Here is a 60,948-nt window from a genome sequence, read left to right on the forward strand (position 1 = left end):
AGGAGTAAAAAGAATACACTGAGAAGAGAGAGACTCCTGCACTGGGACCCAGACGAGAGAACACTCTTAGGAAATGATGAAGAGAATTATTTTTCACTAAATGAAAGATTATTCACTGAGCTGCATCACCAAATATCCCTGAGAAACAGCAGATGGTACAGAGCTACTGTGTGTGGCTCCTGCCAAGGGGGAGACTTGTGTTTATTTAGAGCACATCATCTTGGTGGGGTCATGGAACCTACGAGAATGAGATGTAAACTGTGCAACCTCTTCTTTGAAAACAGCGCTCTGAGCAGCTCAGCCAGGGTCCACGAGCTGAAGGAATGGATGAGCTGAGGCCTTGAGATTGGTAGCTCTCAATACAGACCCTCAAAGGTACACGGGCTTGCGATTATGTTCCCCACCAGCCCTGCAAGGGGCAGCTGTCTGTCCTGGTAGTCAAGTGAGCAGCTGTCCAATACGGGAACGAGCCAGGGGCTACGGAAGATACTATGTGAAAACGGGCGTGTCACAAAGTTAAGAACTAAGAAGAGTGCCCTAACAAAGAAGACACCCAATGGAGTAGTTCCCGAAGAACCAAAATCTGTTGAGAAATTTTGGTTTATCGCATATAGACACAAAGGAAAAAAATCAGAACCTTCTAGCTTTGTCTCTTACAGCATGGCCATAATTTTATCTTCAAAAATGTAAACAAATTTAAAATCCCCATGTGCCATAAAGCATCTCTGAGGAATGGATAAAGCTTTGAGGAATGCAGTTTCTTGGTTTACCCCTTATGGGCTGAATTGTGTCCCCCGACCCCGTTGAAATCCACATATTAAAGCCCCACCCCCAGTATCCCAGAATGTGATTGTATTTGGAGATAGGGCCTTCACAGAGATGATAGCAGTAAAATCAAGTGAGTTGAACTAACAGTTTTTTTTTATGAAACACCATTTTTTACTTGAAAGAACTACCGACAGATAAACTATCATTATTCAGCCTTAGGTGTTTGGCAGATATTTTCTCAAGATAAATAAAGTGAGTCTTCACTTCAAAGAAAACAGCTGACAGTATTTGTTGCCCATAATAAAATTTGAGCTTTCAAGTGAAAACTGGAATTTTGGAAAACTCGTATCTGCCACTGTGAAGTTGACAGCTTCCCAATACTTAAAGACCTTTCCAATGAGATCGGTGGTGATGATAACAAATGTTAGTTTTTGATATTGTGTAATGAAATGTGTCAACACTTGGAAGATCTAGATAATTCAGTGAGCCAATATTATTGAAATGACCACAGCATGGTGCTGCAGAATTGCAGAGGGATAAAAGCTCCGTTTCAAAAGCAAAACATGCCAATGGATTTTAACTCAACAGAGCACAAGAAGTGCATGATATGATTTAAGATTCCACATTGCAACAAAACCTTGGAGAAACTACCACTTGCTGAGCTTGATATACCATCACAGCCAAATGTCCATAATTACCTGAAAAGACTATTAAAATACTCCTCCACTTGTCAGATGTATACTTCTGTGAGGCTGGATTTTCTTCATAAACTTAAACCAAATATAACATATCACAACAGATAGAATGAAGAAACAGACATGAGATTCCAGCTGTCTTGAAGAGATTTGCAAAAATGCCACTCAACAATTTTTTTGAAAAGAGTTATTTTTCACAAAGACATCACTTATGTAAACATTGATGGGTTGATTCTTTTATTTTTAATGGATTAATACAGAAATGTTTTAAATTTCTCCATTTAATTTATATTCCAGTATACATACATAGATAACACCCATGTAAACAAAATCCCGTTGGGATACTCAATAATTTTGAAGATTGTAAAGGAGTCCTGAGACCAAAATGCTTAAAAACAGTTGTAGAGCTTCATTGGAACACCACACTGGGCTGTTGTGTCATTGCAGAGTGTTCATACAACTGGATGAGCCAATTTGCTAGAGTCCTTGGTGCTCCAAAGGGTAGGAAATAAATCCTGTCAAGATTCAGTGCTTCCGTGGTCTGCGGCATGACAGGACATTCCTTCCAATGTAAAAGAAAAATTATTGCACTGGGGACTGCCCGCCCCTAAAAGGAAGCGTGATGCTTGGTAGTTATTTCAAACGCCGTAGGCAGCATATCCCACACTCGAGAACACTGCTCTGATCCATATATTTGGTGACATGAAAAGGCTGCCAGCTTGGTTGGGACTCAGAGCAGGAAAGGGTCCTGCTTTCAGGGAAGGCAGCCCTTCTGCTTGGCACTTGGCAGACCTCGTGGTATTAGATGTGCCTGTAAAGGGAAAAGACTCCATATAGATTTCACGGCGAACACCTGTGGAAGAGTCACAGTAAAGACTCATGGGTTCTGGCACAAAGTCGTGCCATCTGCACAGAGAGCACCGCGCCATGGAAAAGCAGCACGTGATGTGCCGGGGCTGCGATGCCAATGGTACCTGCCAGCCTGACACGTAGGTGGTGGAGGGGGCTACACCACCACCATCTGGATTCCTGAGGCCCACCCACGACATTGGCTCTCGTGGGTAGAAGCAAATCCCCAGCAGCAAACTAGCATCCAACGGAGGAGCAAGGAAGCTGCACAGCAGGTAGCCCGGACCACCATCCCTTGGCTCACAGCTGTGGCTGCATGAAGAGCTGACAGAGACAAGAAAAGCTGGGGGTGCCCCGTGCATGGATCCACCGGGTGTGTTGGTGCAAGCCTGAGCAAAGCTGCATTGTGGTCCCCGCTCTGGGGTGGCCTAGAAGGGCAGGCCCTGAGCGGTCATCACCCACGGGCGGTAGGAGAAATGGCCCAAAGAAGGGCAAAATAAAGGCCCATGAGTAGTGTCTTCAAGGCTGAAGGTGGAAGACTGGAAAGAAGGAGGTCTGTGAAGGAGGCGTGTGGATGAGGGGCGTATGCATAAAATACCTTTAAAAAAAATCACTTTTCATGTCCTCAGGGAACATCCACATCGAAGAGGAGACTGGTGACACAATGGCTCAGCCAGTGGGTGACAGTGGCCAGTGTCACGGCCGCCGTAGAGCAGGACAGCAGTTGTGTGTGTGGCCGGGACAGCACAGGTTCCCTCTCATTTGCTCCATGTCTCTAGTTTGATGGGTGAGGACAAGTAACAGGCAAAGCTGGTGCAAAAACGGGGGAACGAGCGATTCCAATACCCTGCTGATTGTAATGAGAGCTGCTGGTGGAAATGAAAGACAATTTGGAGAGGAAGTCATCTGGCAGCATCTATGACAGTTAACACTGTGCCCGTTCTGGGATGCAGCAATCCTCCGAGGACCGCATGGGCACAAGGCACTGTTCCAGCTCACGCACACCCTAGCTTGTCGGCTGGATCGCCAGCATGGCAGTGGCGCGGCCCACAGCTCTTCCAGCACCTGCTGGGTCCTCCTGCAGCTTCTCCACCTCCTGGTCCAGGGGCGTGTTTCAGTCCTGCAGCGTGTCCTTGAGGCCACGATCTGACAGAAACAAAAGCGCCCGGGCTTCCCTGCAGCACAAAGCTGTTGGTTGCAGTGTTGTTTGTGGAGGCGGAAAACTAGAGACATTCCTGCCAGTGGGCACACAGGTTACAGTTCCCCTAGTTATGGTAGGGCCAGGATACGGAATATATGTGTGTGTGCTTTTGAGTTAGATAGATGCATACTGACGTGGGGGTGTGACACGGTCCATTAAGTGGACTAGCTGTATAACGCATTTTTAAAATAAGAAGGGACAGAGATTTCATGGTTACGTTTTGCACATCTGCGTTTAAGTAGAGACACTTGTTTGTTGTTGTTGCCTCAAGAATCCATTTCCCTTCCTTCCTAAGAGAAAACATCAATTACGTGGGGGTAATTGTCCTCCTCCACTGTGGATGGTTCAGGGAACAAGAAAGTGAGACTCCAGTCTATACTACACATGTGCAGACTCCACGCCTCTCTTACCCCCGTGGTACAATGCGAGGATTGGCCTTGACCCTCCAGTGACTTTGAACTCTGAGAGAAAGGTGCAGCTGTGGAAGAAATGGCTGTATTTTATGTGCCACAGTTGCTTGGCGCTGCCTGGACGCAGCGGGACCCACCCCCATAACCTACTGAGAGCTGGTTTTATTCCCGCCCATTTCCACGACTGCAGCTCTGGCCTTGCATTTTATGGCTGGATGCCACTACGGCAGCATTTGAAATCTCCATGCCTTACAGCCTTTTCTGACTCACACGCCACCTCCTTGGTGGTCACTTGGGATTCAGGCTAAGACAGAGTTTGGACTGGATAAGGTGGGAATGCATAAAAGCACATGCTTATTCAAAAGCTTTTTGGGAGACCCAATAAAGAGACATTGAATCTATAAGGGAGACAAGAATAACTGAGGGTGTAGGCAGATGGGATGAGAGTTAAAGCTTTAGAGAGTCTTCTAGAAGGACAGTTTCTCTGTTGTACCTGGAGAGGAGGCCAGGAAGTGCATCTGCAGGTGAGTTTGTGTACCACAGGTCCTGAACCTAGGTTTAATCAGCGAATCAGGGCAACCAGAAGATATATAAGGTGTTTATTATAGCGACCAAACCTTATACAGTGGGGAAGCTGATGAAGTATTCTAGAGGAGACTGTTGTTTCTGCGTCTGGGGCTGGGATCCGAAGTTGGAAGGGTGAGCAGTCAGGAAGGGAAGGCGGCGGTGAAGTGGGGGAGGCAGGGATAGTTTGGAACAGACGTGGCTCAGCTCCTCACTGCAGGGTGGCCTCAAGGACACGCTGCAGGACTGAAACACGCCCCTGGACCAGGAGGTGGAGAAGCTGCAGGAGGACCCAGCAGGTGCTGGAAGAGCTGTGGGCCGCGCCACCGCCATGCTGGCGATCCAGCCGAAAGCTAGGGTGTGCGTGAGCTGGAACAGTGCCTTGTGCCCATGCCGGACTCTGGGGCATAAAAAGAAAATACCTTCAGCAAGTATCTCTTGGGACCTGTGCTAACCCCAAACGATGTAGGAAAGAGAATTCTGGGAAATGCAGTTCCTGCTTAGCTACATGACGAAACCCAGTCCACCGCAGTTCACCTCGTGCCGATTTGGCACACACAGACACCGCGTTCAACCACACGAAACTTCCAGGGCAAGACAGCAGCAAAATGGGCTTCCAGCGTCTCAAAACAGAGCCATTACCCTTCATGCCACTGAAAACACGCCGATCTTCTCCCCCGATTTGAACACAAAGACACTTCACTTTGGGTGACAATGATTCCCTGCCAATCGAGTCACATCTCACCTCTGATCTCCTGGAAACGAGACACTGAGACATGAGGTCAATGACCACATATCTCAGGTTAGGTCGTAGGAGGACGGGAGGGAAAGAGGGAAAAATGGCTGTGGATGGAAGAGGGGCCACGGGTTAAACCTGACAAGCTCAGGGCACTGAAAATAACCAGCTGGGATGGCGTGAGCATCAAAACTCCTAACCAAGGAGGGCCATGGCGGGAAGCCGCAGCTTTAGCCTGTAGCTCCCTTGACAAAGGTCAGTCTTGACCGTAAGGGAGCCTGTCTGTCGTCTTTTTGCATCTAGGGTAACAGGTCCTTGGAATGTCAGTAATCCCTTTTTCCAGATCAGAGCGGGAACCTGCAGAATCCCTCATTATTACTCTTGTCACCTGACTACCATCTCTATGTGCGGTAAAAAGGGAACTATTAACTATCCTGGACCCACCTATGTAGAAGAAGTACCTGTCTCTCCAATTTATTTATATTTAATCCCAGAGATTTCCGTGTTCTGCTTTCTCCCACCTCCTTATCTACCACCACGGATTTCATGTAACCCTCCTTTGATTTTACGTATAAAATAAGCTCCAAACCACCATTTTGTGGAGCATTTTCTGAATCGGTTGAGATTTTTGCTTCTCGGCAATTGTTGTCAGTTTGGCTCAAATAAAATCTTATAAGCTTTCTCTTAGGCTGGATGTTTTTTCGTCGACACAGCTAACACACACACAAATATATTCATGTCAAAATAAGGACGAAATACACATAGCTGTTAGTCTTGTTTCTGCAACTGGCCACGTGGTCACAGCTGGAACCCGCGAGTACTTCCTTCCACTATCCATTCCGTAATTCCTTTGTCCTTAGCAAGCACTTTGGTAAGTCATGGGTTGTAGTTTTCCATTGGCTTTGATCACAGGGCAGGAGTACCAAACGTCCCCTGCATTTCAGATAGAAAAATGGAGTTGTAAGCAGCAGGTGGCCCAAAATTGTCACTGGATGGAATCAGAGAAAAACAGGTCTGGAATTTGATGCACGATAATAGAAGCCCATAAGGAAACATGATAAGGGGCAGTGCAAATAAGCAAGAATTTTTTTTTTTTGCCAATAAAAATGATTATCATAACAAAATATTTTATTATTATGAACCAAATCATTATTGCAAGATGCGAGGTGAAAACAGTCCTGTATCCACATCAAATTCTCGTGATTTGAACCTTGTTAGTGCGTTTTACTTTACCAACTCCAACTTCTCCAAGTCTCCTATCTTAGCACTAAAGAAATGAAAAGGATGAATAATACTGAGTCAGGCAAGACTGAAGAGAGGACCAGAAAGACAGCAAGGAGGGAAAAGCTGGGAAGAAAGTATGGAGAAAGGGAGAAAAGGGAAACCTTGACGTGGATCAGCTCAAGTCCCTGACAAAGGCTCTCACTTTTATTTGCAGCTTTGAATCTTCCTTTAGCACCAAGAAGGCTGGCATTAATAACTTTATATCTGAAAACACTTCGTACAGGATATAAGCCACTGTTCCTAGGATGGGTTCCAGGCAACGACTGCCCAGGATAACATACTGTGGGAACCTGGCAAACCTCGACGGGCTGGTTTTCATGTATGCTCGTCTGCAATGAGTATGTAAATACCTCTGCTAAAGAAAGTCTAGGTAAGCTTTTCTCCAATTCTCATGAACATGTTGTAGGTCAATGGAGCGAAACGTGTGAATTCAAAGGGAGAAGTTCAGTTTCCGTGATGTTACTACGTACGCGTCCTGCGATACAGTGAACGGAATGTGGAGCTTGATACTGTCTAGCTGCCCGCTCCTCTGATTTTTTTTAATGCTTCTGTGAAGCTTCTCAATGCCGCTGCACGTAGGCAAATAGACTGAGGAAATGCTCCCACTTGGAAACCTGTCAGAATTGTCCAGAACACTACAAAATCATTTAATCCCTGAAACGGGGGCCTGGGCAAAGTGTTCTAAAAGTAAGTTGCTTTGGCGCTCACGGAGGTTGCTCTGTGCTTTTCCAAGTCTTGTTTTCCTTCCTCTCCACAGGCATGGAGCAGACTCTTGCTTCTGCGCCAATGAGTAACCCAGGAGCGAGATGAACATGTAGCCTCCACATTCTCCACCGGTAAGCCTTGTACCACTGCCCTTGTCTTTCTAAGGGGCAGTGTTTTTCAGTTAAGAAAATGAACTGCTTTATACTGAGGAAGGAATTACCTGTGAACCCTACTCAGGAAGTAAGAGTATGTAGTGTTACAATGTCCATGCAGTTGTTGTTTTTTCATAAACAGAGAGTGACCCTCTTTTAGGGTTACAGCCCCTCAATTTGTTCTAAGCTTAAAGCTCAAAACTCTTGTTCGTGTTAGAAGGCCAAAATAAAAGGGGTTCTAACTCATGTAAGGAAACACACACCTAATTTTGAGACCATTTCCTGTTGTGAACAAATGTTCATAAAAAAGGATATTGCACGTTGAAACGCCTGCCTTTTTCTCAGAGTAAAAATGGTTGTATTAATGTCTTGGGAAAATGTCCCTAAAATCCCTATATTTACCTTACTAGACACTCGTTTTAGGTTCGTTCAGATTCGCACTGGTCGTTGTTTCCATGTCTGCCCCCCCCCCCCCCGACAACAGGCATTGGTGTTTGATACACTATGAACACATTTCACTAAGACTTTATTCATTTTCACCTGCGCCGTGTTAATGAGCCTGAAATTAAACAGCTCCATCAGGGCTCGGCAGCTGGCATTTTGCCCCACTGAGCACCACAAACTGAGAAATGATTATTTGGGGAGGCTTCATAATTATACTCGATGAAAATGTTGGCAGCCAGGAGATACATATTTTCCAAGAGTTGAGAGAAAATTTAATGAAAGTGCCACAAATATATTACTTAGGATGATTGTTTGCACTTAATATGAGGCCTTTTCCTCTCTGGATTTCACAGTCTGGACTAATTAATTAGCCCTAATTCCCCCATCCCCCTGATGGTCAAGCGTTTAGACAGATCTCCTGAGATGGCAGCTATCACAGTGAAGTAGAAAGGGGGCCGACCGGGCTCAGGAGACCGAGAGTTAGCTGACACCTGTTGGGAGTATGTCTTGGCTGCTTCCACTTGCAAGTCTGGGAGCCTGGAGGCGCCAGGCAGCAAACCGGGGACCATAGGCCACACCTGGCCCGCTGCCTGTGCGTGGAAACCGAGTTCTGCTGGAACACAGCTCTGCTTTTCGGTGTCCGAGTTGCCGTTATGCTGTGGCTGCTGTCATGCTGCACTGGCAGGTGAGAAGTCAAAGCTGAGACTTTCGGGGCCGTGATGCCTGAAATCTTTTCTATCTGGCCCTTTGCTGACCTGTGCCTAACTTCTCGGAACCTGTCCCCCCATCTGTAAAGTGAAACGCCAGAGTCAATGTAACAGCAACTTCACCGAAGAGGTAAGGTCTACCTTTGCACGGGGACGACCGTTTTGAGCGTGCCTTAACCCTGAGGGGGGAATTCCCTAGTTCTGATGCTCCCGCACTCAAAACGCAGCCGTGGGCTCCTCGGATAGTCATTCCTCCGTCATCCACGTGACACCGGGCAGCGCACTGACAGCGGGGGGATAACAAGGCCTGTTCCGGTTCGTAGTGGAGGGATCCCATGGCGGTGGGTGTGAAATGGCCAAGCACTTGAAAATAAAGGCTTCCTGGTGTTTCACATGTTAAGTAATGAGAGGAAGGCAAACTCCCACACTGTAGGTCCCCTCCAGCGCCGTTGGCCTCCTTGCATCCCAGCAGCCATTGTACTGGGCTGAGATGGACTCTCTCACACTTGGTTGTCTCAGGCCAAAGAGCATCCGGTTACATCCAGTGCATTTATAATCATACGTGGAATGGACCAAGGACGTGTACCTGACGGCATCGGAGAGGCTGCATGCAATGGGCACGTGGACATGGCCACCGGCATGTGAGTGGAGCGCGTCGTCTCAGACGGAGGTTACTCACAGTCTGTCTGAAGCCACGGAGGTGAGAAGGTCCTTGACGTGTCTGAAGAAAGTCAAGGAGTCCAGTTTGGTGGGAGGAGAGCATGAGTGAGGGGAGTGGCAGGAGAAAGGCCGGGCACTCTGTTGGGTTCTGGGCCACACAGGTGTGGTGTGTGGCCGAGAGAGAGACGGGTCACGGAGATCACAGACGGCAGGCCAATTGGACTGAACTTTGCTCCGAAAGCAGTGAGAGCTTCTGGAAGTCTGGGGACCAGGGCAATAAGCATTGTCTGGCTCGTACTTTCCTGAGAACTGTGGAACTAACAGTTGTACTTTGCCTGCTATAAACTGAATGGGAGCCGATACTCTCCAAATGGAATCAAATGGAAGACCAGCTTCTTCTTCTGTCGCAGTTTCAGCCCATACTGATAGGCATTCATAATATAACAGGCAGACTCTATGAGGAGTGTAGGTGGTTATTGTTTCTTCATATATAAGTTTTCCCTGAGTGTCTTCAGTTTCTCTGCGTGTGTCTCCCACGGCTCCTCCCGTGTCAGCTCTTCCTCTGGGTGGGGTCTACTCATAGCCTTGCCAGGGGCCACGGTCATCCCAGGCCCAGGAATGACCTCAGGCTGCTTGTCACGTTATCCTCAGAGCCCTCTCAAGACTCACCTCCTCAGAGACCCCCAAGGAAATGCTGCCTGAATCCCACCCCAGTGCCCGTGGTATCGCCCTGCTTTGAATTCCTTTACCTGTACTACCCATGTGTCAGTCACTGCGCTACTTACAGGCTGGACTCAGTCACTTCATGGCTGTGTCTCGACCGCGAAGCAACACCTGTTTGCCATGAAGCTAAGAGCTCAATAAACGTCCGTCCAACTAGAGTGAATCTCCTGTGATCAGACCACTTCGTTTCACTAAGTACGTTCAGTTTGGGTTTAACATCGTACCACCACCCAAGCTTTGCTCACGTCGCCTCTCAGCGGCTCTGGGTTCCACTGGGCCGTAGCAGTGCTGTGGCCAAGTGGTGATGCACAGACAGGAAAGGTGACACCTGTGTCCTGTAGCTGTCAGTCTCCCCCCTGCAGAGGGCTGATTGTCAAATCTACATTAGAAGGAACTTCAAGAAGGGGAAAGAGACAAATTTAGCCATTTGGTAGATACAGCCTCCTTTTTGTTCTCTAAAAGGTAATCGTATAATCTTGTCTGTGTATCACCGCATTAAAACAGCTATCCACAAATTGTTTATATACATTTGTTTATGGAGCTATTCCATAGATATTTGTTGAATCTGGGTTATTGGCTTCACACGGAAAGGACTAATAGTGTTCTTAAAAAGCAATCGGGCGTTTATCGTAGGCCTGTAATGGACCTACGATACCTTCCGTTCTGGATACCTTCTGTTCATCTTTCTCCCACCCTCCGACCTCTACCCCACCTGCCACCTCGTCAGTCCCAGGCAGGGGTTAGGGTGTTTATCTCCCACGCTCCTGCTCAGGTTGCCTTGAGCTGTTCTCTGCAGCTCCGCCTCCTTCCAGCTCCTGGTCATCTTTCCTTCCTCTCGTCCCTCTGGACCTGGGCTGCTTCGCCGTCGTTGCACGCGGCCGGCACCTTTGTAAGTAGCATCCCTCCACAAGTCAGCTTTCTCAGATGGTCCTGATCTGACTGTGCGGCTTCAGTTGCCACCCTAACACAGTGGCCGTGAAAACCTGATGAGAAGCTTTCTTTAAAATAAAATATTACGTCTGCCCTCAAAAAACTAGCAGCTATGTGGACACACAAGCCTAATACTGGTGGCATTAATGCTAAATGCAGCAGAGACAGAGAGGAGGTCCCTGTGTGCCGGATATGGAGATTCTGGGGTCCCAGCTGTTGAATTTGAGGCCAGAATCATCCCGTAGCTGTGGGAATAAGAGAAAAACAGCTTGCTCGCTACTTCAAGTGTAGGACTTTGTGACAGGCTGGCTATGGGATCAACTGTTGATTCCTTTATGGCCTCTGAAGTGTGTGGAAATAACGTCGTCGTTAGGAAGTGTACTGACCTTTCATGTAAAGCGTCACACAGCATTCGCACACAAGGGATGGAACGGTTGGTTATAGTGAAGCACTCACATTTGGGGGAAGAAATTGTGCCCTGTAAGCTTCTGCGAGCGCTTTATGCCGCCCTGTTCAGATGGCTACACTTTCTGTCAGTGTTCACCAGGTAGCTCATCCTGAAACAAGAGCCCTGCAATTTGGGAGGTTCCCTACACCCCAGGGCTACTCACCTTCCTGTAGGGGGATCAAGTGTCCATCAAAAGTCTCTTTGGCAAAATGATTTTTGGTGCTGGCTTTCGGAATCCGTATTCGCTCCCCTCCCAGTGGATCCACAGACGGCCCCTGGCCAGTGCCCGGGCCTTGTCAATTGCACTTACTGTGAGAACAGTGTACAAAGAATGGACGGTCCGGGAACTTCCGTGGGACACTTGCTTCGATATTTTTAAGCTTAGGAACTCCATCCCCGGGGCACTGAGCGTCACAATCTTGTTCTTCATTGTTGTTACTCTGAGACTTTTCCTAGAGGGTGGAAATGTATATCCAGAGGTGACGTGGACAGGCACGACAGTTGAGGATCGTACAGAGACGTGGGCTTCTTTGCACACGACAGCCTTACTCTTCTCTCAGGCAGTTCACCAACTAATGAACAAAGACCTTAGGGTAGGACCTGGTTCTGTACTCAGCACCCTGAGAAGATTCTAAGCCTTGCCCACCCCTAGCTTCCTGAGCTGCTACAATCAGGTCTATTTCCATCTCTAAGATGTTGTGAGTCAACCTCACTTCCTTTCTAGAATACACTGAGGAGGAGAACACTGAGGTCCAGAGAATTTAGTGCCTTCTCCTGATCACAGTTACTAGCAGAACTTGCATTAAATCCATCGTTTTGGACTTACTCTAATTCCCTTTTTTTAAAAAAAATAAAAGGAACAAAGTTCCATTTCACATATTATTGAAGTAAAAAAAAAAGTAAGTGTTCTAATGTTTATGGTATGGAAAATTTAACTTTGCATAGGTTGAAAATACCCCCGATTTGTATCTTCGTAGCTAATATGTATTTCTCTTTTGGAATTGGTTGAACACAAAGAGATGGTTGTTAGATCTAAATTCAGAACTTCCTGGTTTTAATGTCTTGTGTCAGTTTTAATTTTCTGATTTAATTAGTTTCCTAATTAGAAGGGTTAAATTAATTAACCTCATTATTTACTATATATTTAATGATTTCTCCTCTATAGGGAGTTACTTAATTTCCAATAATTGGAAAGCTTATGACAAGAGGGAATATTGCCAAGTTGTACACTTACTGCTTTACGATCAGTGGCAGGAATAAGGCAGATAGAAGGGAATTTCAGGTGAGCTATCAGATACATGCGAAGGCTAGCCCCCCCTTGTTTTAATACATGGTGCCTGTATAAAGTTGGGTTGGGATCCAACACTTTTTATCAAAGGAGGACTCAATGTGTATATCCTTTACGGAAAGTTAAGATATCCTAGAGCACAGGAACTTATAATAAGTAGCCCTACCACATGATCTGAGTTATAGACAATAAAATAATCATGAAGCATTGAATAATGCTAAGTAATTCTAACGAAAAGTTTTTCTGAAATTATCACCTAGGATAAACGGCTTAATAAAATATTCAGTTTTTCCACAGACTTGTCCCTGGACTAAACAGATGGCATTTGGGGGAGACACAGTGAAATCAGAAGCCTCGTACCTGCGTGGCTCGTGGAATCCAACAGGCCTGGTTCCTTCATGTCTATAGACGTAACCCCCTCTTCTCCCTCCCCTCCCAACTTTCTGCTGGGGTTCCCTACTCACTGCGTCCAATAGAAAGCCAGAGTACAAGGGAGTCTATTTATATAATGCAGTCAGGTCAGCGGCCTGGGGCTGACGAGGTAGAGGATGCAGGACAGGTCTGAGGGTGGGAGAAAGACGAACAGAAGATATCCAGCATGTCTGTTACAGGCCCACAGTAAACACCTCACTGCTTTTTTTTTTAAATTGGGGAATATTGGGGCCCATCAGCTCCAAGTCGTTGCCCTTCGATCTAGTTGTGGAGGGCGCAGACCAGCTCCAAGTCCAGTCGCTGTTTTCAATCTTTACTCGCAGAAGGTACAGTGCACCATCCCATGTGGGAATTGAACTGGCAACCTTGTTGTTGAGAGCTCGTGCTCTAACCAAGTGAGCCGTTCGGCTGCCCCAACGGCTCATTGGTTTTTAAGAACACTATTAGTCCTTTCCATGTTAAGCCAATAACCCCAAATTCAACAAATATCTATGGAGTAGATATGTGCAAGTGTGTTTTTTTTTTTTTGAAATTAAGAATTTTTTTGTGTTATATTGAATTCTCTAATCTTTTGTAGAAGACTTTTTTTTGAAAACTAAAAATGGCAGAAATTGGCAAGATACCATCCATCCCATTTCCTTGATACATAGGAAGACTACATTTCCCAGCCTCCCTTGCAGTTTAGGTTGAGGTCATGAGACTAGGTTCTGGCCAATGGAAGCGGCTGGACGTGGAAGCGTCCTGCTCTTTCTAGGCCTGGCCATCGGACCTCCTGCCTGGTATTCTATTTGCTTTCTCCCCATCTGTGTAGCTGGAAGCAAATGGCTCTCAGCAAAGCTACGTGATGACAGAAGCCCTCAGTGCCCATTCGGAGGAAAGCTGTGTGAGCAAGTCACCAAGCTGTGTGCAAGAGACTTTCAGTGTTTTAATCCAATTAAATGTAGTTTGTTACCTCACCTAACACCAGCTTTCTCAACAGCAGAAGCAGTGACATTTTGCACAGGGTCATCTCTGTTGTGGGGGCTGTCCTGTACGTTGTAGGATGTTTAGCAGCTTCCTGGCCTCTACCACTAGATGCCAGCAGTACCCTCTCCCTTCTAGTTTTGACAACCGAAAAAGTCTCCTGAGAGTGCAAATGACCCTTGGGGGACAAAACAGCCCCTAGTTGAGAACCACCGATCTGAGCCCTGACTGTGTACCAAGCACTGTGCTCAGTGACGGGGGACGGGCGTGGGACAAAGCTTCTGACTTAGAGCATCGAACAGTATATTATACATTTATACATGCACTATACAAGGATGCTTATTTCAGGACTGCTTCATTGCAGCATTGTAACTGTTATTACTAAATTGGAAACAATAAACATGCAACAATGCAGAATTAAGATAGATTAAAAATGGAGTATTATGTATCCATTAAATGGTGTAAATCTATTATTTACTGACATGGGAGGACATTCTTGTTTTGTTTTTGTAAGCAGCAACAGAAGATTATGTGCGGTGTAACTTTTTTAAATGAAAAAATGTATTTATATGGGACAGTTTTAGGATTTTAATAATTGTTGCTTCTGGGGATAGAATTTGGAGGAATTTACGATTTTTATTTGTTTTCTACTTATTCTGCACTGAACAGCGTAGATGACTATTGGTGGCAACTTTGCCCTGCGGGTCAGTTGACTGAATCGGTCCCATAAAGAGACATCCTTTAAGTTCTCAGGTGCTCCTGTGATACAACTCTGGCCTGTTTGTGCGTCTAACTGAAGCATTCCCTTTCGAGAAAAGATTAAATATTGCAGTCTATAAACGCAAACTAAAGGTTCACTAAACATTGATAATATCTTATTCGAAAGAGGTTTGTGACTAACTGAACTGAACATAACATGAGAAGACTGAGATTGCTGTATACAATAGAGATGCGTTTTTTAAAGTCATTTGTAAATACTTACCTAAATAACTGCCTCAAATTCCCACCAGCAGGTACAATTTGAGTTAAACATTCCCAATTCTATTCTTGCTTTTTCTATTTTCACACTTTGTTTTCTAGCGTTAGATTACCTAATTTTGCAAAATAGAAAATTAGAAATGTATTACCCTGTTTATCAAATTAGCATTAAACAGGTTTATTCTCTGAAGGTTAAGTATTGACAAAATGATCATACTTTGAACTTAGGTGTGAGAAGTGTGGAAATATTACTGCTTAGCCTGTCATATTTGGGTAGTAGATGCATCGAAGTTAAAGAAATGCAAAGATTTTGTTGAATGAACTGATACTGTTATTACCCTAAGCTGGGTCATCTTCTAAGTGCCACAAAAACCAGTAAGAAATATCTGTTTATTCATGAATAATATATACCAGTCTCAAAGTGGTATTTTTTTCTATAATTTTGTGAATGGGCGTCTTATAGAAATGAACCTGTGCTGAAGATCATTTTTATGTTTTGGTGCTAATTTTTTTAAAAACTGAATTGCCATCTTGAAGACTCTGGTAAATGGGTTATTCATGTTACCAGATGTAGGTTTGCAGACTTCCTCTGAACAGCCATGTTTATCGCGAAAACCCCTGCTCTCGCGACATGGCGGTGGCCATGTTTGTTTATCTTGAGTAACCCTTCTCGCACCATGGTGGCGGCCATGTTTATCGCGAGAACACCCCTCTTGCGCGCGGCAGCCATGTTTGTTTACTTCTAGTAACCTCTCGTGCCATGGTGGCAGCCATGTTTATCGCGAGAACATCCCTTGCGCGACATGGCAGGAGCCATGTTTGTTTACTTCGATCAACCTCTCCTGCCATGGTGGCGGCCATGTTTATCGCGAGAACATCCCTGGCGCGACACGACGGCAGCCATGTTTGTTTACTTTGATCAACCTCTCGTGCCATGGTGGCGGCCATGTTTATCGCGAGAACATCCCTGGCGCGACACGACGGCAGCCATGTTTGTTTACTTCGATCAACCTCTCGTGCCATGGTGGCGGCCATGTTTATCGCGAGAACATCCCTTGCGCGACATGGCGGCAGCCATGTTTGTTTACTTCGATCAACCTCTCGTGCCATGGTGGTGGCCATGTTTATCGCGAGAACATTCCTGGCGCGACATGACGGCAGCCATGTTTGTTTACTTCGAGCAACCTCTCGTGCCATGGTGGCGGCCATGTTTGTCGCGAGACCATCCCTTGGCGACATGGCGGCAGCCATGTTTGTTTACTTTGCTCAACTTCTCGTGCCATGGTGGCGGCCATGTTCATCGCGAGAACACTCCTCTGGCGCGCGACATGAGCGCCGGCCACGTTTGTCGCGATAACAACCCCTCTCGCGACATGATGGATCCCATTATATCCTGATCCACGAACCAATCCCATCAACTAACACTTTCAGAACTTCTAATTAGACTAAAAATGATACAAAAGCCAACTCAAATATGCCTCAAAAATGAATTAATGTTTACGTGAGGGGGCCACAATAACTTTAAAGAGATTTCTCTTTTTTAAAAACCAATTTTACTAACATTTACTTCAAAATGGCTTTCTGCTCGGCAGGGAACAGCAAGTGGGTAAAGGCTCGGGGCGCGTGGGGAGGCCACGCGGGCCTGACCCATCCCGCTCCTTTCCCGTCCCCAAACCAACCCTCCGCCACCTGGGGCCCAGGCCGCGGTCCGCGAGCTCCCGACGCGGCGGAGGCCTCGTGTGCGCCCGGCAGCAGAGGCCGTGCGGCCGCCTGTCCCCCCCCGACCCCCGGCCCTTCTCCCCGCTTGGTGCTGCGGGCGCCCCGAAGATGAGCTGGGAGGGCGCCGGCGGGCCCGGTGCGCAGGGAGCAGGACGCACGGATGACATCAGAGCGGGACGACGTCACCAGCTTGTCGTCGGGGTTCAGGAGGGAGGTGAGCGGGGCTCGCGCACACGGTCCAGGTCCAGGCCGGAGTGGGGTTCGGGGTGACGGGGAGACGCCACCGGCCGGGTCGGGGGAGCCGGGCGCCTCCGCAGCCTGCGGCGCTCGCCCCCGACGCGCCCGGCGCCCCTGCCCTCGGCCGGGACGCGATCCCCGGCCGCAGGGTCCGAGCCGTTACCTGGCGTCCGATCGGGCAGCAGCCGGCGACGCCCGAGTCCTCCGCGCCCGAGACCCCGCGGCCCGAGCCGCTCCCGCCGCCATCGCCGCCGCCCCGCCGGCGCCCCGCCCCCTCGCCGCACGCAGGCGCCGTCCCCGCGGCCGCCCGTGTTGGTGGGCGGGGCCTCGCGTGCCCGTCTTCACCGGGACCGGCCCACTCGGACCCCGCGAGGGGGAGGCGCGTTTCCCCGCGTCGCCGGGGCCCACTCGTGAGGGAGCCGTGGCCACGGGCCCCGTGTGTCCGGAGCGGGCCGCGCGGTGCTCGTCGTCCCGGGGCCCCGGGCCGCCGCGGAGGCGCCGGGAGGAGTCGGCGGGCCGCCCGCCCCTCGGCGCTCCCCCCGGGCGGCCGCGCGCGATGGTGCGTCCCGCAGGGCGCGCTGGGCTCCCGCGCTCGGGCCTGTTCGCGCGGGCGGGGCGCCGGGGACAGGGCCCGACGCGCTGCTCCCGGCCGAGGACGCGCGGGCTGCGCCGCTGGCGACCGGGCCCCGCGGGCCGGGGCGGGAGCCGCTGCGACCATGTCGGACCCGGCGCCCGAGGTCCCCGAGGACATGTTCAGGGAGGTGAAGTACTACGCGGTGGGCGACATGGACCCGCAGGTACGGCCCGCTCCCGCCGGCCCCGCTCCCGCCGCGGGCGCGCGCACGGGCGCAGGACGCCGGAGCCCGGCTGCCGGTCCCCCTTCCCCCCGGTGCCCCCGGTCCGCCGTCCTCCCGGTACCCCCGGCCCCGGTGCGCCGACGCTGGGCCGCCCGGCGCCGCACAGGCCCGCGGAGCGGAGGGGGGACCTGCCGGAGGGGCCGCGGGGGGGCTGCGGCCGGGCGCCTGCGGGGCCCCCGCGCGCGCCCACGGGGGAGGCCGGCCCGGCACGTGGTGGGGCGGGGGCTGCCCGGGCCCCGCGCGCTCGGTGCCTCCGCGAGCCCTGGCCTGGGCCTGGCGCCGAGTGTCGCCGCCCTCCGCCGGGGCAGCTGGCGTCCTGTCGCGTGGCCGGCAGCCCCCACGCCCCCCGTGCCCGCGGCCTCGGCCGCACTCGCGCTCGCTGCTGCTGCTCCCTGCGGCGGGATCCGGCGTCCCTCCCGGCTGCCCTCCGGCCCCGGCGTCTGGGCTCCGCTCCCGGAACAGTGGGTCCGGCCGGGGAACCTCGGCCGGCGAAGCTCGCGTGGAGCCCAGGGTCCGCGTTGGGGGCGCAGTGAGCCGGGCCCCAGGGGTGGCCGCCCCCCGCTCTGTCGTCTTCTGTGCGCCTGACAAGGGCTCAGTTCACCGGCGACTCGAATCCCCCATTTTCCTACTTGGGTGAATTACACGGTAAACGTGCAAAAGGCTCAGGGTCGCACCATCTCACGAAAGGTGGCATTTTTTTCTAGTGTGGGCTCCTGCGGGAAGATGAGGGTTTCTGCGCCTCGTGTAAGTCGTGCATTTGTTTAAACGTCAGAATGTTACTCTGACGCCGTGGGAACGAGTCTTCGCTGAATATCCTCTTCAGGTTAATCTTCGCGCTGTTCCCGGTCTTAACGTTTGTGTGTGTGGTGCTGGGGCCTGGGTGTCTGGTGAGCAGTGCGACGGGGGTCGGACACGAGTGCAGCCTGAGGCTTAGCCGGGAAGGTGGCGGCAGCGGGGGTGGAGGTGGCCTGGAGGCGCGGGTGTCTGAGCTTCGTGTCCTAAGTAAGGAGACGCCTTCGGATGCCCCCAGATGGTCCCCCTGCGACTGGAGCCTTAGGGTGAAGAGGCTTTTAGCTCTGAAACGTGAACAGGTGCTGAACCCGGAGTGACCAAAAGGAGTGCCTGGAGCCGCGTTAGCTTCTGCCGGTACCGGTACCGAGAACGTCCCTTTCTTTCCACCGTTCTCAACACCCCCTCCCCAGCCCCTCGTTGATGTTGGGACTTGGCTCTACCAGGGGACTCGACCCGAATGCTCCTGAAGACCTGGAACAAGCTGATCTAGAACCGTGTTTGCTGAACTACGAATCACGTCGAAGTGCTTAAAAACGTGCTTCGCGAACCCCTTGGAACGGAAACATTACGTTTTCTAAGAAGTTCAGAGCTGGAACATCCAATTCTCTGAATCTGATAAATATGGATTCAGAAAGTGGACATGTGTTAGAAATATTATCGGTACGTGTCTGGCTTTGGATTCGGTACTGGATGTGACACAAAAGTGGGTGTCATTGGCGCTGCTGGCGGGGAGCGAGTGGCGCAGTGTAGGGTGGGGGGTGCTGGGGGCCTGGCGGATGTGCCACTGAAACGTTTTAGCGTAGGTGTCGTTTCTTTGGGGTCTTGAGAGAAGCAGAAGCTAAGGAGAGGGTGAAGGGTGGTTTCCTTTAGGTGGAAAGAAGGCGTCGATGTATTTGGGGTGCGTCAGGGAGCTCACTGCTCGTCTGGAGCAGAGAGATGAGATGACCCGGGTGAGCTGGAGATTGGACGGGTTAGTGGCTGGTGTCCTCCAGGTCCGCAAAGCTGTGCGTCTTCTCCGTGAAGTGCTGCTGGAAGAGGCTGGGCAGTAGTGAGGTGAAGAGCAAAGGGATGTGAGCAAGTGAGCAGGCAGGCTGACTGTCACTCACTGGTCATTGAAAGGAAGCAGAGAGCGGCCAGGGCACGGATCTGCTCGCCTGTGTCGTGTACCAGCACGGGGGAGGCTTCGTGGTTCGTGGGCGTACAGAAGAGACTGGCATCTCACGGAAGAGTCTGGCATCTCACGGAAGAGTCTGGCATCTCACGGAAGAGACTGGCATCTCACGGAAGAGTCTGGCATCTCACGGAAGAGACTGGCATCTCACGGAAGAGTCTGACGTCTGGAGGCTCACGAAGAAGGCAGTGGAATGAAGCGCAGACTGGATGGTGGACAAAAGCAGGCGTGCGCTTTGCTGCGGCACAGGTTGAATGGGTGGGTGAAGCTGAAGCTGCCCGGAGATCCCGGGGAGGAAAGGAGATGACGTGGTTGATGCCCGATGACCAGTGTTTTCTCACTGAGCTGTTCCAGTTCACAGCTACTGATGGTCGGTACGACATTCTGAAGGACTGTCCCACCGGTGGGTACACTTAGGTGACCACCCCGCCCCGGCTGGGCACACCGCCCCCTGGGCACTGCGCTTACCCCCCTGCTCCTCAGGTCGCTACTGCGGTTCCCGTCCACTCTGCACCCCGGGAGCGAGCGCGGGCTGCCATCTCTAACGTGCTGCTGACCCCCCTGCAGCGGGACCCAGGTTTTCCACGTGGTGCCCAAAGAAGGACCTGCCCTCCACGGAACCCCTTCCTTCTCGCTCCCCGTCTGCTCCAGTGCCGTGTCCCCCAGCACTTCGTTCTGCGCTCGCGGTCGCCACGTCCTGCTCATTCTCACACCTCTCTCCTTCCTGCCCCTGTGACAGTCCTTCAGTCACCTGCCCCTTCCCCTGGCGCATTGCAGCTGTTTCTTCACCGGTGTCCTGGCCCCAGCCACGCGGCCCTCACAGTCCGTTCTTACGCTGGCGGCAGTCTTCCTAGAACACCGGCTCGTGCCGCTTACCTGCTGTGAACCCCCGTGTCTCTCCAGGGACACTTCCGTGTTTTATGTCGGAATAAGGTGCAGATGCCTTTGCGTACGTAGCACAAGAAGAAAGCGCTTCGGTGGCTGGGTCCTTGCGGCCCCGCCCGGTGCATGAGTGCCCCCCCCACGCCCAGCGCGCACGTGTTTCTGCCTCCCTAACTCCCACGAGTGCGGAAGGACCGGCTCACGCACAGTAGGGCCTCCCAGCGCCGTCAGTACCGAGAACCTAAGGAGACCAGCTTCACCCTCCGCGACCTGACGCCAACGCCTGCAGTTCCCCTGCTGTCGGGGTTCCTTGAGTGACCCACCCCCAAGCCCTGGGCCCCGTTTCGGCCCGCGGGGCTGAGTTCTGGTTGTCTGTCCGTCCTTCTGTCTTCAGGGCAGAGTCACTGCCCGGGAGCTGGTCACAGTGGCCTCCGTGGTCAGTGAACCAAGATTGGCTGCTTTTTTTTGTTCCCAAATGTTGCATTGTATGTGACTCAGGAAGAGGTTATCATCGATCCTAGGGGAGAACAGTTGGAATTGGAGTTTTCTTCGGTCTCGATCACGTGTGTAACCGAGAGTGAAGTGCAGCGTTTCCCGCGTTAACGTGTGTCGTTCTGTTCCAAGGTGACGCAGCTCCTGAAAGCTGGGAAGGCGAAGGAAGTGTCCTACAGCGCCCTGGCCTCGCACATCATCTCCGAGGACGGGGACAACCCGGAGGTCGGAGAAGCGCGGGAAGTCTTTGATTTGCCCGTCGTGAAGGTCGGTATCAGCCTGACTGTGTGTTTCGCCCTCGGTCCTGAACGCAGGGCACTGACGTCCTAGCGTCGCCTTCTCAGCGTCTGCTGAGGTGCCGCTCTGCGTGGGAATCTGCCGGGTAGAGAAAGCCCCTTTCACACCTCGGAGCCACGTCCGCGGAAGGCACCGCAGCCCGGTCTCCGCAGGAAACCCCAGGTCCATCAGCTTTCGCACGCGCTGTGGGACGACCCCATTTCTCCAGTTTCTCTAAACCAGGGAAAGTGGACGCGTCCTCCTAAGAAAGCGGGTTTATTCCCAGAGCCGGCCAGGCCCTGTTGAGGCGAGCCCCGCACAGCGCACAGGCCAACACGCGGTCCTCCTTGCCAGGTGCAGGCAGTCCTGTCGCCCATCTGCTGTGCTCTTCAGCTGCTCTGACAAGGGTCGCAGTGACCATTTGGAACACTGTCCACCTGGTGCCATTCTGTGCGCCTGTCAGCTTGACCTATGGGTAGTTTATTCAAGAAAGGGGGAGGTCGCAGCTGGGGTGAGGATTGCCCGGAGTTTTGGTGACTACATACTGTTCTGTTCTGTTGCACCTGACAGTTGAGTCGACTGCTGTTAAATGTATGTTTTTAAAATTTACTTTTGTAATTTTGGTCCTTCAGTATTTTTTGATCTTCTGTGTTATACACAGATGTTTTAAACTAGCTCTATTCCACTACCATTTTTCCCCTTTTTTCTTTATGCTGGTAAACGTGTTGCCTTAAAAATACTCAGTATGAAAATCACTCTGGCCCAGGGACAGCAGAGGGAGGGCCGGGAAGGCGCGTGGTTGCGTCAGGCTGGGCAGCGGGGGCCTGCCTGGCTGCTGGGAAGTCCAGACCCATCTCGTAGGCACCTGATACTTCTGCCTTGCAGGCTTAGAGGCTGATTTTTGAAAATAAACTGGAAAGCTCACCTATGTCCCAAGAAGGTCCTAAGCCAGATTCTCCAGAGGCCGCTGCGTCTGTCAGAGTGACATAATTTGCACCGAGGGACACGGTGCTGAGCTGCTGTACTGGAGTGCTTGCTTCAGCATGGCCAGCTCACCTCTGCTCGCAGAGCCTCTGTGAACACTGGACATCTGCAGGTGGCCCGGCCCCTGTTGTCACTTTGTGAGAAAGAGGGACTTGCCACAAGCACTGGGCTGTGTGCCACACCCTCTCCTGGGTGGCTGTTTTTGTCTCTGTTTCCTCCCATTCTTCTCTAGCTGTAGGGACTGGCCCTGGGTCCCCCCCTCCTATGTACTTTTTTTCTGTCACACAGTAGCCTGGGACCTACTGTCTCATCAAGGTGACTGCTCATCGATTGTGTAGATTTCATATGAACCTTAAAAGAACAACCTTACTAACACATTTTGGGGGCCTCGATCGTGGTTGCTAGGCCCCCACAGCAGTGGTGACCCTGAGCCACCTTTTGTAACACGTTCCCCCTGAAATGAAATTTGTATGAAAAGTAACGTCACGTAATTCAAAATATGTATGTTTATATTTATATATAAATTGCTCAACCTGAAATTGTGAAGGAGCTAAAAAAAGGAAAGGAAATAGAAATAAGTAAGCGTTGCAGTATGTAAATTCTTGGGCCCAACTACACCAGAGGCCGCAGAAGCCGGCGGGTGTGCTGTGTATAGAATCACTGACCGTGTGACTGTCACAAATGCAGGTTAGCCCACAGGTGGGGTCGTCAGCCGTGAGGGGACGTGTCAGAAGGGTGACCGATCCTCACTCAGACGCTGAGCCGAACGAAGCAGGCGTCTGCGTTTTCTCCCAAGTTGTATTTCTAGAGGAGTCGGCAGCATTCAGGCTGCACCTGGCTTCTGCAGTTCGCGCCGTTTGTCCAATCTGCCGTGCTGCACCGCGTCCCACTGCCCTGCCCCCCGGCTGCAGGACTTTAAAAGGAACCCGGCGCCCTCTGACATGAGTTCACCTCTGCGTCCCAGCCTGCTTTGAGTTTGTGGCGGCACCTGTGGCCCAGGACGACAGTGCTGCAGCCTGATGGGATTTCTCAGAGCTGGTCCAGCGTGCGTCCTCACCGCAGGGTGGTGCTGGGACACCCCAGGGGCCTTTGATCCTCACCCGCCTTCCTAACTGGGGGCTGCTGACGGCAGCGGCCTGGTCCCCGAGGCACCGCCCTGGCCTCTCCCTAATGTTAAATGTCACAAAATTGTTTTAAAAAGCAGGTGGCCTTGTGCACTCTGACAGTTCGTCCACCTTTTACACATTTGAGTTTTATAGATGTTTAAAACTTGCTACTTTAGGCACTGAGACTGTTAAAATAATTGTTTTAATGGAAATATTTTCCTCCGTGGCCGTGGGGCACCATTGGAAGTGTTAATTATGCTGACGTGCAGTGGGTTTATTTTTGTTTAGTTATTTGCCCTTGGGATAAGTAGCTCCTTGTAACTACGCTTTTCCATTATGAGTGTGTTGTACTGCTCTGACTTTTGTCCAGACCCCTGAGTGGGGGCCTGGGGTGACTGCTCCGCGGGGCTTTGTGACGGCAGCTCACCCGGGAGTCCTGTGCTCATCCCTCCCCAGGGACGCAGAGGGACGCCTGCCAGGGTGTATGCCGCCTGGATGGTCGTGAGGCTCCTTACCTGCGTGTCTGCTTCCTTACCTGCCCCTCCTGAGGACACTCTGGCCCCGCCCTGACTCCCCCAGAAAAGTCCCACCATCACCCATCCAAACCCTATGACAGCGCATGGCCCCAGGCTCGGAATGTCCTGGGCGCCATGGGAGGGATCACTAGCAAGACGGGTTTCCAGAAGGCCTCCCCATACTCAGCCCTCGGGGGGTGTGGGGAGAGGTCCTGTGAGCAGAAGCTGAGCCATGGGAGGTGTTCTGAACGCAGAAGAGTCAGGGCGGGGTGGCCAGGCCAGGTTCCTCATGCCCCCAGCCCCTTACGCTGTCTGGATCAGGACGTGGAGGCACCTTGGGTTAGTGTTTTCTTTCAGCTGCGCGTCCTTTATCCAGTAAGTTCTTTGAAAGAGTAGGTGAAACAATCAAATCATGAAATAATCATGCCAAGTAGAGACAGTCTGTTTGCAGAAGATACACTTACAGAAACTTATGCTAGAAAATTGTTGATATCACCCAGAAAACTTCATTTTCTAAAGCTCTTTTAAGGTGCACGTGACAAAAATAGTTGGAAGATCACTAGCTTGGAATACAGGCTGCTTGAGAGTGAACACTAAAGCGCCAGGGCCTGGCTCTGTGTGTCTCTGGCGGGCACAGGCTCAGTACCTGTGACGTGTGGGTTGGTGATGAGTGTGTGCGTGATTCAGCTGGTGACATTCCGGACGTCAGCGGCTCCATGGCGCATTGCCGGGTTTTCACAGAATTGTGTGAAGCAGAACTAGCAGTGTAATGAATGATCAACGTAATTTTCAAAATCAAATACAGAAATATAAGGGATGGTAATTTTTCAAAACTACAAATTACCCCAAAAGGTGCAGTAATTAACCTTAGTTTCTATAATTAGTCTGAGTTTTAGAATTCTTAAAAAGATTACCTTCTATGGTTTACTAGCATTGTGTCTCTGTGGCTTTCCTGAAAAAAGTCACAAGGTTAGTCCTGGTTCAGTTGAGGATGAAGAAGGGCACGGAGGGGGGCTGACACACCTGGGAGAGGGAGCGGTGGGGGGGCCCTCAGGCCCTGCCCATGGGGGTCAGTTTCTAGCCACCCTGGGATTTAAATTGCTAAAGACCTGGCAGTGTTTTATTCTGTAACTGGGCTTTTACTTTGGGCGTTAATAACAAGTCTTTGAATACACATAATTGATACCTGGGTGCTTCGTCGGTAGTAACAGCTTTTGGTTTCCAGGAGTTACACTAAGTAGTAAAACAATGTCATTTTGATGAAAAATTGAAACATTTTGATTTGAATTTATGTTTTTTTCTTCCAGCCTTCCTGGGTGATTCTGTCCGTCCAGTGTGGAGTTCTTCTGCCGTATCCTTTTTTTGGGGGGGTGGGGTGGGGCAAACGAAGACGGAGACGGTGATTCTGGGGTGAGGAGTGGATTCAGTACTGGGCACAGAGCGTGTGTGTGCACCCCTGTCCCCCTGGTTTCCCTCCTGTCCAGTTCTGTGGACCTGATGCTTGCCGTTACCCGTGGGAAAAGGGACCAGCCGTGGGGAGCGGCTCTAGGCTGGGACCCGGAGGCCCGAGTCCCAGTTCTTCCACATCTCGGTTGTGTGATCGATCGCGGGCAGTCAGCTTTTCCGGACCTCCTTTTCCTGTCTCTGAAACACATCGTTTTGTGGTGTCTAGTTAGACGGGATAACTTAAGATTCTAAGTCGGTATGCACATGTCATGGATTATTTTGTTGTGCAGCTATGCCGGGCGGTGCTGGCGAGTGCCTCTCACTCATCGGATAGGTGAGGAGTGAAGCCACCTTGTTATATCAGATACTTCAGGGGCCTCGAGTGAACAGAAAAGAGCTCCTGTGAGCAGTTCTTGGGGGATATGCAGAACCCTGGCAACGCTGAATGAAAACTACTCAGATTTCTCATCCACAGTGTAGAGACTGGTTCCTGTTTTGTTTTTTGGGGCATTTGTTTTCTTTACAAACACAGGTACAAAGGCCTGGGAGTGGGAGGGTTGTTCCAGAAGGTACGAGGCCAGTTCAGCCTGTTCTGGATCGTGTATGTGCTCTCCACACCAAGACTTCTTAAGTTGTCTCGTTGGAGCGCTTCCCTGCCCATCCCAGAGAAGCTTCGGGGACAGAAAGGGGGTGCCCGAGACTCCTGTTGGACCACACACTCTGGGTTGCCTTTGTTTCCACCGGCCTTTGGAAGTAGAGTCCCTGAGCTGAGGCGGGAGCTTGAATGGTGCCCGGAAGGCATGAGGTCGGGTCCACCCTGTGTCTGCAGCCAGGCAGCCTCGCAGGCGTGTGGGGCGCATGTCTCAGCGGCCTGTGAGGACACGTCCGAGCCGCAGTAGCATTTCCCATCTGACCTATTTGTCCCTAACACACCTACCTCAGTAGGTGTACTTTTCTCCTGTAGGGAAAGAGAAGTAATAGTTGGACTCATTTTGAATTCTAGACACTCCATATTTTTCAAAAATGTCATTGTTGGCTTTGAGTAGGCCGTAAGGAAAGGCACCTAGAGGTCACGTCTGCTTGTGTGTATGGCTCTGTGTCCCATGTTGGGCACACGTAAAGCGCTCAGAGAGCATTCTGAATGGACTGGACAGAGCAGAGCTTTAGAAACCAGAAGGATCTTGGGGGTGACACATTGTGACATGGTTTTAGCGAAGGGGGAGTGAAGTTCAGGTGTCTTGCTGACGTTCGCAGTCGGTGGTGGCCAGGAGACGGACTCACGTCCTTTGGTGAAGGCCCCACTGCACAGCTCCAACCCTCACTCTCACTTCGTGAGGTACAGTGTGCCTTTAGGTAAATGGCTGTGCCGTGGGTGCACGCATGCCTGCACGTGTGCTTGTACGCGGGTATGTGGTTACTTAGCTCCGAGGGCAAGTTTCCGCCGTGATATATTACGCCCACTTTATTGATGACATGGTGGAGAGATTGGAAAGTACATTTGAAAATGTACTTCACAGAAAACCTCTCAGGTCTTCCTGTGCTTCACCTTTTTCCCAGTCTGCCTGCAGTCTTTGGTCAGCTTGTCTGTCTCTTTCCGAAATGGGTTGAGTGGGAGGGAAGTGGGCATATAGGATATGTTTGTTAGTGAAATACAGGCTGCACTCATCTTACTTCATTGGAATCTTAATAACTATAAAACAGAGTAAATGGTTTTTCTCCAGAATCATGTCAGATTTTTTTTGGAATCACTGCCTGCCTCTCTCAGGTAAGCATGGTGACAACTGGTCTTGTGTTACTTACACGTAACAGTGCTTAGTTTTAAATGATTGGACTTATGACCTATTTATAAACCGGTTTTAGAGAAGCTGTTTACTAAACTGCATATTCAGTATGATCTTATGACAGGTATGATTAAATATTCATGTTTAGTTTTAAGATGCAAAGTTTTAATGGGTAAAAATGGTCTTTCTAATCTAAAGAATTGCCAAAATTTGAAACTTGAATATGGAAAAATAATATAAATGAAATAAGATGACAGGGAAAATTCAGACAGAAATAAAGGCAAAGAATTTTCTTAAAAAATAAAGCGCTGGGACAGATCAATGAGAAAACAGAAGACCTCAGTAGATAAGGCAGAAAAAGGAATGTGTAAGTTTTTATGAAGAACTACAGACAATAATTAAAACATTTTATACACTTTATAACCAGAGGGAAACATGCTAATAGCAGTGAGATGAGAGTTTCAGCTCGTCGGGTTTGCAGCGGTGCGTGCTTGCGCTTTCCAGATGAGCCAGCAGCCCTAAAATACGTAGTTTCCCCCGTAGTTCTCTTAGGTTTGGAAACTTACCCAAACTGGTAGAAACAAGGGCAGGTGGGTGCATAAAGGTGTTCATCAAAGCGTTACTTACAAGAGTGTAAAATTGGAACAACCAGATCACTGTTTGGGGATGGTTCAGAAACCCGCTCTGTACACTATGCAATAGCTACGTAACCGTTTCTGAATTATGTTTTATGAACATGCGTAAAGACACGGGAAATGTTTAAGTGGAGGAAAGCAGGATATGACACAGGTAAGCACAGTATTACGTCAACCAAATAAGATAGATAACTGGGTAATGAGAGAAGTGAATATTTAATATTTTTATTCTGTCCTCTCAACCCCCAGCTAAAACCCCCAGTTATAAAAAACAATGATAAAAAATCAAATTGGTGTTGTTTAGACTCATCTGGAAATTACATAGAATAATTTGTTTAAAATTAGTAGTTGTTGGACAGGAACAAGTGCAATTTAGAGCACTGGCATTTCATTGGACCTCACAGGCCCAGTCCCGTTCTGTAATGTGGGTGCTCTTATGGTGGTTTTGGGGAAGCATTTAGTCCCCGTCCCTGGGAATCTTTGAGAGAAAGGGCACGTCAGCCATATTAGGGAGACCAGAAGGGTTTCATTATAGTTTAGTCTTGCTGTCTTTTAAGGCCGTCTTGTTAGAGGGTTATGGAACCCGGTGATGCTTAGTTTCACGTAGTTAGAGTATTGGCCAGACACAGCTTTTCATACAAATGCTGTCACCAGTCTGATCTCTTCTCTAAGCAATAAGCAAAAAGAGAATTTGATCTCTTCTCTAAGGAATAAGTAAGTTTAGTTATGGTTACTGTGGTTTTTGTTTGTCTCTTGTAAATTCTGGAAGTCCTTTAAGATGATAAAATCCTCTCTTTTTGTTTTTGCTACATCAATTTAATAGAGAGCCTAGGAAAATTGCCTTTTTTTTTTCCTCCTAAGAACAGGATTTTGTTGGTATTTGTAATATCAGTGTTTTTCACGTCTGTGCTAGAAATGTATATGTACATGATATTGAAAGTTGGTTGAAATGAAAACCTGTGATGGTTACTGTGGTTACATGTAATTTTTATTGTTTTCCTTATACTTCTCTGTATGTTCCAAATTTACAGTAAACATCAGAAAAGTTTTAAAATGAAAACATTTTGTTAATATTATACTCGTCATGCATAAACACAATGTACTTTGACTAAAATGTGAATTTGGCATTTAATTATATTTGTATTAATTGGAATTTTGGGTTCAGAGCTTCAGAGCCCACTATCTAGAGGGTTCAAATTGAGTGAGAAAGGAAGGGAGGAAGCGGCCAGGGTCAGGGAGGCCGTGGATGTTTCGGGTGTCAGGGTCACAGGACATGGTATTTAGCAGACCTGACGTGGGGGAATAAATAAGCAAATCAAAGTGTGTGACCTTAAGATGATTACGAAGTTTTAAATGAGATAGTTAGACATTATTAAATATTAACTATTGAACACTTTTAGTCTTGGAAAGATAAAACGAATAGGTGAAGCTGTGGTGGACCACACAGCTGCCTGCAGTCTACCTTTACCAAAGGTTAGAACAAGTCATCGGTTATTACATAACACACATAACGTACAAGGTGGTTGTGTACGTGGTACCTACAGTGGCGTGCTGAATCAGGTGGCACAGCTGTTGGCGTCTGAGCTCAGAAAGCGGTGTCCGTGTGGGCTGCAAGGTTAGGGAGCCCTGCTGGAGGGTGTCAGAGTGGAGTGGGCCGGAAGGAAGGGCAGGATTGGAGTGAAAATGGGGAAGGGCAGGGGCGTTCGGCTAGAACAGCTGGAAGGAGAACCCGGGAGCTGGTAATGCGAACACCCGTTCTGCAGCCAGCACGTGCCTTTGGCTGCAGACGGAGAGAATGGTTGGCTGGGTAGAATGCAGAGGATACGGAGAACCGTGACACTTGGGTCTCTGATTTTGAACCTGAGACAGTAGCGAGCAGCCTGCTTCTTTAGTTGTTTCTCGTATGTATTTAACTTTGGATTACAGATGTTTGTTAGAATATTTGGAAAACAGAAACTAGCAAGCAGAGTTGACGTCACTGTGATCTTGTAGGTGACAAGGTCTGGGAGCTGTAGGCGTGACATACAGGGCAGGGTGGGTCCCAGAAGGGACCACCCGTGTTTCAGACTCGATGAAGATTTGGATTCGGGTCAGCACTGTGACTGAAGGCATAACACAGACCCTGGAGACGGGGGCCCTGGGAGTCTTGGTGACATGGGAACGCTGTGGTGCCAGGGACAGCCAGGACTCCCTGTGGGTCCCTCTGTGAGCCAGACTCTGCGTAGATGCTGTCACACTGAACCCGCTAGTCCAAGGGGATTTCCTTGTTTCCAGTACGAGCACTGGTCGGTGGTGGTAGCGTCCTTGCTGGAGATGGAAACAGAGGCGAGCCTGGTTTCTGAGGGAAGATGGGAGTTGGTTTGAAACATGTGGCGTTTCGGGTGTTTTGGGGTGTTGATCAGCTGTCCGCACGTAGGGACTTGGAGATAGGGGTGAAGGGCTGAGCACTACTGACTTGTGTGAACTGGAGTAGACAGAGCAGATCAGCAGGAACGGAGCCGGGGTAGCACGACAGCTCAGGAGATTTGCAACAGTAAGTGGAGCTGGTACTGCAGGGGGCAGGTGGGTTTTAGGAGCCATCAGTTTGTGTTTGTTGCCGGGAGGTGGCAGTGCCCAGGGAGATGTGGAGAGAATTAATGTTCATTCGTACAGGTCGTCGTCCTGTGGCCGAGGATGGTGGACAGTGACACCGGGCTGGCCCTCTGCTCGGTGACCATGCACAGGCTTAGGGGGCTAAGAAGGTGTTGGGTTCGGGCTGAGAAGACTCACGCGTGGTCAGCAGAGGGGCGGGGCCGTCGGGGAGCTGGAGATCGTCCGTGGGAAACACTGGGGAAGCTGTGGTGGGGACACAGCCGCCCGCCTTGTCAGGTGAACATGTGTCATCCACTGTGGTCTGGGAAGCGCCCGGCCAGAGGGGCTTACCGAGGTCCCAGGCTCCTTCTGGAGCGTGGCTGGGTCTGTGGTGGATGAAAAGGAGAAGTTAGCAAGACTTCGGACAGGATTTTATATCCCTTCAGCAAATTGGTTCGGTAATAACAGTCAGAATCCAGCACGGGTATGACCTTTAGGGATCACTTACTACTCTTGTTCTCACAGCTCCACTGACAGGGAATTGAAATTCCCAGTGTGCACTGGGGTAAAATAATAAGCCCTGCGTGTAAGTTCACATAAGGACGGGGAAGGCTTTACTCGATAGCGATTGGTTTGAAGAAACCCTGGTTAAAGAAAGAAAGTATGTGGGGACAGTGACACTCTGGTTGCCGAGAAACGTTAACTCAGGCGGAAGATACATTAGCAGACATACAGTCTGTACAGTGGGCAGCTGCGGGAGTCGGATTCACCAGATGCCTGATGGGTGCGTCCTTTGTGACGAACAAATCCCAGGGTACAAACAGATCAGGGCACGAGTCCTCCCCTCAGTAAACGCACAGTCTAGAAGGGGAGACAGACGTGCGGCAAGTACCTGTGTTGTAACACATGGAAGAGCACAGCGTGGGAATGACAGTGGGAGGGAGTGGTCACGGTGGGTAACCCGCAGCGAGTGGAGATGGGGTCGGCGCACACGCATGTCTGTGCACACGCCCGCGCACGCCAGGCAGGGCGCCGTCTTTGCCACAGGACTGTTTGCTGGTGGTTCTCAGTGACCTTCTGTCTTTTCCCGTCAGGGTGTTGATACGAGCTGGAGCTCTTTGTTGGAGTCTTCCAGAGCTCTCCAGGGAGAGGTAGGGGAGGGCGCTTGTGCCAGCAGAAGTTGGGAAGGACAGACACCAGCCGCCTTCTCCGGACCCGGTACTGATGCGGGCCGAGGCTTCTTTAATGTGCGGGGTAGGTTCCGGGGAGCAGGTCAAGACTGATGGAGAGCCTGGCCGGGGTCCCAGGTTCAATCTGGAAGGCTAGAAATAAAAGCCTTTTCCATGCTGTATCTCAATCAACAAATATTTCTTGACTGCCTACGCATGTGCCTTGCACTGTACTAGGTACCACGAAAGATCTGAAAGACGTTTGGGATGTAACTCTCAGGGACGACCCTAGCCTTTCCTAAGTAGGGTTAGAGTTGGTCCTGAAGACTGGGTGAGGGGACGTCACGGAGCTGGGCCCCAGGCGCGCTCACTGGGGCCGCGACCTGGGGAGAGGGGAGGGCTTTCCTGGTGGGAGTCGAACTGTTCATGCAGGGGACGCAGACAGGACCACAGCCCTCTGTCCTGCTTAGAGGACGGTCCCCTGTGAGCATCCTGCCGTGGGACGCAGAGGCAGGGACGCGCAGCCACTGAGCCGGTGCAGTGGGGGGAGGTGGCGAAGGCCCGGAGAGACGCATAGCGGGGCGAGTGTCGCTTAGTCACGGCTGGAGGCCAAGGTGCATGTGGAGGGGGACACTGTCCGCAGGGGACACCCATCGCGAAGGGCCGCGGACACCATTTTCACGGTTTTGGGTTTTCACCGTAAGGCACTGAGGAGACAGCCAGGCTTTATTAGGTGAGATGACAGATTTCAGTTTAGAAAGATTGCTTTAAAATAGATAAATGCTTTCCCCAGTTATAAAATAATGTTCTTGAGAATTTGGAAAATACAGAAAAGTATAAAAATGAAAATAAAAATGTCCCCATAATCCTATTACCGCTAGGTAACTAGTGTTAACATTTTGGTGTGGAAAAAGCATTCTTAATTTACGCTGACACAGCTTCAGTCCAGGAGCTGGTGTGGGTGTTTGAAGTCGTCTGACCCAAACACCCATCGCTGAGGGGCAGTTTCGTGGAGGTTTGCCAAGTGGCTGGGTTCTGGAGACCCCATGGCAGCCCAGGTCTCCCTGTCTGATGTTCTTTAAACAGCAGCACCGCAGCTTGTGGAGACCCACGCCTGTGACACAGGCGGATGGGAATAGGGCGAGAATTACTGCAGTCAGTAACCTAAAAGGAGTACCTGACTGACTTGTGGCCAGATCTACATTCTGTTGTTTAATTTCATTTTCAATAAACATTATGTACTGATTCCTGTGAGTAATCTGTGTTATCATATTATTAAATCTCACCTCTGAGATGTTGCAGGATATAAATGTTTTTGTGAAAGCGTGTGATAAAAATAATCTTTTGATCTAATCTTCTGAAATGTGACATTAACTTACTAAATTAGAGATATAAAATGATTTTTAAAGGTGATTTTTATAAAATTAATGTGTTCTTTGTTCGTATTCAGAGTAGTGTGGAATGCAAAATAATTTCTAGAGTTATTTGTAAAATGGCTGAGAGTAGATGTAGAATGTGAGCTTTTTGACAAGCTGAATAGTGGCAATTAAAAAGAAAAAAACGTGCTACTTATCAATACTTAAAAAAAATTAACTTGAGACACAGTTCAGAATTCTTAACCATAATCCTCAATTTATAATAAATTATCCAGAAAAAAAATTGACTTGGTTAAATGGTTATCTTAGAATTAACACTGACACCTTTATTTTTCTTAAATGTTTGCCTTTCAGACTCTAAAATTTTATTTTCCAGAAATAATTTTTGGTAGTAACTGCCCTCAGAGAACAGTATAGAACAGTAGGAAATACAGTCTGGAGTTCGACCTGGGTTTAGACAGACCTGGGTTTTAAAAGCCAGCTTTTCCACTCATTAGCTGCAATGTTTTGTGAGTTTGTTCCCATGTGTATAAAGTGGGGCTCACGATTCCTGCTGCCTGCGGTGGTGGTGAGCATGGGGAGTAGATATCAAGCCCTGGCACAGTTCCTGGCACATAGTAGGCAGGCAATAAATGGTAGCTGTTTTTGTGGTTACAGGGAAAGCCTGTTTCACAGCATAAGCCATTCTGTCTGGAGTCCTCTCTTCATCCCTTAGGCAAGCGTGAGCATTATTTCTTTTATGCTTGCCTTGTCTCTTTTGGTCTGTTAAATAACATTTACGTTTTCCCGAGCTTACAAACCACAGTATTTTTTAAATTTTATTCATTTCATAATTAGTGTTTATTTGTCATCTATTAATGCTTAAGGAGTTTCTTAGGTATGATTTTGGTGCTGCTGTTGTACTAAAACATTTTAAAAAAGGACGCAATTGGGAGATGGAATGTGTACTCGTTCTTTCTGCCTTTTTTTCCTATGTTTTTGTGATAGAATGAAGGGGTCCTCCATTCAGTCTTTGGAGTGTGGATTTTTTTTTTTTTTTTCCATTTGGTGACAAGGCAAAAAAAAGTGATGTCCATAAAACTATTGTAATAGGAGTAAAACTTTTTATTGCAGTAAGCAAATAGCTAAGATAGCTAAGAGCTTGACCATTTCCCTTCTACTATCCTTAGGTTAATTTCATTTCATAAGGGAGAGAAGTAGGTAAAGAAAAGCTGTTAGGATGTTAGTATGTATGTTAATACTAAACAGAGGTGCACAGATTGACGTGTGATAAGAGCCTGGTTTCTGCTTTCTGTCAGGTGTCCTCTGAAGACAGAAGTGCCCTGTGGGCCCTGCTCACCTTCTACGGGGGCGAGTGCCAGCTCAGCCTGAACAGGAAGTGCACACACCTGGTTGTCCCAGAGCCCAAGGGGGTAAGCGCTCTGTCCGTCTGCCTTCATGTGTCGTTTACTGCCAGGAACCGTGTCTTCTTGGAGCTTCTTTTACATTAATGATTAGATTCCATTCATAATAGCTGATTAGGTTAGTTGAAAGTAGACTGAGCTTCATTTCACAGAGGATGTGAGAGGATTACACATTTTATTGAACCTGTGACTTCTAAATATGAAGACTTTTGAGTTAATTTCATGGAGAAAATGGGAAGGTGTTTTGAATCTCTGGAGTTTCCTTTCAGATCCAGTAAAACTTCAATTCATATTTTCTGAAAATACATATTTTTAGTGCTCTTCACAATTTTTAAAAAGGCTTTGTACTGAATATAATTATAAACATGTGTTTAGTGACTTTTCAATATAACTTCCTCCTTAATAATCTAGAATGTGTAAAACCACACCTAACTTGATAAGCACAGGGCTATCGTCTCTAAACTGGTGGGGCCAAAGGGGTTTGGTTCCCCGTGTGGGGTCCCCTCCGGCAGCATCAGCCTCCCCAGAGACATGTTAGAAATGCAAACTGTTGGGCCCACTGCAGCCTCCTACGTCGGAGCCTGGTGAGGACTGGGCCCTGTGGGGACCCTGACTCACGCTGATGTGGGGGACGGGGCTGCTCTTCTATGGAGACCAGAGCTTCCCGGCCCCTGAGCTCTCCTCACACCTGGGAAGTGCGTGTATTTGCCGCCAGAAAGTGACTCGTCCGTTTCGCCGTCCACTCAGTCAGGGCCTCCGTTTGCTCTTCTGCCTGCAGCCCAAATCCGCAGTCGTCACAGTGTGTCCTGAGTGGCCTGGCTCCCGGGAGGAGAGGAGCGTGCGGCCTGGCGGGGCTGGTATGGTGTCACTCTCATTTAAAATTTTCCACGTATTTCCGTTTTCCTCGGGCATTCGTGCCATCGTGCGCCCTCACCAGTCTCCTGGCACCTTGTCTGTCCTGCTGGGTTTTTCTCTCTCCACCTTTGCAAATTGCCTCTCCCACCCCAGCCAGGCCTTGCCCCTCACAGGGGCTCCCCCTGAGTGCTGCCACTCCCACTGACACCCCTTTTCTGATCCTATTCCCTTGTCATTCAGCGCTGGTTTTATAGTGTATTCTCATTGCATATGTGACTCCTCTGCAGAAAGCTGTGGCGTCATTATGTCACAGATGTATTGTGGCCTCTGTGTCTCAGGTAGAATGAGCTCGGTAAACCCGAGACAGTGGGTGAGGAGAGCGTCCCTGTGGAAAGTCAGCCCCACTCTCGGGACTGCCCCTGATGTCCTGCAGGCGCTCGGCCCCACAGTCACAGTATAGTGCCAGGAAAGGCAGACTAGATGGCAGTTACTCATCTCCTTCATAAGAGAATCTTCCATGGGAGTCCTAGCTCCACTTTGTATCTAAGTGCCATTTAAAGAAGTTAACTTGAAACAGTCTTTTAAGACGAGTCTGGTGGGCGTGAGACGGTGCTGTGGTCATTGATACGTGGTCCGTTTGGGGCATGTCCTCAAACGGAGTGGAAGCTTCTGCCGCATAGGAAATGGAATAACAGGCGCTGATCATTTCAACTGAAGTCCTTTCTTTTTAATGCATAATTCTAGGGAATTTGGTAAACCTTACAGCTTTGCTTCCGTGTCTGTGCTTTACTCTTAGGAAAAATATGAATGTGCTTTAAAGAGGACGAGTATTAAAATCGTGACCCCTGACTGGGTCCTGGATTGCATATCCGAGAAAACCAGGAAGGATGAAGCATGTTATCACCCTCGCCTAATTATTTATGAAGAGGAAGAAGAGGAAGAAGAGGAGGAGGAGGAAGTAGAAAATGAGGAACAAGATTCCCCAAATGAGGGGAGTACCGATGAGAAGTCCAGCCCTGCCAGCTCGCGGGAAGGGTCTCCTTCAGGTGACCAGCAGTTTTCACCCAAGTCAAACACCGAAAAAGCTAAAGGGGAACTGATGTTTGATGATTCTTCAGATTCGTCCCCTGAAAAGCAAGAGAGGAATCTGAACTGGACCCCAGCGGAGGTCCCACAGGTGGCGGCAGCCAAGCGCAGGTTGGCCCCAGGCAAGGCACCCAGCCTCATTAACCTTTGTGCCAACGTGCCGCCGGTGCCACCTGCCGGCCGTGGCAGCCTCGTGGCTGCGGGACCGCACCTCCAGAGCTCGGAGCGACCCGAGGTGGCAGCGCCCTGGAGCCCGGCCATGCGGACCTTGCGAAATATCACCAACAGTGCTGACATTCAGCAGATTAACCGGCCGTCAAATGTCGCACATGTAAGTCACTCTTTAAAGACTGAGATTTAAATAGGGATTTTGGAATCGGATCTTAGTCTGTTTCAGCATCGTATATCATTTTCTGTGTCTTTGGAACAATTAACTTTTGACAAGCAGTATTTACTTGTGTGAGAACTTGTTTGCATCGTGTGTGTGTATTTCAGTGTCGTGAATTCTGTTGTGAAAGTGGGTGGCAGCATGCCGGGGTAAAGCCCCAACACCGCGGGGTAGGACCAGGCCCCCGGAGCCGCGCGCTCTTCTTTACAGAGGGGGTCCCCCTTTTAGGTAGTTTAGAATCAGCAGGGCGGCAAACAGAAGCATGAACCTCACCAGCGGTGCCTTACCTGCTCATGGTGACTGAACTTCTTGTAGATAAGTGACAGCGTACATTCATTCACGAAAGATGCCTTCATCTCAGTTTAGGTAACGATTGGAGCTTGTGGATGCAGAGTGGACCTTGCAAGTTTCAGTAGACGTTTTTCAGTTTAATACAGAAAGGAGGGAGGTAGCGGCAGTGGTCGCCTCTGTTTGCATCTTTCTGGGCACTGCAGACAAATGGAAAAGAAGAAAGACAAGTCCCCCGCTGCTGTTTCAGGTGGAGAAGACGGGCGGTGAGCAGACAGCAGGACGAGAGGGCTTCTGGGGGCGTGGGTGTCGTGAGGACAGTAATAAAAGGGCATCTAACGCAGCGGGGGGAAGAAGCCTCTTTCAGACTCGGCGTCGGAGGGCCTCGTGAAGGAGGTGCCTTACGTCAGGGTTGAAGGATGAGGAGGCCATGGAAGGGCTGAGGGCAGAGTGTGCCAGGCGAAAGGAAGGGCCGCTGAAGACCCAGGAGGCGTGAACTTCGTGTGTTCTAGGAAGAGCCAGTCAGTGAGATCTGAGCTTGGAAGTGTGTGTGCGCATGCGTGCCAGGAAAGGTTTGGAAGGGCCCTGTCACCAAGGGCCTGTATGGTCGCGGAGAGGATGCGTGTGGGCCATCTTCTGAGGCGGCCACTGGGGCTCTAGTGGGGTGACCACACACGTCCTCCTTATAAACACAGTATCACACTTACGACAAGGCTGGTGGTGTGAAGAAGTGTTGGTTAGAGACACATACAAGAGTGTTCTGCCCTCCCTCCTGCCCTCCCTCGGGAAGGCGGGCACGGTGGCAGTAAGAGGACAGCGGGTGCAGTCAGAGCGTGGCGGGTTTGCATTGGCGGGTTTGGAGGTGTGGTGGCTTTGAGTGACGCACACCAGTAACTGACAGGTCACGCTCTGCCCGCCACATTCAGTTTGGTCCAAATCGTCTTTTGCAAAGCCCAGATGATGAGCTTCTCCTTGAAGCTGGGCTCTGGCCTGCCTTGAAAGGCGGAGGAGGTGATGGCGTGCTGAGCTGGCCTCTGGCTCAGCAGCAGGACTCCCTGTGAAAGAGGCACCTTCCTGTGCTCGGTCCCCACGCTCTGTCTTTATACCTCTGTCCCGGCACACTGCATCCCTGCCTCGGCCCTGGAGGGTCAGGGGAGGGAGCGGTGAGGGGACCAGCACATGGTCCCGAAGTCAGGTGGTCAGAGGAGAGCAGGACCAGGGCCTGTCCACACTGTGGCCCTGCTTGAAGTGCCCTGCCAGTGCTTGGGGTCCAGGAAGGGAGGGGCTGGTCAAGCCACAGAGCAGGTCCCAGCACAGCAGGGGGCCTTTGGGGAGAGCAGAGAGCACGGTCAGAAAGAGCCTTGGGAGCCAGGGAGTTGGTGCGGGGAAGGCATGGGGATGACAGGCGGGAGGCCAGGGGAAGAAGTGAGGAGAGCACTGGTGCCCCTGCAGTGGGGAGGCCGGAAGGTGACCTGCTGCATCCAGGTGGCCGTGTCCCGCTGGCAGACGGAGACGTGGACTGTGCACCGCAAAGCATTGTGTCTCAGGGTTGGTGTGGTACTTGACTGATGTGCGAAGCTCTGGCAGCTCAGGAAATGTCGTCTCTTCCTCTCAGTTGAGGAATTACCAATGGCAGTCGTCTGTTTAAAATGGAACGCAAATGTCCTCTGCTTTTCATGTGCAATTCAGAAAGCACTGTTCCTCAGCTAGCGGTCACTTCTACTGTGTTCTGTATTCTTCAAATACAGTGGATGTTGGTTTAAATCCCAAGTCCTCTAAATTTATATTTGGATATAGAGAGATAACATGATCACGTTTGGAATGGAAGGAAGTGACTACAGCCGGGAATGTGGGCGCGTCTCTGCGTTTGAAATCGTCCTGCAGGCGACGCAGCCTTAGAGGACGCTGTGACCTTCTCCGCGGTGTGCTCTAAAGCGTCCCTGGGAAGGCTCCATCCAGTCTGCTGAGCAGATGGAGCCCATCACCAGTGCGAGCAGTTGTGCAGGGATTTTTCTGGGAGTTTTTCAGCAATGTAAGGACATTAGGACATTTTGCTGCTAGATGTGAAGAAAATGAATTTTTGAAATGTTAGACATGTGAGAAAGATTTAGTTTAAAATTTGGTCGAGAGGCTGAGGAAACATAGCTAACCATCAAAATCCAGTTTAAATTGCAAATATTTAATGGTTAGGAGCCAATATTAAGAAACTTGAATAATGACTGTGACAGTGACAAAGGAAAAAGTCACACTTGGCATTGTTTGCGGTATGGCAAGTTCTGTGATCAGGAACTAGGACCTCCGGGAACTAGTATTGGTAACGACTTCACCTCATTTTTGTTTCCTAGATCTTACAGTCCCTTTCAGCACCTACAAAAAGTTTAGAGCAGCAGGTGAATCACAGCCAGCAGGGCCACACGAACGCCAGCGCGGTGCTGTTCAGCCAGGTGAAAGTGACTCCCGAGCCACACCTGTCGCAGCAGCCACAGCCGCCTGTCCTGCACCTGCCGCCCCAGCAGCTCCTGCAGCTCCAGCAGCCGCAGCCGCAGCTTTCCCAGCAGCCCTACCCCCAGCAGCAGTCACACCCGTTCCCACAGCAGCAGCAAGTCCACCAGCACACGTTCCCTCAGCAGCCACTGCAGTTCCCGCAGCAGTCGCTGCACCGCCCGCAGCAGCAGCAGCAGCAGCAGCAGCATGCCCTGCAGCAGCAGCTCCATCAGCTGCAGCAGCAGCAGCTGGCACAGTTACAGCAGCAGCAGCACAGCCTCCTGCAGCAGCAGCAGCTGCAGCGTCTGCACCAACAGCAGCAGCAGCAGCAACAGATGCAGACTCAGGCAGCACAGCACCAGGCCCCACCCCCGCAGCACCAGGTCCCGCCCCTGCAGCACCAGGCTCCGCCCCTGCAGCACCAGGCCCCGCCCCTGCAGCACCAAGCCCCGCCCCTGCAGCACCACCAGCAGTTGCAGCAGCAGCACCACCAGCCGCCGCACCAGCTTTTTGGACATGACCCAGCCGTGGAACGTTAGTAATGGGGATTTTTTCCTTTTTTCTCCTAAAAGTATTGTACTTACCTAAATGCTTTGAAAGTGTTTGAGGTGGGTCAGGATTTACATCAAAATAATTCTTACAAAAATGAGGAGCGTGAATCTCATATGTAACAAAAAATAAAGTTGTAATAGTGGAGCAGGTGTACTTTCTTTGGCATTTGGGACACCTGACACTGCTGTCCATAGAACGTCAGGCGCCCACAAGGATTAACTCAGCATATTCCGTGTCCGGGCATGAACTACGTTGTTTCTCTTTTTACTCGTTTAATATAGACAATCAAGTTGGTATATTTGTAGCAATATTCCAAAGGTGCTCGGACTAATGGTGGGCGAGAGTGATTGACTTCATAAATGCAAACTGAACTCAGCAAAATCAACTTTTTTACTTTTTGTGCACACAAATTCATGGGATTAAAATTTTTTCTTTTATATACAATTCTATTCTAGTTCCAGAAGAAGCCTTCTTACTGGGATGCGTGTTTGCCATTGCGGATTACCCAGAGCAGATGTCTGATAAACAGCTGCTGGCTACCTGGAAAAGGGTAAGGTTGTGAGTCCACGAAATGAACCTCTGTGTCTGAAAGTGTTCCTTCAGAACGTTACTCATTTGGCGGCCTTCCCTGCGATACGTGCTTTTGTGTTTTGCACAGGTTATGGGCATTTTTATTAACATTCTCTGTGGCCTTGGGCAAATCGCCCTTCTGGGCTTCAGTTGTCTTAGCTGTGAGGGGCAAGTGTTGGACTTTATCATTCTTAAGAGTCTTTTCAGCTCTGGAATTGTAAGGGGCGCAGATTATTTGTGTGTAAATGCGAGTGTGGGAGTAAGATCAGGCTTGTGCTGACTTAGAATAGGGACCATCAACTGGTATGTGCCTTAATTACTTCCGTCTCGTCAAAGGGAGTGTTAGAAAATTCTAGACTCTCCAGGTTGGAAGGGACCTCAAAGTCTGCTAGTCTAGTAGTGGAACTATAGTCCATTTAGTTATTTATTATTTTGCATGGTGGCCTTTAATAAAAAGAAAAAAAGTGAAAAGTAAATACTTTTTTGCAATGCCACAATTCAAAACTGAGTCAAAATTTTAAAAAAGGAAAAAAAAAATTTTTGAATTTCAACAGCTGCTTGGTGCTGCATAACCGCAGTCAGGATACAGCTCTCTCACCCCGAAAAACAGAATCTGTTTTTAGCAATACATTTTTTTCCCTTGTAGAATAATGGTTATTCACGGGTGATTCTGCTCCCCCTCCTTCCCAGTACCCCCTGGGGCCGTTGGCAATGTCCGAAAACATTTCTGGTTGTCACAACTGGGGAGACACTATTGGCATCCAGTGGCTAGAGGTCGGGGTGCTCCCAGTACAATGCACCAGGCAGCCCCCATGACACAGGGTTACTCATTTAGTCTCAGGACGGCCCAGTCGGGAGACCCTGTTTAACAAAAGAACATTCCATTTTTCTTCCCTTTCCTTCTGGAAATTTAGATTATCGGAGCTCATTTTCATTTTATAGCGCTGGGTTGAAAAGTCTGTAAATATATCTGATCTCTATCTTTCATACTTTGGGAAAGACACTATGTAAATATGTGATGAGCCTTTTACTTGCTGTCGTGTTTGACGTTATAGTTCTCCCGTTCTCCTGAGGGCTCCCAGTTGGTTATGACACTGGTCTTGTGTGCGTCTAGATAATCCAGGTACACGGCGGTGCTGTGGACCCCACATTCTCGAGCCGGTGCACACACCTGCTATGTGAGAGCCAAGTCAGTGGTATGTATGCACAGGTGAGTCACGCAGCCTTGTCTGGGCCTGGAGCAGAGCGGTCCCTGCTTAAGGACCATCACAGGACACAGCGATTGTTGTGTTTGGGAAGGACTTGCCACCTCTAAAAGTAGGAAAGTGACTGCTTACATTTCTCATCGAGCTTTGGTGGGTAGACAGGCTTTGATGTCTGTGCAAGGAGAGAGGGAGGTTGCAGGTAGTGTCGAGGATGGGGGTTCAGGGGAGTACCCCTTCCCTGAAACGCAGTGTGGCACCGAGAGTGCTGGCTGCAGGCGGACCGTCCTTCTCTTATGGGACTTTGTGCAGGCCTGGGAAGGCGGACACCGCTCGGAGCTTCTGTAAGACTCCAGGGCGCCAGCTGTCTGCTCTGTGTCACGTCCTCTCACCCCTCAAACGTTCATCCCTTTTCTTAAAAATGTTCTTATTTGTAGACAGACCCACATTAATGTGCAAGAGCTAAATGACCTCCAAGAAACCCCTCTTTAAGAGCATGGCCATTTCCTGGCCCGTTCGACTAAAAATGTAGAAATGGTTCATTTTAGGTGGGCAGTTCTGTTTTTCATAAGTTGTATGTGGGGCCCTCTGTGTTCCTACCGGGGAATTTTAACTTTGATGATCATAAATGTTATTTTATGACTGAAGTGGTTTTTAAGGTTGTTACAAATGTGTTGCTTTTGTTCCCCATTGCAGGCTCTTTCTTATTCGTGTGTAGATAGTAGCATTTTCCAGTGGTGTTGAGATGAACCTGCCACACTGGTAGTTTGACACGTTAGTAAACTGAGTGTCAAACGTCATGAAATTCTCTTCTTTATAGTGTGGCGTTGTAGGTACACAGACTTAGCGTTTTGTACGCGCCGCTGCTGTTAGAAAGCCCCACATGCGCCCGCATTTTGTTTGGCAGGCGATGCGGGAGAGGAAGAGATGTGTCACCGCGCACTGGCTCAGCATGGTCCTGAAGAAGAAGAAGGTGGTGCCACCACACCGGGCCCTGCACTTCCCAGTGGCCTTCCCTCCGGGCGGAAAGCCGTGTTCTCAGCATGTGCGTAAGGCCGCGCTCGGCCCTGGTCCTTCTGAGACCCGAGTCCCGGCGCCTTCCCCGGCTTCTGACTCTGTCCTGCACCTAGTAGATTTTTAACTGATTTTTCCAAATCTGTGACACTGTTTAAAATTGTAAAATACCTCAGTGTCTTGCCCCAGTAGTGGTTGCTGTTGGGCAGAACTTGGTCATGAGTTGGACGTTCTCCCACCCAGCTGACCTCAAAGTGGGGGTCCGCTGGGGGAATGAAGAGCTGACTGATGGGTCTGTGCTTAGTCAAGTCGCCTGCTGAGCTGTCTGGAGAATGTCATAGAGACACACTCCCCCTAACCCCAGCTGCGTGTGTAACACCTTCACCGTGAACACAGCTCTGCTTTTCACATTCTTAGGAATGTACCACCAGCCAGCCCCCGTAATGCCAGAGCGGGAGTGAAGCGTGTGTGCCTGCATTGCACAGCTGGAGTGTACAGGAGTCGGGTGCTATCTTAGTTGCTCCTTTTTCCTTAGATTATTTCCGTGACTGGATTTGTCGACAGTGACCGAGATGACCTGAAGTTGATGGCGTACCTGGCAGGTGCCAAATACACCGGCTACCTGTGCCGCAGTAACACAGTTCTCATCTGTAAAGAGTGAGTCAGCACAGCGGCCTGGCCGTCTGCGTGCTCCTAGATTCGTCACTGGGTCACAGCTTTGTGGTGGGCCTTTGAGTGGGCAAGCCACAGACGGTTAGAAGGATGGCAGCCACCGTCGTGCTAATGTCAGCAGAAATATTTATGCAACATTTTGATGAAACCAAATGAATTGATGATATTTGAATTAATTAAGTTAGGTCACAGGAATTAGAAGTGGGACTCGCAGAGCACATTGCTGACCCCGGGCGAGCCTCGAGGGGCCACTCTCAGATTCCCTAAGATGTCCCTGCTGTTTCTGAGAAATGAGAATGTGTTTTTTAAGTGTCTTCTGTTGAAAGAACAGCCCTGACATTTAATAAGTGTGTTTTCTGCACAACCAAGGCCGACCGGATTAAAGTACGAGAAAGCCCGGGAGTGGAGGATCCCGTGTGTGAACGCCCAGTGGCTGGGCGACATCCTCCTCGGGGACTTCGAGGCCCTGCGGGAAATGCAGTGCCGCCGCTACTCGGTGTTCAGTCTGCCCGACCCGTTCGCCCCCGCGCAGCACCTGGTCCTGAACCTCCTCGGTGAGTGGCTCTGCCCCGCGGGGGACCAGCCCTGTCTCCTCGCCTCCCCCCAGCCTGGCACAGCTGTCTGATCGGGGTCTCGTCGCTGCTGCTTCCTTTCCACACCCTTCTGCCCTCTGCCCAGGACTTCTCGTTGGTTTGGTACTTTGTGTGCGTTCTCTGCTAGGCTCTTAGGTGGAAGGCGCATTGGAGCCCGTGCGCCTTGTCTCTGAGCAAGCTATTGCTGCCTGAGCCCACCCACCCTCTGAAACTTCCCCTGCTTTCCCTTCCCTCTGCGTGGAGTTAGGATCTGGTCTTTCTCTCCGGTGGCGTCGCCCTTGGGTTGACGTGTGTGGCGATGGGTCAGTGCGTGTGCTGCCCAGTCTGCTGCACAGACTCCTGGGAGGATCGTCCCCATGTCCAGAAACAGCACTTTTACTACACTCACTGGATTGAACGTCACTCAAAAAATGCCCGTTCAAATCCTGCTTTAATATGTTTTCTTTTAAAGAAGCCCGTTAAGTTCTGTTTGTCAATGGCTTTGACTGTGAGAAAACCTTTTCTTCATTTTGGGCCATAATCTACTTCCCTGTGACACACCTGCTGGCCTGATGCCATCTGGGAAACCACTAAGGACCGCTGGTCCCTCTGAGGACCTGAGCATGGTCAGTGTAGGGGACGTGGTGTGGCCCTTCGCGTCGGCCACCTCTTGTCATGAGTAGTTGGTTAGAGGCCAGCCTGTGTGGTTCCCAGAAATGGCTAAGGGACAGCACAATGGGAAGGGGACAGCTCTGCCACTGTCGGTGTGACCCCGTGCAGGAAGCACGCTGTAAACTGACCGTGAGCGTGGCCCCTGGAACAGCGGGCCACCTCGCCCTCAGCCAGGCTGCAGAGTCTTCTGGAACTCAATAATTACATTTATCCTTATTAAGTTGTCAGCTAGGATTACCAGCGCCAGAAGAGGCTTTTACAGAAAGGCCTGTTTAAACAACACATTGTAAAAATGACATTTCTTCTCTCTTTAGATGCTTGGAGAGTTCCACTGAAAGTGTCGGCAGAATTGTTGATGGTATGTCATGTTAACACCTCACTTTGGCTCTTACTATGTTATCAAAGAGCAGTTGGGGTATATTTGTTTCTGTAAATACAGAATTTTTTTAGGAGTTTGTCAACATGACAGATGAAGGCTGTACCTTCTCACCTGTCCTAAAATGTTTATTATTCCCTGGGTCTGGTTTTTTTCTCTTAATGCAGGGGTGTCCAAACTTTTTTCAACGTTTTCCACCCAGGGCCATATGCGGTAAAATACACAAACAGCCGGGCCGCTCACTCGAGGTGAAGTACGTATTGCCTCACCTGGTTTATTGAAGTAAACTAAATATATTTTTGAAATTTGCTGCGGGCCAATTAACAATGGATTGCGGGCCGCAGTTGGCCCGCGGGCCGCAGTCTGGACACCCCTGTCTTAATGGATGGTATTGTCAGTCGTTCATATTTGTACATGTGAGGAGTGTTACCTGCCGCAGGGGGCTGTGGTGTTAGACAACTGGGGAGCAGAATAAAATCAGGCTGTGGCCTGTTGTCGTTGGGTTAGAGAAGCTGCCACTGTGAGAATGACGTGGGACGCCCTAGACTCAGAATTCGCTCGAGGCGGCCCACGGGAGCCGAGGGAGGCCCGGCCTCGTCGTGTCCCAGGTGGGGTCATATCAGGTTGGTTGAGGTCTCTGATAGGATGGCCATTCTGGAAGTTCGAATGCCCATGGCTGTTAGTTACAAAACAGGTGCGGGCTGCCCTTTAAGTGGAGTCCGTCTAGTTTCCAGCTGTAAAGTACCAGGGGTTCAACGGTCATTGTGTTTTCAAACAGACTGTTTTTCACATGGCTCTTGTAACAGTTTCTCACTGTAGAATTTCTCTACTGTGAGTTGTCATTGTTTAGCTCTATGTCACTGAGAATAGCAGTGTTTTTGCTGGGACTAGTATAATTTAAAGGTTCAGGGTTTACATCGCCTGTTATCGTGTGTATCGACCTGCATTTCTCGTAATGGGTTTCCAGGTTGTGTGCCATTGCTTTTCACCACATCCCTGTCCGCTGCAGAAGGTGGTTTAGGGTTTGTGCTCACAGAAGCCACTAGCTGAGGACAGAAGTGTCAGGACTACCAGGTGACGCCTAAGCCTGTGTTCTGGTGATCGGAGATCGGACATACCCGATCTTTCCGCACGCTCAGGACCACGCGGTCACACGCGTATTCTTTCCTCACTTAAACTGCTTGTTAGTTATGATCTTACTGAAACCCGACCAGCTCTGACATACCAGCAAAAAAACATTCTCCAGTTCAGTTGGATGCAAGAAATGTTAGAGTTGCTTTTAAGATGAAGCTGGGACGTGGGCGTCAGCGTGCCCCTCCCAAACCACGCGGCGGACGTGGGCGTCAGCGTGCCCCTCCCAAACCACGCGGCGGACGTGGGCGTCAGCGTGCCCCTCCCAAACCACGCGGCGGACGTGGGCGTCAGCGTGCCCCTCCCAAACCACGCGGCGGACGTGGGCGTCAGCGTGCCCCTCCCAAACCACGCGGCGGACGTGGGCGTCAGCGTGCCCCTCCCAAACCACGCGGCGGACGTGGGCGTCAGCGTGCCCCTCCCAAACCACGCGGCGGACGTGGGCGTCAGCGTGCCCCTCCCAAACCACGCGGCGGACGTGGGCGTCAGCGTGCCCCTCCCAAACCACGCGGCGGACGTGGGCGTCAGCGTGCCCCTCCCAAACCACGCGGCGGACGTGGGCGTCAGCGTGCCCCTCCCAAACCACGCGGCGGACGTGGGCGTCAGCGTGCCCCTCCCAAACCACGCGGCGGACGTGGGCGTCAGCGTGCCCCTCCCAAACCACGCGGCGGACGTGGGCGTCAGCGTGCCCCTCCCAAACCACGCGGCGGACGTGGGCGTCAGCGTGCCCCTCCCAAACCACGCGGCGGACGTGGGCGTCAGCGTGCCCCTCCCAAACCACGCGGCGGACGTGGGCGTCAGCGTGCCCCTCCCAAACCACGCGGCGGACGTGGGCGTCAGCGTGCCCCTCCCAAACCACGCGGCGGACGTGGGCGTCAGCGTGCCCCTCCCAAACCACGCGGCGGACGTGGGCGTCAGCGTGCCCCTCCCAAACCACGCGGCGGACGTGGGCGTCAGCGTGCCCCTCCCAAACCACGCGGCTTGTATCTGAAATCTGTTAGGGCTCCCGGCGTCTCTGTGGCTTCTGTCAGTAGTTAGGGGCTGAAAAAGGCGGCTGCCTGCCTCCTTTCCAACCCCATGGTTTGTTTCTGTCATTTGGAGACTGAAGTCTGAAGGCTGGAGGCAGAAGTTGAGGGTTCTTGTAAAGGTGATAATAAGAGAAAGTCTAAACCTTCCTGCAAATTATTGTACAGCTTGCGTCTCCGTTTCTGAAAGGGCTGATGGATTTCGGACAGTTTTATCAGATACGTGTGTATTTATTTTGGTTGCCTAGACACAGCAGCAGTATTTAGAAAATGTGGGTTGTAATTAAAATAAATAATATTGAAGGATAGTTGCTTCAAATAGTAAAACCTAAACAAAGAAACCGTCCTTCTGGAAGAAGCCCTACGCTTAAGACGTGAAGAAGGGGTGAGGGGCGCAGCAGCGGCTGCCTGTGTGGACACCCGTGGGGCTGGGGCCGCCTTCCCCTTCTCCTGCTTCGCGGGCGCTGCCGGTCAGGGCCGCAGCTGGTTCCCGGCCCATCGCGTCTGGGATGCCCTGCAGCCTTCAGCGGCGCTGCGGATCTGATGTCATGTGATACCTTTTGTGAACTCTGAGAGGTGAAATTTCTCAGAGTTTTGGGAATAGCCTCTTTTTGGGGGTTTGTCATTGCTGTATTTTCCAAATTCCAAATTGGGATGCAAGACGAAATCGTTGAAATGAAAACTGGAAGAAGGTTCTCAGATGTTAGGGGCTGTGGATGTTTGTAATGGGAAGTGATAGGATTGGGTGAATAAAAAGGAAGGCCGAGAAGCCACCCGAGGCTCCCTGAGGGTCACCTGCTCCAGGCTCGCTGAGTCCTCGTTCTCTCCAGGCTGGTTTTGCTGGGGCTGAAGCGTGATTCTGCAGAGGAGGAGATAGTTTGGTTATTTGACCTGTAAATCTCTGGGAAACCACTGCACTGCTTGGGAGACTGATTCAAATATTTTCATTCCAGGCTGTGAGACCAACCCCCAAACTGAAGCAGAATGAAGTAACCAACATCCAGCCTTCTTCCAAAAGAGCCAGGTATGACTCATCACCTCACCTTATGTTATCTTTCCAGGTCTATTTAGGTAATGGTGACAGTTGGGAAAGTTTCTAAAATTTTTTCCAGTAAACGGGATTTAAAAGGATCTGCTATTACTTCACAACTTGACCGTGATGTTGCTCATTTTATGGCTGGTGGTAAATGGGCCCGTGTTTTTTTTTCTTTCTTTCTTCCTGAAAAAAACCGAACAGTTGACTCTTTTTCTTTAAGTAAAGCCTCGCCAGCCGCCCAGTGTGTAAAGCATCAGCTGCTGTGGTGGGTCGGACTGCCCTGCCGTGGGCCGGCCGTGGGCGCCGTGAGCTGTGCGTGGGTGGCAGGTGGCAGTGACACACGCGTGGCCAGGGCGAGGCAGGAGGGAAGAGTGAAGTTACAGCAAGTGCAGGGGACACCAGGGAGCTCGTGCTCCGTTCGCGAGTCTGCAAAGGCTGCAGAGGCTGCAAACGCTGGGCCGTGGGCCGCTTCCCTGCTGGCCGGTCTGCAGGCACCGTTCTTTGGCGCTTCTCTCCCTGCTCCTCAGCTTCCCTTCCTTCTGTTCCCACATCCAGTCATTTGTGAATCATTGTTTTTCAGTAAAATCCGAATTATGTGATTATATTTTAAGACTGTCATCAAAATGTTACAAGTAAACTTAATTTTTTGTTTACCTAGACTTTCTCAATTAAATAGACACTTAAAATAGGATTTGAATAATTTAAGGAAGTTAGAGACTGTGTGTCCTTCGTGGGCACTGGAGTGGGGGGCGGGTGGGCAGAAGGCAGAGGCTGGAGGGCACAGCCAGGGCTGCGGGGACGTGGCCTGTCACCCCACTAGCAAAGGTGCAGTGGGGAGACCAGCGACAAGGGGAAGCCCAGCGTGGATGTTCGCCTTTTTAGAGCTGATTTAAAAAGTGAGGGCTTTGACGCAGAAGAGGAGGCGGTGCCTCAAGCCCAGGCCCGCCACCCCTTCCCGAGGCGCCAGGACAGTCCGCAGGGGGGACTTGGTGCCAGGGGCGCGAGGGGAAGACGGGGCCTCACCGCACTGCTCCTCAGGACAAAACCGCACCTGTGGGCGCTGCTCAGCCCCTCGTCTCCTAGAGAACATTTTAATTTTAAGTAAATCATAAAGTCGTCATCCTGTTTTGTCAATTTATTTTACAGAATTGAAGATGTACCACCGCCCACTAAAAAGTTCACAGCAGAACTGACCCCTTCTGTGCTTTTCACTGGGTTTGAGCCTGTCCAAGTGCAGCAGTATGTCAAGGTGACCTTCCGTTCTGCTTCGTATAAGGCTTTGAGCAGTGCTCCTGTCTGCATGTATTGGCCTCACGTCAGCAGTTCATTGAAGTAGCATGTAATAGGGAGCATCTTATTGTGATAGTCTGTAGTGTGTGTGTGTAAAGTGCTTGTAGTATAACCCGTCTCGCTGCATGGCTGCTGGCCTCCGGCCGTGTTCCGTGCCATTTCCTACTCAGGTCCTTGCTTTCTCTTGGTAGAAAGTAGGAGTCAGGTGAGCAGACCTAGAGCCATGTGTGTAATCACGTGGACATGTGCAAGGCTGCTCGAGTGTCACTCTCACAGCCACGTGCAGGGTGAAAGGCTCACTCTGCCTCCCCCGGCCTCTGACGAAACCCGTCTATCCAGGTGACTTTTCCTGGCCGGGTGGGCCTGGGTGAGGTGTGGCTTTGTGGATTTACATAACAAATGGGAACGAGGTTTTTCAATACAGTTTTTGAAATAGCAGCACGAGGAGTTGTGAGGTTTTATTTTGTTTCTATTTTTTTTGTGGGGGGCTGGTTAAGAGTGACCTGTTAAGTGATACAGGTTAAGCTGACCTGTGTCATGTCAACTTGTAATTTTTTTAAGGAACAGAAACAGTCATAAAGGGTATTATAAATTTAGAATAATTTTATTTTTTTACCTGTAAAATTGAGTCTAGCTGTTAAGATCATTTTTTTATATGTTCGTGTCTTCTTGGTCAGCTTTCATACCATCAGTTTTTAAAATGGAGACAATCTGTTAAGTAGCACATATTTCAGTGTAGAAAGTCTGGGTGTGTGTATCTCTCCCCACGAAATGAACTGCACGGCTCTCCAGGCGTCTCACTTATTGGGCGGTTACTGGTGCCCGATGGAGAATCTGTGTTTCATCTTGGTTTGTGTGGCACTGACTACGGAAGTGCACGTTGTAAATCCTGCTTCTCCCCGTCCTCCTGCCGTGCTGTAGTTGGGTTTGGTTGGTCTCACCCCTTGTGCCATTTTCCGTGGCCGAGAACTCTGTCCCTTGTCTCAGCCACGTACCCTCTGCAGCGGCTGTCGTGTGGCTCTGGCGGCATCGCGCTCACCTTTCACCTTTCACCTGTGCTCCTCACCTTCAGAAGCTCTACGTCCTTGGTGGGGAGATCGCTGAGTCGGCGCAGAAGTGCACACACCTCATCGCCAGCAAGGTGACGCGGACAGTCAAGTTCCTCACGGCCATCTCGGTGGTGAAGCACATCGTGACTCCAGAGTGGCTGGAAGAGTGTTTCAAATGTCAGAAGTTCATTGGTGAGGAGCTTCGGGGCCTCAGCTTCTAATGCCACGTGAACTTGAAAACTTTGTCTTGACTTGATCTCCGTTTTATCCCAACTAACCTCTTACATTTTTTTCAGTGTGAATTTCTCTGTCATAAACACTAACTCATTCTGGGTCATCCCTCACCAGTTTTTCAGAAGGCATGTCAGCCTTAATTTTTGCCCCAGAAATGTACATTTCCAGTATATTACTTCCTGTGTGACAGTACTTTTTGTCATTTTTTAATTCATCATTTCCTATTTCTCCAATTTTTAGACATTCTTCTTCCCCCTAAGTCAACATAACTGCCTTGTATCTCTGCTGACTGGCTGATCGACTGACTTTGTCTTTCTAGCAGTTGTTGAACTTCAGCATTTCTTTGTGATATGATTCTCTTGCTCTGGGGAAAGCAAAGTGGCCCACGAGCTAAGGATGGTTTTTACGTTTTTAAAGCATCATTTCAAAAGAATAAGAAGGAGGCTATGCACCAGAAACAAAATGTGGCCCTTAAGTCCTAAAGTTTGTGTCATCTGGTCGACCCCAGTTTACCAACGTCTACACTAGACTCTTCCTTGTTCTGTGCTTTTGATGAATGTATAATCAGGTTTCAGCTCTCTGTATGATGTTGTTCGGTGATTGTTATGCAATGAAGGAGAAAAGCTTTTCTGAATATGAGACATATTCATAAGAAGGTTAAGACATTCCATTATCTGTAACTTTTGAGAAATTTGATACTAAAGTGTTGTTTTTACTTTGAAAACTCTGAAAAATCAGTCTATTAAAACTTCTCAGAAGTCTTCAAAGTTTGGTAAAACGATACTTTATAAATTGCTATATACTTTCATATACTTAAAAGGAGTATGTTTTTGGTAACTCTATAAAATTTAACTAATTGATTATCAGCTAATTGAATGTAATGCCCCTCTGGTCGTGTGGTCACTTCGTGTACACGCTGTCACTCCAGGACTGGAGTGCTTAACCTGGGGTCTGGGCTGGGAGACTCTGAACTCCCTAAGGAGTGTAGGCTCGTGCTTGAGGGAACGGATGGGAGGCGCGTTGACGGGAGAGGGCCCACAGCTTCCAGTACGTGTTTTTCAAGAGTGTAGGGCCTCAAAGGGTTAAGAAACAGTGATGTGGGAGAAAGAAAGTCTGCCTATCTGTTTTCAGGGGAAAGTAAGTGAAATATAGTAGGGCAGACTTAAATATTCACAGGTTTGACAGGTAAAAGTGAGTCATGAGTAGAATGTGCCTGAGTAGCTGGGGGAGTCCTGGGGTGCAGGTCGTGTGCCTGCCCTTTCAGACCGTGTGCTGTTCTGTTTTCCAGATGAGCAGAATTACCTGCTCCGAGACGCAGAGGCTGAGGTGCTTTTCTCTTTCAGTTTGGAAGAGTCCTTGAAAAGGGCACACGTTTCTCCGCTCTTTAAGGTATACCTCAAAGGAAAAAGTGATACGTCCGCATAGATGTCCCAGTTCATACAGCTGAAGGTGACAGGAACGTGAGGGAAGCACGTGTCTCTTGCGTGGCTGGTCCTCCTGGGATGTGTTCCCGGAGGTCTCCACCAGGGCAGGGGCTGTGCCCGCAGAGTGCTGGTCTTACTGTAACTGGGAAGAATTGATGCAAAGCTAAATACGTCAGCCCGTTAGAGATGGGCGTTATAACCCACCTGGGTGTTTATGAATAGTTTAAGCAGTAAGAGGCTTGAAGTTGATTATTTTGCTTTTAACAAATATTACATAATACTATTGTCATTAATGTCTCATCAGCTGGAGAATGGAGATGGTTCTTGGAAAAAATCTTAATTGGATGTGGGCGTAAATAATTCAGGACTGAAGATTTTAAAATATTTGTTAAATACTTAGAACAAGTTAGAAACTTTTCTAACTTTTTATATCAGTTAGAGTATACTGATATACTGATGAGTATATCAGTAAAGAAAATGTCTAGTTACTTATATTATTCATAGGTCATACCTGTCAAATGCAAGTGCTGAAAGTTCCACCTTTGTACCCGGGCTTCCCCCAGGCCCAGTCAGGTTGGGGACTAGTGGGGGATGGTACCTAGTAGCTTTATGAACTTAAACATTTTGTCAAAACTCTCAGGACAGAATTTATGAAAAACGATGTACTCTAAAAAGTCAAAGCATGTTAAAACACAGTCCGCATGATTTATTTTTAGGCAAAATATTTTTACATCACCCCTGGAATTTGCCCAAGTCTCTCGACTATGAAAGCGATTGTGGAGTGTGCAGGGGGGAAGGTGTTATCGAAGCAGCCGTCCTTCCGGAAACTCATGGAGCATAAGCAGAATAAGGTGCGTGGCAGGGAGAGAGGCTGGGGGCTCGGCGGCGGCGTTACGAGTCTTTGCTCGGTCACCGGTGACTCATCTTCTTCTCCTTAGAGTCTGTCAGAAATCATTTTGATATCCTGTGAGAATGACCTCCACTTATGCCGCGAGTACTTTGCCCGAGGAATAGGTACGGGGGCTGCCGTCGCGTCTCCGCGCGTGGGCACAGCAGCGCACGCCATCATTCTAAGTTCTGTTGTCGCCCTTTCAGATGTCCACAACGCCGAGTTTGTTCTGACCGGAGTGCTTACACAGACGCTGGACTACGAGTCATATCCTTTCGGACAGTGCTCGCTGCAGAGCTGTGGTTAACCGGGGGGAGCCCGGGCGGGAGGGACAGGGATGGAAGACCCGTCGCACCTTTGCAGATACCCTGCCGTAGCGTCTTGTTCTCGTACGTCTTTTCCAGACTTGTACCGCCTACCTCCACTCATGTTTATATTAGTGAAGGTCCGCTCAGTGCAGCCTTCACGTTCGGAAGGTAGAATTGCTCTGAAAGTTATGTGGGTGCTTTGTGGGCATCTCGGGCCTAGCTCATGCCTCTAGCCTGGGAGTAGCTGGCTGGCCTGTGCCCCGGTGGGTGGTGTCGTTTCCGGGCTGGCAGTGTCCTGGAAGAGGCAGGCAGGTCCGTTTTCTGTGGTGGGGCTTTGGGGTGTCAGCCTGTGGGGGGTGCTTCAGCTGTGACCAGGTCTCAGCCCTGGCCACAGTGGGTCACCTGGTGGGTGGCTTTACTGAGCATGAGTGCTGGGCCCCGCCGGCAGAGTCCAGTGGAGCCCTGCGCAGGCTGCGTCCGCGCTCCCTGTGGTGGGGACATGCTGCAGGACAGGGCGAGGTGGGTGAGAAAAACCCTGTGGCTTCTTACTGAGGGAGTTAGGGCTCTGCCTTGGAGGTTTCTGTTTCACATTGTCCTTGAAGGTTGTTTTCCTCAGCAAGCTACATATAAATTTAACTGATGCGTCTCCTGCGTTTCGCGTGGAGTGCGGTCGGCTGTGGCCGTGGCTGTGGAGGCCGGCACTCCTTCCCACACCTTTGTTTTCCAGCTGCTTTCTTAGGGGACAAGCGTTTTAAAGCAGGAGAACATATATAATTAAATATACTGCATCTTTTTCAGATGTGTGATTTTTATTCTGAGGAACATAAATTATGTTTTGTACTATATGACTTTGAGAGCCCACCTTAGGTTTTTTGATTCCTTTGCCAGATTTTTAAATGTTTTCACACACTGTTAATGGAACTTTAGCTACAAATGCTGTAAATAAAGACTTGCTATCTCTAAATTATGGATTTAAAGATTTGAAATGTTTTGTACTTTATTTCTTATACTCTTTTCTTTTATATTGATATCCTGCCCACATTTTAAATAAATGTACTTTTGAACTTTATTTAGAATTGGGTGATCCTTTGTTATTCCATATTTTTTGCATAATTTATGATTTACATCAAACTGGATCACATTTTAAGTAATTTTAAGGTAAAGTATTTTCTAGTAAATTTTCACCTAAAGAAAAAATTTCTGGAAGGCAGCCATTCTCTATCAATGTAATAAATAGACTTCCAAGCAGAGGTATATTTAAAATATTTAGCAATCACGACAACCCAGGCCCCAACCAGGTAGAACCATTCATGCCGCAACCACCCAGACCCATCTTGCTTCTGTTCCTAGTCTGGTTCTAATACACTTCCTGTTGGGTCGCAGGTACCACCGTCTTTTCAGCTCAGTGACTGCTACAGTGTTAATGCCTAATGTGCTGCAGCGTTGGCTCTGCTGGCGCCTGTCGTGTTTCATGTAAACGCTCAGTGTCTGTAAGACTGATCCTGTCAGCTGCTTAGAGTTGCTCTCACGTCACCGTGCTCATCAGATGCATCCCCGAAACTCTGAATTTGCTTCCATAACATAATTTCTGAAATGTCGTCTTTGAAATATTTGTGATGTACTTGAGAGGTTGTTTAATTGCACGATCTCTACGAATGAATTCTCAAACACAGGCTGGGGGAGGAGCTCATGTATTAGAAAATGTTAACCAAGAGCGAGTCTCACGTTTGCGCATTCTCGGTGTTCAGCAAATAGTCAAGACCACGTCACTTCAGGTGCTGGCACAGCTCCACTCCAGTGGCGCCACGTGGATGATGTCTGCCAAGGGAACGGAGCCCACCACGCGGTGTCGTGTTTCGGAAGTCAGGCCGGCATCCCCATTATCCGTCCCCACCTCACCTATGGCCTCCTGTGGTGACTTCACTGGAAACAGTTACCCATTGAGCCCTTAAAAACAGGCTCTCACAGCCACGGTTCTGAGATATGCTACATGCTGGCAATTGTATTTTTAACAAACCGTACCTCAAAATGTGTCTCCTTTTGAGCTCATACTTCAGTGTCTGAGAAAACTGACAGAGACCTGTCCATAGAGCTGAGCTTGTCCTCCCATGTTCCACAGAAGAATTAATGTGGCTCTGAAATACCTTAGTCTGCAAAACCCTGGACATGCGCAAGAGTTGCATGAGTTGGAACAAAAGTTTGATTGCCAAGGACTTAGAATAGTGCCCTCGGCTTACAGCGTGAGGAACGGTGAGGACGGGTGTGGGGGCCATGTCCTCAGCCTCCAGCCGCCCTGCGTTTAGCCGGCAGGCCAGGGCGACTGGTTTGACAAACCTTTCAGTGAGTGTTCTTTTCAAAAGCTGCCAAGAAGTAGTCCTTAAAAACTCCAGGAGCTGTCTGCAGCCCACCAGCCTGCACAGCTGCTAAGCGTCGCTCTGGGGCTGAGAGCAGGTTACATGTGAAGGTGAGAAGGGTTTCTAGTAAGTGCTCAGAGAACTTGATTATGTTAGAAAATGCTCCTCATAAGAAAAGGAAGCCTTTCACCTACTCTTGTCTGCTCAAGGTTGTTTAATAGAGATAGAATCTGAACCATACATGTAATTTAAAAAATGTAGTTACAGTGAAACTTTTTAAAAATAATTTTAATTGTAATTATTTTGCTTAAATCAATATATCTAAAATACTGTTTCAGCTACAAGTATTTTTTAAAAATTATGGAGATGGTTTTACTTGTTTTTGGTGCTCGGTCTTTTTAAAATCCATTGTGTACTTTATACTTCGAGCACACCTCAGTTCTTCCAGTGTTTTCATTGGACATAGTTTATCTATTTAGATTGCATGCACTCACAGTTTAAAACGTAGATTTGGATGCCCACGTGGTTCTAAGCACAGGTATTTTCCAGTAGTCGAATGAGTGTGTTTAAGTTCAAATGAATTAATGTTCAATAAGATTACGAAGCCCGCCTCTCGCCTGGGAGCGGCTGGTACCCGAGGATGGTGAGCGCCCTCTGCCGGCCGACCTGGGGGATGCAAGTGCCCGTGATGGACGTGCAGAGCCCGCCCACGTGACTCCAGGACGGGTCCCTGTGGGGCCACACTCCCTGTTCCCGACCAGTCACAGGAGGTGTGGTTCTGCCTGTGGGTGCTGGGCTTTGAGAGGGAGTGTGGAAGGATAGTGAGTACCCCAAAAGTCAAACGTGCCTGAATCCCCCAAATATTTGTAATTTAAGAAAAAAATATCTGAGTGGTAATAGCCACACAACACACTATTTTCTTTAAATATTGTAGCGTAGAAAAGAACAAGGCTGGCGAGATGGCTGTACCCACAGCTGAAACCCGAGGGCTACCCACTCTCCCAAGTGACTTAATTTTGTTGAATTAAAAAGTGTGCAGTTAAGGTCTACATTTGTGGGACGTCTAGCTGTCCCCTGCACACCTCCCAACAAGTCTCATCGTGCCCACTGCCCACTCCCTCGTGGTCCAAGCCTTTTGTGTCCTTGTCACACTTAACAGCCGCGACGCCTCCGCGGTGCTGTGGCTCAGAACGTGTCCCCTGCCCTGTGCCCTGCCTCCCCTCCTTCCGCCTCCCCGACTGCCTTTCCGAGCTCTGCTCACGTCTGCATCCACAGTAGCACGGCAATCACGTTCTTCCCTCGGAAATCTGAGCAAGCCTTCCACCTTCTCTGCTGGCCTCCAGGCTCTTCCCTTTCTGCTCACCCTCCTTGCTGTCACAAGAACAGTTTTTTCTGAAATAAGGTTCTGATCGTCGCATTTCTGCTGAAAAGAAGTACTCAGGTTGTGATGTTTCAAGTCTGTCTTAACCCCGTGTGTCATGCACGGCCTGCCCCTCATTTCATTGTTACAGAATTAATTCCTGCCCCTCCTACTAGAGTAACTCCCATTGCTACCTGGCGAGCCTCCCTGCCCTCTAAGACCTGTAACCCTTGCCTGGTTCTTCTAGGCTTTCTTTGTAGCTTTTTCCTCTGGCTTAGCCTTTGACACAGTGTAATAAATGCCTTCCAGGCATGTAGACACATCTGTAATCTGTCCATCCACTGCTGTGATAAAGCTCAAGCAACACAAACCATGAATGGGACCACATCAAAATTAAAAACTTGTGTCAAAGGACATAATAGAATGAAAAGGCAACCCATAGAATAAGAGAAAATATTTGTAAACCATAGATCTGGTAAGGGGCTAATACTCAGAATACATATAAAGAACTACAACTCAACAACAAAAAACCTGATTGAAAAATGGGCAAAGGTCTTGAATAGACATTTCTTCAAAGACGTATAAATCAATAATAAGCACATAAAAAACGTTCAGTATCACTAATCATTAGAGGACTACCAACCCCACCGTGACATGGTCACGTCACACCCAGGAGGGCAGCTACTATCCGAAACCAGCCAACAACAACAACAGCAGGAGTTAGTGAGAGAATGGACAAGTGAAAACACTTGTGTGCTGTTGGTGAGAATGTGAAGTGGTACAACCGCTGTGGAAAACAGCATGGAGGCATCACCTAATGACCCAGCACCTTCACTTCTGGGTACAGACCCAAAAGAATTGAAAGCAGGGTCTCCATGACACATTGATACACCCATGTGCATAGCAGCACTACTCATAAAGCAGCTCATGGCAGCTCTTGCCGGCTGCCGGCACTCATGCTGCCTGCTGGCCACTTATGGCAGCGCTCGGCAGCACTCGGCAGCACTAAGCAGCCCTCGGCAGCTCATGCAACCTCCGGCTGCTCACGGCAGCCCAGCTCCAGGGAGAGTGGTTGTTCACAATCTTAGCTGTAGAGGGCGCAGCTCACTGGCCCCTGTGGGAATTGAACCGGCGACTTCGGCGTTAGGAGCACAGCACTCCAACCACCTGAGCCACCGGCCGGCCCATAATAACTTTATTGACGCAAGATGCTTCCCAACTCATGACAGCCGAGTTCCCAGCATCCCCCAGTTTCACTCAGAGGCTGATACGTAGCACAAAAGGCCCCTTTGCCCAACATTTCAACTCTCTAGTTCCAGGTCAGCATCACCCTAACCAAAGAGCCCACGAGACTCAGCACACAGCCTTTAATAGTGAAGTAACTGCACAATGATCAGTGTCTGTCTCTGGAAAACTGGGAGTACTTACAAACGCAAACATGTGCCCCAAGACCCAGAGATGCCATGCTGAAGTATATATCCATAAAAACAAATACATCTATGCACCAAAGACGTAATAGAATGATCAAAGCAGCATTACTCACAGTCGCCTAATACTGGGGAGCAGTCCAACCACAGCTAAATAAGCTGTGATAGTCTAACAATAGTAAATGGAGCAGCAATGAAAACCAACCATCGCGATGTACAAAGCCACGCATGACCTCACAGGATGTGGAGTCAAGGAACCTAAACAAACAACAGAAACACTACATGATTTCACTTAATATAAAGTCAGAAACGGGAAGGTCTGATGGGGGACGGAGATGGTGGTTAATTTCTTGGCCATAGTGATTGATGTGCTGTTTTGGTTACACAGATGTGTTCCCTTTGTGAAAATGCACCGAGCTACCATTCATGCACTTTTACACATGTATATTATGCTTCAATAAAAAGCTTAAAACTGACAGTTGCCACGGGGGTGGGGAGTGGAGCTGGGCGAAAAGGTGAAGGGATTAAGAAACACAAATGTCACAAGCAAAACAGTCACAGGAATGTAAGCACAGCACAGGGAATTCGGTAAATAACATTGCAACAACTATGTGGAGTGCCAGGTGGGGACTATTTGGAGGATCACTGCATAAATTATATGAATCTCTAACCACTGTGCTGTACACCTGAAACCAATATGAAATAATATTGACTGTCAGCTGTAACTGAAAAAAATAATTAAAAAGCAGCTTTTTAAAATATTGTAACAATAGGTAGATCCAAGAGGGTGGAGTAAACACTGCCTGCTTTCTTCCATGGACTCATCAAAATTACAACTAAATTATAGAAGAACCTGGAGAACCATCTGACGTCTGGCTCAACAGTTTTATAACTCAGGATGTAAAGAAGACACATGGAGACTGAGGGGGGCGGAGACGCAGGACGGGCCCCACACCTGTGTGGCGCTTTAGAACCAGGAGGGATCTCTGGGTCACAGAGGTTCCCCCAGAGGAGCCAGGGGTCCAGCCCCACACCGGCCTCCCCAGCCTGGAGCACTGGTGCCGTGAAGAGGAGCCCCCACAACATCTGCTTGTGAAAAACAATGAATGGGGACACCAACAGTTCAGGTGGGACGGAAGGTGACCGTAAACCAGGCGTCCTCTTAAAGGGCCCGCGCACAGACTCACTTGCTCGCAGGCACTCACCTTGGGCTCCAGCGGAGGGACGGTGACTCGGGGGTACGTCAGAGGCATACGGGTTGCAGACTGAGGTGTGTGGCCTCGGGGGGAGGCCTGGATGACAGTCGCCATTTTCCCTGTGAGGAGACCTGCCCGGTTCAGCCAGCAGGCAGGTGCCATCGTTTCTGTGTTGAGCCCGCCCCCTATGCTTACGGCCAAATCTGAACCTGATTGGCCTGGTGAGCTCCGGGGCTCCACTCTGGTGACTCAGCTGGGACCCCGACCCACCCCACTTTCACACAGCCGGAGGCGCTTTCTCCACGAGCAGCCAGCCCCTTGCACTCTTTCTGGGAAAACTATCAGCGTCCACAGGCCCCAGGTGGGCAGCAGCTGGCCTCAGTGTGCTCTGACACTTTTGCTGAGTAGCTCCAGGCTCAGCACGGGCACCAAACCAGAATCTACATTAACCTGGTGACCACAGCTCTTCCTGTTCTAGTGACTCCCTGACACCCTGCCTCACCCAACCTGGGTACCACACGAGGCTTTATCAGCTGCTGAACCTTAAGGGAGCTGGAAGGGCAGCAAGCCTCAGGGTGTCCTGGTTTTTTGTGAAGCCTCCCCAGGCCTGGTACTGGTGGCAGAAGTCCTTGGTTCAAAGTGTGGCCTCTCCCACATGTCTCCAGGCTTAGCACAGGCAGCCCTCAGCAGGTCACAGGCAGTGGGTGACCTCGGCCTGCACCCGAGCCCCTCCCAAGTGGCCCCAGAACCAACACACTTGGAGGTTGGCTTCAGACCACAGCAGAGCTTTGCCCAATTAGCCCCACAAGTGGCACACCCAAAGGGTGGTCTCAACAGGCACCACAGCCCCCTGGGGCAAATCCCACTCAGTGGGGTAAGTTCCCCCCACAGCAGCCTTTAAGCTGTGGACATGGCCAAACCCCACAGCCAGTCAGCCTGAGGGTCAGTCCTACTTACTGACGTGCCGATAACAATCAAGGCTCAACCAAAACTGGAGGTCACAACCCACACAAGGGACACTCCTAGAGCACCAAGGCAGGTGACCCGGGAGACCATGCCACTGAGCCCCACAGAGCACCTACTACATAAGGATACCCGGCCAAGACTGGGAGACGTAAAATATCTACCCGATACATAGAAACAAA

General features: G+C 49.8%; 1 protein-coding gene across 2 annotated transcripts; it reads left to right on the forward strand.

Moving 5' to 3' along the window:
* The first annotated feature begins 17,517 nt into the window (after positions 1–17,517).
* On the forward strand, positions 17,518–54,513 carry PAXIP1 (PAX interacting protein 1). 2 transcript variants are annotated; one of them, XM_033099073.1, is made up of 21 exons: positions 17,518–17,690; positions 21,220–21,354; positions 25,276–25,319; positions 27,116–27,179; positions 34,245–34,358; positions 36,001–36,621; positions 39,312–39,984; positions 40,458–40,552; positions 41,687–41,782; positions 42,682–42,819; positions 43,324–43,445; positions 43,830–44,014; positions 45,019–45,062; positions 48,190–48,260; positions 49,419–49,521; positions 50,635–50,803; positions 52,134–52,234; positions 52,986–53,120; positions 53,208–53,283; positions 53,365–53,425; positions 54,091–54,513. In XM_033099073.1, exons 1-21 carry the CDS (start codon positions 17,610–17,612, stop codon positions 54,104–54,106), a joined length of 3,144 nt encoding a protein of 1,047 aa, XP_032954964.1. In that variant the 5' UTR covers positions 17,518–17,609; the 3' UTR covers positions 54,107–54,513. The 2 variants fall into 2 exon arrangements, with proteins under 2 accessions (XP_032954964.1, XP_032954965.1); XM_033099074.1 differs by lacking the exons at positions 17,518–17,690; positions 21,220–21,354 and adding an exon at positions 31,496–31,655.
* Positions 54,514–60,948: the final 6,435 nt, after the last annotated feature.

The sequence above is a fragment of the Rhinolophus ferrumequinum genome, chromosome 26, assembly GCF_004115265.2.
Source record: "Rhinolophus ferrumequinum isolate MPI-CBG mRhiFer1 chromosome 26, mRhiFer1_v1.p, whole genome shotgun sequence".
Lineage (NCBI taxonomy): Eukaryota > Metazoa > Chordata > Mammalia > Chiroptera > Rhinolophidae > Rhinolophus > Rhinolophus ferrumequinum.

What these genes read in the sequence shown, in the direction of transcription:
- PAXIP1 (XM_033099073.1), top strand. Translation starts at nt 17,610, where the DNA reads ATGTCGGACCCGGCGCCCGAGGTCCCCGAGGACATGTTCAGGGAGGTG. An exon ending in GAAAGCCGTGTTCTCAGCAT is followed by an intron (nt 42,820 to 43,323) that starts GTGCGTAAGGCC and finishes CTTTTTCCTTAG; the next exon opens with ATTATTTCCGTGACTGGATT. An exon ending in CAAATGTCAGAAGTTCATTG is followed by an intron (nt 50,804 to 52,133) that starts GTGAGGAGCTTC and finishes TCTGTTTTCCAG; the next exon opens with ATGAGCAGAATTACCTGCTC.